The following is a 72,089-nucleotide window of genomic DNA, read 5'->3' as shown; positions in this document are numbered from 1 at the left end:
TCACCACTTTTATGGCTCATATATACATCTTTTGCCAAATGATGATTTGTTTTGATTTTTGTGTGCTGTTCTTCCAAGAAGAAAGTTGAGTTCAAAGCAGGTCACAACAATAATAAAGCACAAGAGAGGTAAATGACAGGTTAGTCAATATATCCATATGAACATATCAAATGAACAAGAACATAGTGAAACAGCGACAGGCAATTTAAATACAAAAAAGGATGATCTCCAACATTAGTCATATTCAGAGTAAACCCAAGTTATTCAAGCTCATTGATTTCACTGGGTTTTACTCAGTGATTAATATCATCATCATCATCAATAATAATAATAGTAGTAATAATGAAAAAAGGATGCATCATGAAATCAATATTATAATTTCTAATCAAAGAAGCTTAAAAAATAAATAATTAACAGAACTGTAGAAATAATATAAAGTGGGGAAGCTAATCTGGTACCATTCAGATGCTGCTGGAGTCTAATAAGTACAAATATCACCTACTAGCATGGCTATTGGGACACGGGTGGCACTGTGGGTTAAACCAATCAGAAGGTCAGCGGTTTGAATCCCCATGATGGGATGAGCTCCCGTTGCTCGGTCCCTGCTCCTGCCAACCTTGCAGTTCGAAAGCACGTCATAGTGCAAGTAGATAAATAGGTACCGCTCTGGCGGGAAGGTAAATGGCGTTTCCGTGAGCTGCTCTGGTTCGCCAGAAGCGGCTTAGTCATGCTGGCCACATGACCCAGAAGCTGTATGCCAGCTCCCTCGGCCAATAAAGCGAGATGAGTGCCACAACCCCAGAGTCGGCCACGACTGGACCTAATGGTCAGGGGTCCCTTTACCTTTACCTAGCATGGCTATTCTTTTGCACAAGCACCATTGAATGGAAATAGCGCAAGAACATAGTAGACACGTTATCAATAGAGGGCTGTCATGGGCCAGCTCTCAGATCAAGGGTGGAAACCTATTCATTTCTACACTGAAGGAAGTCCCTCCGTGGGGCTCACTTCCAAGTAAATGTGCATAGGACTTCGGGTTAAGAACTTAATTCATCTGGAGGTCTGTTCTTAACCTGAAACTGTTCTTAACCTGAGGTACCACTTTAGCTAATGGGGCCTCCTGCTACCGCCACGCGATTTCTGTTCTCATCCTGAAGCAAAGTTCTTAACCCAAGGTACTATTTCTGGGTTAGCAGAGTCTGTAACCTGAAGCGTCTGTAACCCGAGGTACCACTGTACCACCTTTACTGAGACTGTTGCACAGACTTCATTTTGTACATCTTCCTAGAGTAAGGTTGCCATTATTCCCATTTTACATTTTGGAGAAAGAAGGGAAAGCTATAATACAGGAATTTGCCAAAGGCCACCCAGTAAGCAGAGAAAGAAGCCTCAAACTGAGAAAGCGCCTTCTGACACGCTGCTCTTTCTCCCTCATGCCATATATTTCCCCAAATAAACAGATACACATGTTGACCTTGTAGTGAGGACAGCTCTATATCCATCAAAATGACACAGCCCAAATATTGAGACTTGCCTGTAAATTATGACTGAGCCACGCAACTTTTCTTACAGCAGCCGGTGAAGGGATAAGGGATGAGAGAGGCTTTCGATGCCAGGCACTCCTTAAGGATAATTTCTTGCTGTGTGATACAGGCAGTTTAATGAGGCCTTCTTTCCTGATGAACAGCCCAAAGAGTATAAGTGTTAGCTACGGCTCCTTTGCATTATTCTGTCAGTGAGGGGGACCCAGAGGAATGAGATAATGCAACTCATGTGCCAATTCCTGAATAATTAAATAAAAAATGTCTGTAATATATATGGGCATATACACATGAGACAAATAAATGATAGATAAGGGTGTAGCATTCAGTTCATACAACATTAAGCCCAGCAGTTGGGTGCCGCATATGTTCTACTGATGCCAAACAATCGGAAACAGGTTGTAGGTTATGCTGCAAGGAATGAAAGCCTGGCTCAGAATTCTCAATGGAATCAGAACTCACAGAAAAGGCTTCTGCCATCATCTCCGTGAGTTCTTAACACCTCTTGATTCTCATGTTTATAAGTCTATAACATCTAGTTGTTTGGTCTTACTTCCCCTCCCCAGACGCTCTTTTTTAAAAAAGCTCTTTTATGTTACAGCTTTCTTATATCTTACCAGATCACTCTCCTATGTTATACAGAATCAAGGACACTCTAGATAAGAATAGACTCAAAATGATAATTAGGGATGCCTGAAGATTATAGATAATTTAGTAAAGCAATCTGGCCACTAGATGAAGTGAGAAACGCAGGGCAGGAGCATAGAAACAATAAGCATGTTCCTGCAAAAGTACGTTCCATTTGTATCAATAGATCTTACCTCCAAACATAATGTGTTTTAATAGCAAACTTGAGTGACTGAGTGCCTATTGGTATGGAAATGTAACAGGGCAAATAAGTAATGAGGTTGTGGTTTCTGAATACCAGGGGAACATTTTAGGTATGGAGAAGTGCATATATTTTCACATTAAAAGACAACAAAGCATTTAGAACCCCCCTGAAACAACCCAATGATCTGTGAGCTTCCAGCCTTTAGGAAATATCAGTGGCAATTGAGCTTATAGAGATAAAGAAATACCCCTTCCCTCCTAGATGTTTTGCCAGCACAAGAGGATTGAATCGTAGTACTAAGTACCTGTTCTAACTGCAACACTTTTCCAATGATGGGAATATACTGTAAGTTTCCACTTGTATAAACACTGAAGCAGCCTTATATAAAACCACGTTTCACATCTGGACAAACTAGTCCACATGCAGAGAACTGCATTTCTTTTTAGTACAGAAGCAGAAGGTCCTTTCTACCACGACACCGGCTAAAGTGAGGACCATCCTCTGAGAGTTGTCATAATTTGCTTCAGCAATAAACCTATGAGTAAAAACAGGGAGAGATAGAGCAAGCAAGTGGATGGACTGATGGACAGCAGACAAAGAAAAAAGAAGGTTGAAATATACAGTGGTAGCTTGGGTTACAGATGCTTCAGATTACAGATGCTTCAGGTTACAGACTCTGCTAACCCAGAAATAGTACCTCGGGTTAAGAACTTTGCTTCAGGATGAGAACAGAAATTGTGTGGCGGCGGCACGGTGGCAGTGGGAGGCCCCATTAGCTAAAGTGGTACCTCAGGTTAAGAACAGTTTCAGGTTAAGAACGGACCTCCAGAATGAATTAAGTTCTTAACTCGAGGTAGCACTGTACTCAGAGTTGAGTGTGAATTTCACGCTCTTTATTCAGTTCATAGTAGCAATGAATGAAACTTTCCCCAAAATGTCTAGCTATATATACATTATTTACACAATGGGTCCTGCATGATTGGCTAATTCTGGCCTGCTCCTGTAGGCCAATCAGGTTGCGGATTCACCTCCTCCAGAAGCCTGATTGGCTGCTCCTGCAGGCCAATCACTTTGCTGGTTCACTTCATCCAGGAGCCTGATTGGCTGCTCCTGCAGGCCAATCAGGTGGCTGATTCACTTCCACCTGGAGCTGGATTGAGTGGCTCCTGCGGACCAATCAGACTGCTGCATTCTGGATCCTATTGATCTAGGATTCAGCTCAGTAGATAACAAAGGTAGAAGAAGAGAGAGATGAAAGCACAGAGATAGATGGGATGACTAGAACCTTGGGGTCTCCCGTGATAGAGGTCTGAGGTTCTCCAGAGACACTTGACCTACAAGTTGAGACTTGTTACTTAGTGCTACATTAGAGTACTCTATAATGTAACACTATTTAAGTAACAAGATGACAAAGGTATATTTGCATCTAAGTCATACGCAGAGTAGACTCACTGTAAACAATGGATTTAAGGTAGTCATGACTCTACTCTGAGTGTCTTAGTAAGATGCAATCAATTACCTCCTCCACTGCCCTAATCAGTTGTTCCCTTCCTTACCTTAGATTCTTCCTTTGTGAAATAGTTGTGAATAAAGAACTCAGTGATACACTGTGTACCTAGTGAGTTGTAGTGTCTGGCAGCTCACCAACTAAAGAGATTCTTGCCTGGATGAGTCAAATCTGGATTCACAAGGACCAAACTCCAGAATGAGATTAACTGGAAATTATTTATTGGCCATCATTAAAAAAACAACAACTACAGAATATGGAGCAGTATTTAATGAGATTCCTTCCAAAGCAAAGTGGAATGAGAACTTAACAAATATAGTTGAAAGGTATAGTGTGTACGTAGTCATAGTCGTATGTTGAGGATCACTAGGATTATAGCCGTTTCCAGACTGTTAATATTTTTGGGGTGGGATTCAATCTCATACTAGCAAATTCAGGTAACGCAATTAAACCTGATTTGTAGCTTTTGTACAACAATTCCTCTTCCCTCCAGAATCAGACTTTTTTGAGATAAGGAAAATGATGGGGAAACCACTGTGAAGTGTGGGATGACACGTGCTTTGACACAACGTTGTCTAACCTCCTGGCAAGTGAAACAAAGTGAATGCTCCTTAAAACAGCAACATTGTCTAACTTCCCTGCAAACATATTGAGATGAATGCTCAATAAACAGGTCATCTGGAAGCACCCTAAAATAAATTTCTCTGCAGCAAACTAGACTTTCTGAGATTCTTTAAGCCATGATAGATTGGTGCAGAGTTATTAATGAAAAGGGCAGCCTGCTCTAAAGTCCAGTTAAACTAAAGCACTTGAATTTGTCCCATCTGGACACTTAATTGTTACAAATTTGTCATTTTAGCTGGGAAAAGTAAGTGAAACATTCAAGTTCCTCAGCTGATTGGCTCAAATAGTTTCCAGGGCAAGTAATATCTGAACATTGATTGTGACATACATTGATTAAACCAGTAAACTGGATTAAATACAGTGTGTGCACCTCAATTCAATGCACACTTATCCCCACTGACTTCAACGGCGCTTACTACCAAGTAAGTGTGCTGCTATCAGGTGGTAACCCAAAATGGCTCGAAATACGTCAAGGTGCCTAGTGAAGAAAGTTTCATCACTGCTACTTTCACATATTAACAATTTAACATCCCTGCTGCAAGAAGCGAAGTTACAGGGAACCAGGCAGGGGGCCTTCTTGGTCGTGGCACCCACCCTGTGGAACGCCCTCCCATCAGATGTCAAGGAAATAAACAACTACAGTGGTACCTCGGGATGCAAACAGGATGCGTTCTGGAGGCCCGTTTCCATCCCAAACAGAACGTAAGACACGACAGCGTGTCTGCGCGTGCACGGGTTGCGTTTTGCAGCTTCCGCGCATGCGCGTGACATCGTTTTGACCGTCTGTGCATGCGCGAGTGGCGAAACCCAGAAGTAACGCACCCCGTTACTTCTGGGTCACCGCAGAGCGCAACCCAAAAGCACTCAACCTGAAGCATATTTATCCCGAGGTATGACTGCATCTGACTTTTAGAAGACATCTGAAGGCAGCCCTGTTTAGGGAAGTTTTTAATGTCTGATGTTTTATTGTGTTTTTAATATTTCTGTTGGCAGCCGCCCAGAATGACTGGGGAAACCCAGCCAGGTGGGCAGGGTATAAACAAACAAATAAACAAATTATTATTATTATTATTATTATTATTATTATTATTAGGGCCAATTCTTAGGGAATGAGGGGTCTTTGACCCAACCCATAAAATATTTGAGCCCCCCCCCAAAAGTTGATAGGCATTGCCATTCAAATAGTGTGTGTGTACTGTATTATGTGATAAATTATGCAGAGTGGGGCTAATCTGCCCTCCCAAATATTTATTCAAGTTGACACCCCTGTTTGTAAGTGAAACCCATCACATTTATTTCTCTGCAAGAACACTTAGCAACAAAGATGCCTGAAGCATCTTTGAGCAGCGAACACACAGTGAAATAATAGGCAGCTGCTTCACATCATCCCTGTAAAAACACATGGTGACCCTATGGTGGCTTTACTCCTCCTGTAAAAGGGTGAGCTAGGTTTTATTGTGCAACTGCTTTTGAGATTGCAACGACTGAAGATGTGCCAGATAAAAAAAAGGGGGCTTAAAGCCATGTTTGTTTTCATACACATTCAGATGATCCAGAATAATGACTATTTCTTGCACACATTCAGATATCCTTGGAGGAGGAGGAGGATAGACAAGGAATAAGCAGATTGCCAAACTGTTAAATCGTTTGTTGTTCCTTTGCATTGTTCCCATGTGGCAGTCAGCCTTAAAAGACACATTTGACAGGCCAATGGTGGATAACTCAGTGGGTGGAGAAGTTCCATAGTGACAGCAAAGGGAATAAACACCCATAAGGCCAGCCAAATGGCCACACATCACAAACAAACACAAACAATTTAATCTTGTTCAGAGTGGCTTTTTCTAAAAATACGCATTGCAAACAACTTTGTATATTATTGTGATGTAGCTTCAGATACATGCTGAACAGAAGGATGAAATTTTGGAGAACCGAAATAACCTAAGGGAGATTATGTGAAATCAGCCCCCAGCAGTCCCGTAATGCTAAATCGACACACGCCATAGTCAGAATATGGATTGTTGCAACAATGTCTAAATTAACATATTATAGAATAACAATTTATGATCAGCTAAATGGATTTTTAGAGCAATTGACTTTATTTGCGATGTATTGGAGCAATACATTTCAGGATAACACAGCACTTTTGCATTACTTTAATTATATATGTGTAGGATGCTTTTTAATTATATTTATGTATAAATGATTTTTTAATGAAAATCTTTTCTTCTTCTAATCACAATCAAAATTCTTCTTCTTTAAAGGTACAACATGACTCCAGATTGCTTCCGTCTCCCAAACTCAAGCTATTATTAGTGAAAGTCAGTATAGCATAAAAGTTAGAGTGTCAGGCTGGGAAGATGGGAGGGGGGGTTAAAGCCCCACTCAGCTATGAAGCACACTGGGTGACCCTGGGCTAATTGCCTTATCTCAGCCTAGCCTACCACACAGAACATAAGAAGACATGCTGGGCTCACCCTATCCTTTGGGCTATAATTTATTTTCACTGGTTTTAATATTGTATTTTTAAATAACCACGACACACCCTGGGACCTCATGGCAAAGGGTGGGCAAGAAATCTAACAAGAACAAGAACACCTGGATGGCTCGGTTGGTTAGAGCGTGGTGCTGATAACACCAAGGTTGCAGGTTCGATCCCCAGGTGGGACAGCTGCATATTCCTGCATTGCAGGCGGTTGGACTATCAGCGGTTCTCAACCTGTGGGTCCCCAGATGTTGCTGGACTACAACTCCCATCATCCCTGAGCTCTGGCCTTGCTAGCTAGGGGTGATGGGAGTTGTAGTTCAACAACATCTGGGGACCCACAGGTTCAGAAAGGCTGGATTAGAAGATCCTCAGGGTTTCCTTCCAACTCTGTGATCCTATGAACATAATATGCCAGAGAAGGATAATGACAAGAAGATTTAAAGAAGGGACTAGTGGACACTCAAAGCAGTAGAAATATGAGATGATTGGACCCCACTGAACTTGAAGCATGGGAACCCCCAACAAAAAATTTATAATTTGGCAAAATATTTGGACTTTATGATATGTATTTGTATAATTTGAAATATTTAATGTGATTTGATTGGATTGTTAAAATGGAAAACTTAATAAAAATATTATTATTTTAAAAAAGAACATAATATGCCAGAGAAGGAGGAGATTCAGGTAGTAGAGGATTGGCAGGATAAATATATAATAAATGAAGTATTGCCAGTGACGTAGGAAATCTACCGACCACCAGCATTTTATTTACAGTATTTGGTTTATACTTCCTCCAAGGAGCTCAAAGTGGCATACATAGTTCTTCCTTTCCCCATTTTGTCCTCACAACAACCCTGTGAGGTAGTTACAGATACCCCTTGCCTTTTCCTGTAAGACCTATTACAGTCGTTAAGAGTCGTCAGCAGGCTCATCTCAGCTATCTGCCAATCTCCCATTCCCACCACCCTTCTGAGTAATACCCCTCCCCACCTTCTCACTATATAGAAGGATCTGGCAACTTCTGTTTCAGTGTATCTGAAGAAGTGTGCTTGCACACGAAAGCTCATACCAAGAACTAACTTAGTTGGTCTTAAAGGTGCTACTGGAAGGATTTTTTTTATTTTGCCTGTGAGGTAGGTTAGACTAAGAGACAGTGACTGGCCCAAGGCCCCCCCCCCCCCATTGAGCTTTATGACTGAGTGGGGGTACGAACCCTGGTCTCCCAGGTCTCGAACCACTGCATCACAGTGGAACTTCAGTTTAGTTACCCACTCCCATCTCTATTTGACTGGCTTATCAGAACTTTTTCATATAATGTAATCTTGGCACAGCCCAACCTATACAGTGGTACCTCGGGTTACATACGCTTCAGGTTACATACGCTTCAGGTTACAGACTCCGCTAACCCAGAAATAGTGCTTCAGGTTAAGAACTTTGCTTCAGGATGAGAACAGAAATCGTGCTCCGGCGGCGCGGCAGCAGCAGGAGGCCCCATTAGCTAAAGTGGTGCTTCAGGTTAAGAACAGTTTCAGGTTAAGTACGGACCTCTGGAATGAATTAAGTACTTAACCTGAGGTACCACTGTACAGTTAAATGGCAGTGCGGGAATTGTTAGGAACCATTGTAGATTACTATGGATTTAACAGGTTAACTGTAATTATTGGCACAGCAGTGAATCCTGGAGCTCTGTAGTACTGGATTCAATGCATGTCATGATCAGATTCTGACTGCTGAATGTGCACTGCTTCACATGAAGTGGCATATTTCATTATTGCCAGAAATGCCTGAAAAAGAACTGAAATGAGGTAACGTGTCAGATTAATTTGATATTTCCAGTATAAACTATATCTACCATCTATGAGAAGTTATTGCAACTCCCCAGGGGCTCCCCTCACCATTGATCACAATCCAAGATTTAAATTAGAAGAGATGAGCAGTTGGCTGAAAAGGCAGATGCAGATGATGAAGATCTTGACACAAGATTCCTGTCACATGGACAATGCTGGGCCTTTTATTATGTCTTTTTTTTTGTCAGTTGCAGTAGGAAACTGGACACAAGATATTATCAGCTGGGGGAAAAGTCCTTTTTATTCATGCCTGATCTGAAAGGGCGAACATTTAATTTATGTGATTGAATTCTGAGTGCCAATCTGGGATAGAGCTTGGTGACAGGCACCCAGGCCTCGGGGCAAGCAGTAAACAGAGAGGCAGAAATCACACAGCCTGAAGTAAGTGCTGTCAATTGTTAGAAGTCAACAATTCTGTTATGGGTGGAAGGGTAAAGCCTAAAGAGGGTCTGGGAATACAGATAAAAACCAGTGCTTTTTGGTAAGTTGAGGAAAGGACAGAGCTCAGTGCAAAATATGTGGTGTGGTGTAGTGGCGAGAGGACCTCAGAGACCAGGGTTCAAATCCCCAAACAGTCATGAAGTTCACTTGGTGACCTTGAGCCAGTCCCTGTATTTCAGTCTACAAGAAGCATGCATGTCATCTTGAGCTCCTTGGAAGAAAGGTGAGATATTAATGTTATAATAATATTCATCTATGTTGTGTACAGACTTAAAAAGAGGGCGGGGAGGGGGGAATCAGCCTTGCACCTTGCTTTTCTAGCCCTGAATACCTGAAGGAGCGTCTCCACCCCCATCATTCAGCCCAGACATCAAGGTCCAGCTCCGAGGGCCTTCTGGCAGTTACCTCATGGCGAGGTTATGGGGAACCAGGCAGAGGGCCTTCTTGGTAGTGGCACCAGCCCTGTGGAACGTCCTCCCACCAGATGTCAAAGAGAAAAACAACTATCTGACTTTCAGAAGATATCTGAAGGCAGCCCTGTATAGGGAAGTTTTTAATGTTTGATGTTTTACTGTGGTTTTTTTAAATTGTTGGAAGTCATGTTTAAATTGTTAGAAGGTAACCTAGTCAGATGGGCGGCAACTTCCTCCTCCTCCTCCTCCTCCTCCTCCTCCTCCTCCTCTTCTTCTTCTCCTCCTTCTCCTTCTCCTAAACTGTAGTTTGATGGTGTACAGGCAAGACTTGTTGGTTCCTCTTTTCCAACAGATTGCCCAAGAGATGACAGCAGAACTGGAAACTTTGTCAGCCAACAGCACCATGTTGGTTCTCTGCTATTGCCTGACTTAGTCCTGGCAGACCATGGACCCTGTTGAGGGTGGCCCAGATATTATTATTAATTATTATTATTATTACAGTGGTACCTCTGGTTAAGAACTTAATTCATTCTGGAGGTCCGTTCTTAAACTGAAATTATTCTTAACCTGAGGTACCACTTTAGTTAATGGGGCCTCCCGCTGCCACCCAATTTCTGTTCTCATCCTGAAGTAAAGTTCTTAACCCAAGGTACTACTTCCGGGTTAGCGGAGTCTGTAACCTGAAGCGTTTGTAACCCGAAGCGTTTGTAACCCAAGGTACCACTGTAATTGATTTATACCCCACCCATCTGGCTAGGTTTTCCCAGCCACTCCCAACAGAATATTAAAAACACAAAAAACACCAGTCATTAAAAACTTCCCTAAACAGAGCTGCCTTCAGATGTCTTCTAAAAGTCAGATAGTTGTTTATTTCCTTGACATCTGATGGGAGAGCATTTCACAGGTCAGGCGCTACTCCCGAGAAGGCCCTCTGCCTGGTTCCCTGTAGCTTCACTTCTCACAGTGAGGGAACTGCCAGAAGGCCCTCGGAGCTGGACCTCAGTGTCTGGGCTGAACGATGGGGGTGGAGACACTCCTTCAGGTATACTGAGCCAAGGCCGTTTAGGGCTTTAAAGGTCAGCACCAACACTTTGAATTGTGCTTGGAAACGTACTGGGAACCAACGTAGGTCTTTCAGGACTGGTGTTATATGGTCACAGATAGCATTGCCTTCTGTGAGAAGCAGGCCTGTGGTGCAGGGAGAAGCAAGATAATGCCTGCTCCACAGAACTCCATAATTACACATTCAATACTAAGCAATGTTGCGGCCGCTGCTGCTGCTACAATTACTACCCACGTTTTATGTAATGCAATTAAGCAACAATAAATACTGTGTGCACAGAGCTTCCCTGAACATAGATGTGCACGGACCAGCCCCTGCTTTCACAGAAATGCAGAAGTGCCTTAGAGTTCCACTGTGCACCATGACATAAAAGCTTCAACAGAAGTGGCATAATTTATACAGCCCACAGATTGCACTTTATTCCACCAAGGGACACCTTTGTCTTCAAAAAACTCAGATATACTGAGTGGAGAACAAACCTTTATTTAATATATAAATAGCTACTCTCCATAAGGTCACATACCACTCTTCATGGTAGATACAACCTGAGGTGAAATCCCCATAAAAATCTCTCATTAAATTGCTTCCTCCCTCTCTCCTTCATTGAGAGCTGCAAGATTAGGCCAGAGATAATGACTAGCTCACTGTGAAAATATAGTGAGAAAGAGCCATGTTGAAATTAGATCTAGACAATGTAGTAATGAAAAGCACTGGCCAATATTGTAACGGATGGGGATATTTATCATAATTCTGTTCATTATGATGGATTGTTGGTTTGAGGATTAGCCACATAACTATCCAACAAATGGAGGCAAAGCATATGTTTGAAGGTGATGACATTTACAACATAAGTCATGACGGATGTAAAACCCGTTAGTAACATAAACAGTGTTGGCTTCTCGAATATTGCTGACAGTTTAATTTTGCTTCTGCTATTAAAATGAAATATGAAGTAAGAGGGATAGAAAGCCTGTGGACATTGGAATTATTGGGGTATACAGCGTCAGCCATGCTGTTAGTCAATGCTGGTCAAAGTCAGATGCATGAGAGGTACTCAGGAATCAAGGTGACTTGATGTATACAGCTAAATCATGCGGAATTGTAGGGCTCCAGTATTGTGGTTGTTCCGTAATGTGGAAGGAACCCATAAAATAATTATGCAAGAGCAGATTTTCATAAAGATACAGAACAACAAGCTGTATATTCTTAAAATTCAGTCATGCATCAGTGGTCTCATCAGTGCAGGACTTTGGGTCAAAAGTCGCAGGGCCCCATCAGTTTTGTAAGGAACTGAAAATAATATTACCATCTAAAGAGCCTCACCTCATAAGACCACTAGGTTTCTCAAGGCAAATCTAAAAAAAAGTAGTATAAACACCGACAACTGGGAAACACTGGCCTATGAGCGCTCCAGCTGGAGAACAGCCTTTACCAAAGGTGCCATGGACTTTGAAGACGCTTGAACTCAGAACGAAAGGGAGAAACATACTAAGAGGAAGGCATGTTTGGCAAATCCTCAACGTGATCAACTCCCGCCTGGAAACCTATGTGGAAGGATGTGTGGATCCAGAATTGGCCTCCACAGTGACTCACTGTTAAGACCGTATTCATGGAAGATACGAGCGATCACCAAAGAAGAAAGAAGCCTAAAATTACTAAATTGTGTCATGATATGAATATAATTTGAGTAAAAGCCTTTCCAGATAATCACTTAACAGCACAAATTCAAGAAAGAATAGGTGTGTATGGCCTCTCACAGTTGAAGTCAATGACTTTGGATATCTCACAGTGCAAATGGGAACAGAAAAGTGGCTCACATTTATATCTGGCCCTCATTGGCAGTGATCAAGTTCTCAATGCAGCAATGATTCAGACATTATAAAGATACGTGGGGGAGCAGAAAATGTGAGCCACTTTTCTGTTCCTGTTTGCACTGACTTCAGCCACTGACTTTAGCTGTGAGAGGGCACACAGACCTATTCTTTTTTCTTCTATGAAAGTTTTGATCTACGTCAGTGAGTGTGTAGGACATGAGCAGGACGATTCTACTCAGTGGTAGCCCCATAGGGTTATTATTTTATTTATTTTACAAATTTACGAACTGTTTTACAGCCCAAGGCGACCAAGATAAAATTGAAAAAGAAACTTCAAAGAACAATTTAAATCATTTCTACAGACTCTAAAAAGAAGAAAACCATTGCTACAGATGTACAACTGATATTTCATAAATGACATGATCACACCTCAGGAAAAGCCTTCTTAGGCAAAAGCATCTTCAGTAGGTGTCTAAACATCATGACACTGGGTGTCTAATTTTTGTTCATTCCAGAGGGCTGGAGTGACAACACTAAAAACCCTGTTTCTACTACAAACTAAATGCACCTATGGGGCATGGGATACTCTCAGCCGTGAGTGACCCTTCTGGGGAGTGGAGTTGCTGAGCTGGGATATATATTGGAACTCATTACCTAAAACAGGGGTGGGCAATTTTTTTCATCCTGAGGGCTGCATTCCCTAGAGAACAGCTTTTCCAGTACAACATGTCCGTGGTGGGTGGGTCCAGACCCAAAAGCAGTGGGGCAATGCGATTCTTACCTTTGTACAGTAGGCTACATTCTAGCCGCAAAAAACCCAGAGGTTTCTAACTCCCCCCCCCCCATTTCTCCATCTAGGCAAGCAAGTGGCATTATTACAGTTCCAAGGACAAAATCATGCCAGGCAAAAAGCACTTGAGGAGGGGATGTAGCAGTGCCAGTGAGGACTGCAACCTGTGGAAGGAGGCATGGACTGGGAAGACTCCCGAGAGGTCTTGAGGTCTGCAGTTGGCCTGTGGACTGTAGGTTCCCCACTCCTGACCTCAAGCATCAGCTTTCATATTTTAAAGAAGTAATGTAAGGCCATCAAAGTTGTGATTCAATGTGGTGTTATTTCTTCAGTATCCCCTTTATTCTTGCTTTGCTTAATGGCAGTTACATGCTTCAGATCAATGCTATTTTGTTATGAAGTTTTTATTTCTGGGTTACAGTACATTCTTATGGAGTGCTCTGCGTGCTGCTTTGAGCAGCATATCCAGGACTAAAACTCAACTCCAGGCTTGCCTTTCCATGCTTAATTTCCAAAAAAGTTTGTGTGTGAGAGAGAGAGAAAGAGAGAAAGAGAGAGAGAGAGAGAGAGAGATAGGAGAAACCAGGATGCAAAACTTTGCTTTTCAGTCTGGAAGTTTGCTAATAATCACCGTCCTTCCCAGAGAGGTAGCTGAATTAGTCTATCACAGCAAAAACCAGCATCTCGTGGCATCTTAGCAACCTAAAAAAAAAAAAGACGTAAGATTTCATGGTCTTCATAGAATCATAAAATTGTAGAGTTGGAACGGGCTCCAAGGGTCATCCAACCCCCTGCAATGCAGGAATAAATTCAGATGTATGAATTGTTCTCAGCTGAGCAAATACTTGAATTCAAATTCATGAGCAAACACTTGGAACAGCTGAACAAATACTTGAGCGTACAGGGAAAACAGTGGGGATGTATTATTATTACTCCTAGGTTTCACTCTCAGCCTTGGGGTTCCAGAAATAATAGCTAATCATCATCATCATCCCGTGTTTCAGGCAGGTTTTGCGGGCAGAGCGGGCTCCGGCGCGGTGGCACAGAGGGAGCATTGCGCTTTACTGCTGAAGCGCCTGAAGTCAGCCGTGCGCACGCTTGTCTCTCTCTCTCCCTCTCTCTTTCTCCAGGGCACCGACGCCGCCAGCCGGGCGAAGGGGTGGAGCAGGCCCCGGATGCACTTCCCTCGCAGGGTTGTCGGCGCAGCCGCAGTGCTCCGGTGGGTGCCCTTAACCTTGCGCGGTTTGCGGCGCGGCCCGAGGATCCGGCGCACGGTGTGCGCGCGCGAGAGAGAAAAAGAGGAGCAGCAGAAGGCGACGCTCGCGGGGAAGCTGCGCCCGCCCGCCTCCCGCGTGGAAGCATGTCTCTGGTGGCGGAAGCTTTCGTTACGCAGATAGCAGGTGAGGAGGGGAAGAAGCGGCCGTAGCGGGGGCCGGAGTGGGGCGGCAGGGGCCGTGGAGCAGCGCCCGGGCAAAATTGATTTTGAGCGAGGATAGAGGTGCGTTGCGCGCGTCCTTCCAAAAAGGCGCCTTGACCTGGTGGGAGCGGCTGGGCTGTGAAAGGCAAAGTGGATCCCCTGTTTTTCTCGGGGTCTTGCTTCCTCCGACCTGGTCGGGCTACTTTGAGGGATATTGCTTGAAAGCCTGCCTGCCTCTCTAAAAAACCCAAACTGCAGGGACTCCATAGCAAATCTTATAGGCCTTAAGAACTGTTTTGAGTTCTCATCGTTTGGTTGCCATAGTATCAGCAGGAGCCTCTGCTTTGGCTACTTTGTGGATGTTCCCTGGAGTGAAGTCATATCTGGAGTCCCAATTTGTGGCTAGGGTCTCCTGTGACAGTGCTGGATTTACATACAGTATAAGCAAAACAAGCTATAGCTTAGGGCCCCACTCTCTTGGGGGCCCAAATTTTTTTTAAGGAAAAACAACAACAACTGGATGTACATTTCCAAAATATAATTAAAAACTAAATAAAACCTACATATAGCAACAGTGTTTGGTGTTGTGTAGGCTCCTGTGATGTAAGTAATGGGCCCCATCCGCTAGCCTGCTTCCTAAAATATCACTGGTTTGCTCATTTCTATATACAGGGTGCCTACATTCTGCATGGACTGGTTGCATTGGCAACATGTGCAAATGACTTTAGATACCTGTTAGGTCCATAAATTACCATATAGCATATATTCAACACAAAAAACAGTGACAATTTGTTGTTGACGAAGGACAGCTGGACATATAAAGGGCCCCATTACCTTCAGTAGCTTAGGGCCTCATCGAACCTAAATCCGGCCCTGCCTGTGGCTTCTGGGACTAGGAGTGCTAAGGCCCCGTTTAGGCTGATTTGCCAGGTGTGGGATAGCCTGGCCACAGTGACCTCACGTCTGGACTACATAGTGTGCTGTATGTGGGACTGCCCTTGAGGACAATCTGGAGGCTGCGGCTAGTGTGGAATGTGACTGCTAGGCTGGTGAGCTCTGGCAGCCCGGTAGGGCCATGTGTTACCAGTCCTGAAAGCCCTGCACTTTTTGCCAGTGAGCTAATGGGCCCAATTCAGTACTGGAATACAAAGCCCTAAATGACTTAGGGCCCAAGTACAGTGGTGCCTCGCAAGACGAAATTAATTCGTTCCGCGAGTTTTGTCGTCTTGCGATTTTTTTCGTCTTGCGAAGCACGGTGTCAGGAAAGTTTTGGAAAAGCTTCAAAAATCACCAAAGTCTTTAAAAACCGAAAAAAAGGCTACCACACCGCGTTCTATGAGTTGCTCCTTGAAGTCAAGTCGCAACTGTATTAACGGTGTTAAGAAAAAGGAAACAAACTTGCAAGACGTTTCCGTCTTGCGAAGCAAGCCCATAGGGAAAATCGTCTTGCGAAGCAGCTCAAAAAACAAAAAACCCTTTCGTCTTGCGAGGTACCACTGTACCTAAAATAATGCCTTTCCCATCTTGAACTATGATCGGCAGGTGAGATCTTGCTAGTGCTGTTGCCACTTTTATCAGCCTGTGACAGGGCCTTTTCAGGGGTAGCTTCCTGTTTGTGGAATGCCCTCCCTGGTAAGGTACATCTGCCTCCTTTGTTTCCGGCTTTCAGAAGGAATCTAAAAAACATTTCTTGTTTACCCACGTGTTTGATGGCTGAAAGGCACTGTTCTTGGCAACCTTGAAATCACTGGTTGATAAAGTGTTTTTAAAATGCTTTTAATAATGTTTTTGGTCTTGGTGTGTTTTCTGCCCTGGGCTTCTTTGGGAGGAAGAGTGGAATATATTGTAAGATGAATGAATGAATGAATGAATGAATCCAAAAAGCTGGAACAAATGGCCTGCCTAAAACTTTTTTATTGCACTAGGCCTACACAGGCAATTAAGAAAGCATATTACCACAATGGTTAACTGATGTCTGTTTTTAACTTTTTTATATGCTCTTCATTCTATGTTTTAATTATTTTTTCCTGTAAATCTAACAAAGGGAAATTTTACCAGTCCAAATCTGTCCTCCAAGCTAACTAGCAAATACTGCTCCAGCAGCTGAGGAGTTAGGGTTTATGTCCTGATCTTCTGTAATATGTACCCAGAGCAACTATAAAAAAAGAATATTCAAGAATAAAAAAAATTATATGTGAATTTATGTACATAGCTAGATATTATTGTTTTGATAATGTTACGCTTAAATCCAGTTTCTTTATTTTTTATTTTTTTGTAAAAGAACCTAGCCAGAAATTACACCAAGGATATGTTATCCAAATCTCAGTTAATCATCAAGTATGTCGTGTTCTTGAATCTGGATATAATTCACCCTTTTTTTTTCATTTGAACTGTCTAAATCTTTCACCAAGTGTTTGTCAGTAGAGACATCATAGTTGACTACAGCATGTTGCTTGTTCACACTATGTGACTGCTGCATCAGCTCACAGACACCTTTGCCATCAGAAATAATTTCTTGCGGCAGCCTATGACAGGTGTCTCTACCTCTCACCCAAAACCAGGATGTTAATCTCATTTTCTGCTTAGTTGATAAATCCTCGCAAGGCTCCGTCATTCATATTCTGCACAGTGAGGATGTGAAGAGGAGCAAGTCCCGTTGAGTTCAGTGGGACTTTACTCCCAGGTGTAAGATTGCAGTTTGCTGTTTGGAAAATAAGGCTTCTTTACTCCTCTGAATTTGTGAAGAACATTATTTTGGGGTGTGTTGATATACTTCCATAGGATTACAGTTTTTAATGAGGTATCCACACACAACTAGTTCACACATAACATGTGTACATGATTTGTTACCATGTGAATATCTGGCAAAATATATGAGACATCTCCTTTGAAAAGTGCTGAAGGAGCATCTCCACCCCTATCGTTCAGCCTGGATACTGAGATGCAGCTGCAAGACATGAAGCTACAAGGAACCAGGCCGAGGGCCTTCTCGGTAGTGGCACCTGCCCTGTGGAACGCCCTCCCATTAGATGTCAAGGAAATAAACACCTGACTTTTAGAAGACATCTGAAGGCAGCCCTGTTTAGGGAAGTTTTTTATGTTTTATGTTTTATCATGTTTTTAATATTCTGTTGGGGAAACCTAGCCAAATGGGTGGGGTATAAATAATAATAATAATAATAATAATAATAATAATAATAATGGATTCTCACAACTTTCTTTTTAACCTAGGATTGCTAATTCACAGTTTGTAAGTGTGAGCCAGTTTACTAGTTGTTAACAGGGCTGGCCAACTCATGAGGCAAGGAGAGGGGACTGCCTCAGGCAGCAGGAACTACAAGAGCAGCAGATCCCAATGTATATTTTTATTCCGCCCTTGTTCCTGATCTAGATTGTCACTCACCCCTTCTTTCCTGGTGGGGCTGGTTGTGCCATTTTGTGGTTTGCCTCAGGTGCAAAAATGTCTTGGGCTGGCTCTGGTTGTTAATACATTCATAATCAGCCAATAGTTCCCTGGATTAATAAGACTCATTAAATACTAGCAACCATGTACCTGGATTTGCTCAATAATTTTAAGAATCCAAAAGTTCAGGGCAGTTTTGAAGGTTCAGTCCACCATCTTAATTCAAAATGGCATCCAACTGTATCCAAACATAGAAGTTCTCCTGTTCCTTGAGGTTGGGTCTCCAACTGCATACCATATAGCTGATTCCCTGTGAAATACGTGGATAAATAGTTTGGTTAGTTTTGTAATTTGCAATGTAGTGCAGTGATGTGAAGGGAACTTAATTGGGCCACTCAGGCCTCAGAGGTTGGCCAACCTGGCTGCTTTGGGTGGTGTTAGATATGACATCAGTCCACTGGAAAACTGTTGCCACAATGCTCAGAAATTTCCTTACCTTAGAATATATGAATGTTTCTGCTGAACTGTTTGTAAATTCTTTTCTAGTAAGGTACTCAGCACAATGCAAGGCAGTTGCTTTGCTTAGAAGCTGATAAATGTTTTGGATACTTTGGAAATATCAGCAAAATAATAATCCTTTTGCTGTTGATACCTACTGTTAGAAGATTAAAATGGATCCCACCAAATCTTCCGGAAGATCATCTCCTGGATTGTTGCATAAATCTGCAAAATCCTGTTGCACTGCAAGGACACGTTCACCATATGGCCCATCATAATCTAGTGTTTCAGAAGTGAGTGGAATGAAAAATATAAGAGCCAATCTGTAATATTGGTTATAGATACAGTGGTTCAAACTTTTGCTGAGCCATAAGGCTCTCTGGATGGCCCTAGATAAGTCCCTTTTTCTTTGCTTGACCTTCCTCCAAAGGTGTGTCAGGATCATAGAATTGTACAGTTGGAAGTGACCACGAGGGTTGTTTAGTCTAGCTCCCTGCAATGCAGGAACATTTCCCCCAACGTGGGGCTCAAACCCACAACCCTTAAACTGAGAGTCTCATGCTCTACTGACTGAGCTGTCCTGGCGTAAGGTCTATTGTTGTGAGAATATAATGGGGATGGATGAGAAGAACCTTGTATACACCACACTGTGCTCCTTTGAAGGAAAGGCAGGATACAAATGTAATAAAAGAATTGGATATCCAGTACTCCTTCATATATACTGCATTGAACATCTGAAGGCAGCCCTGTTTAGGGAAGTTTTTAGTATTTGATGAATTATTGTATTTTAATCTTTTGTTGGAAGCCACCCAGAGTGGTTGGGGAAACCCAGCCACATGGGTGGGGTATAAATTATTATTATTATTGTTATTATTATTAATAATAATTTTATTATTTATTATTACAATAGTTGAAGTTCATGTATTCATCACTCTAACCCAATGGGGCTTTAGTGTTCACACAGATGTCATTCAGGAATAGAAATAAATGAGAATCTGAATAAGTACCTCTTAAAAGGATAATGGATTTATTTTCTGTTTCTCTGTTTTCTGTAATACCAGGACCCTTATTTTGTATGCATGGTGGTACAGTCATAATTGAGAAAGTTTTTATATTGGTAATAAAAATGAAATTTGATTGGCTAGTAATAGAAGGTCCTGTTCGTGAAAACAATCACTTTGTCATGCAGTTCCAATTAACTGAAACTGCTGTGGTGATATAGCAGCTATAAAACATTGATCTTCACTGCATGTGCATTAAAACTGCTCTAGGGTGATTATATTATATTTTAATTTTTTGAAATGTATTTAGGAGATTTTTCTTGGCCCAACATTGGGTCATGACTTTTGTCTGGATGTTGACTCCCCACCCCCCTTCTTTAATGGCCTTTATCGTCTCTGGAGAAAGTGTATACAGTCTCTCCCGGTCTTAATAGCTTTGCTTTTCATGCTTGTTCATCTGGACTCCTTTAAAAGCACAGAGAATGTTAGTTTTCTAAAACATTGCCCCCTCCACTTGGGAAGTTGCGTTTGTTTGAACATGCTGAGCAGAGTCTGTTGCTCTAATGCACTAATGATTAAATATAAAATGATGACCAAATCATTTATGAAGCGATAAGAGGCTTTTTGCGATTATGTTGACTGGGTAATGAAGAAATCATTTGCTTGCGTTTCTTTCTGCAAAATCTTACGGGTTTTAGCTGCGGATCAGCACAACACTGCTTTCTCACACCAGGGAAGCAACGTATTTTCCTCTGTAATGTTATAAATGGTAATCATATGCCTTTATTTCAAACTGGTTGTCACACAAGGCAGTGCCGTGTTCTGTTTTGTGGAGACGTCTAGTGTAACCTGTTCTCCCATAGACACGTGACGATTTATAGAGATTAATCGTGTATGTATCACTCTCAGGATAAGAAAATGAATTTCCCATGCCACTTGGAAAGTGAACATCTTGGTTTTCAGATGGTATCAGACCTTAATCTTTCTTAAAGCGGCAACTTTGCTGAAATATCAGTTCGATAGTGTTAGGCCAGAAAAAAAAACTGTTGCAGATGTGATAGATTAGTGGATGCAAAGAAGAGAGAATTTTCCTAAGCTCTCATTCACTCTTTGTAAATGAAAAAGAAAATGAGGGGATTTTCTTTTCTGTGGTTGCTGCAGTGGGTGGGGAAGAGGGACATATTTATTTACCAAAGTTGAGAGATTTCCTTTCTAATCTTATACTGTGAGAAATGACTTAAAATGAAAACAAAAGCCAGACATTCACTGCATGCTGGCTGATCCCTTATATTTGCCAGACGTTCACCTTCCGAGCATCACAGAGTTGTTTAAAAATAAATCTCTTCCATGTAATTTTGATGTATGAGGTTGAACCCTGATTGCACTCATAATAAATATGTAGAATGCCACACAAAGTGCTTTTGTAGACAAAAAGCTACCTCTCTCCAATAAGGCTTCAAGTAACAAAGCAGACAGGATAACAAATGTGCCTATGTTAAACTAAAAAAACACAGTATTAAATTGACATGTTGTACAATGTCTGCGACCAAAGTGTTGAGAAAATTTGGATATAAAAGGCAATCCCTCAAATACACAGATATGTTGGAAACCTTTTCATTTAACCAGTTATGTAAGCTGCATTTCCAACGTTTCTAATTTATATAACTTCTCCAAGGCTGAAATGGGTTTTCATTGATAAACCAATTCTTCAGATTCAGTAAAGGCAGCCGACCTTGAACAAATCTTTGGCAAGTGTCTGTCACAAACCATACTCAAAATTTGAGAGTACCTCTGTGATATACGCTGCAGTACATACCCATCATTTGGTGGAGGTTTGCTATTAACTGTCTATTAACAGTCTATTAACTGTACAATCCTATACATGCCTAAAAGGTAAAGATAAAGGGACCCCTGACCATTAGGTCCAGTCGTGACCGACTGTGGGGTTGCGGCGCTCATCTCGCTTTATTGGCCGAGGGAGCCAGCACACAGCGTCCGGGTCATGTGGCCAGCATGACAAAGCCGCTTCTGGCGAACCAGAGCAGCGCGCGGAAACGCCGTTTACCTTTCCGCTGGAGTGGTACCTATTTATCTACTTGCACTTTGAGGTTCTTTTGAACTGCTAGGTTGGCAGGAGCAGGGACTGAGCAACGGGAGCTCACCCCGTCGCGGGGACTCGAACCGCCGACCTTCTGATCAGCAAGTCCTAGGCTCTGTGGTTTAACCCACAGTGCTACCCGCGTCCCTATACATGCCTACACAGAACTAAATCCTATGGAATTTAGTGGGGCTTCCTCTCTTGAACTTTTGTAGGATTGTAACCCAAATAGGGCTGAGTAATATCTGGTTTTCCACATCATGATATATCACCAGCTAAACATTGTGATATACCAATATATCACACTGCCTGAAATAAGTATGGAACTATGTAGAGCTGAACAGTAGGGCTGGGCGATATATGTTTTTCAACATTGCGATATATCACCAGCTAAGCTTTGTGATATACAGTGGTGCCTCGCAAGACGAAATTAATCCGTTCTGCGAGTTTCTTCGTCTTGCGGATTTTTTCGTCTTGCGAAGCATGGATGCACCCTGGTACTGTATTATAATGGGAAAGCACAAAGCGGGTTGCTCCCCAGCAGGAGGAGTTTCCCCAGCCTGGAGGATCTGTTGCCGGGAAGAGGCAAAGACACCCCCTCCCACCTCCCCACGAAAACAGCCCCCTTCCTCTGTCGCCAAGCCTTGCCGCGTCTTCGCTCGGCCAAACCGCGTCCCACATCAAAGCCCCAGCCCGCTCCTCTCCCTCTCTCTCCACGAGGTGCCAAAGGAAGTTCGAGCCCAGGAACCGAGGGCGGACGCACGAAGCGCCCGGCGCGGACTCTCCCTTGCTCCCCCCGTTACCTTGCGCCATGCCGCCGGGCTCCCCACAGTCTCGGCAGCTGCTCCCGGCTTCTTCCCACCCCCGCAAAGGCGCCTTCGCGGCTGCCCAAGCACAGTGAATGCCTCCTCCTCCTCCTTGGTCCCCCTCCTCCTGCCTTCACGCAGTTAGGGCAAAATGGAGCAGCCACGTGGGGAGGGGGGGAGAGAGAGAGAGAGGCAGAGGCGGTAGCGGCGCAGAGACCCAGCCAGATCCGCTGGATCCCAGCCCACCTGCCTCCTCTGTGCCCTCTCCTGAAGAGGATCCCTCTGGAAAAGGTAGGTCGCTCCCTCGCTCGCTCCCTGCCAGCCCAGTTCCCGCTTCAAAAGGAAACAAACTCGCAAGACGTTTCGTTTTGCGAAGCAAGCCCATAGGGAAATTCGTCTTACGAAGCACCTCAAAAAACGAAAAACTCTTTCGTCTTGCGAGTTTTTCGTCTTCCGAGGCATTCGTCTTGCGAGGTACCACTGTACTGATATACCATGATGTCTGAAATAAGGATGGAGCTGTGTAGAGGCACTGGCTGGCTTCACAGTTTTTCCTGCATTGTGATTTTTGCATAGCGCGCGCACACACACAAACACATATATGTTGCCAGGTCAAAAATGAGAAACTGATATCACAATATAGACTTCAAACTGGTTTTGAGTGATATATAGGCCAACCCTAACATGTGTCATGATTCATGATGTGTTACCAGGTTAAAAATTATGAAACCAATATCACAATATGGGGTTCAAACTGGTTTTGTGTGGTATATTATATATCGCCCAACCCAAAGCCCGAGTTGCAGAATGATCAACAGCACAGCATAGGAAGGCAAGTAGAATTGCAAGCCGGATTATAGCCTATAGAGCCAGGTACCCTCCCTATATCTGTCCAAGAGGGCAACTGGCAGTATGAAGAGCACATCTTGAGCTGCATACTGGGCCATAGTATCAGATACCTGACAGCAGCATATAAGCAAGTACAGTCGTACCTTGGATCCTGAACGCCTTGGTACTTGAACGTTTTGGCTCCTGAACGCCGCAAACCTGGAAGTGAGTGTTCTGGTTTGCGAACGTTCTTTGGAACCCAAACGTCCGACGGGGCTTCCGCGGCTTCCGATCGGCTGCAGGAGCTTCCTGCAGCCAATCAGAAGCCGTGCTTTGGTTTCCGACCAAATTTGGAAGTGGAATGGACTTCCGAGGTACGACTGTACTCTGGTTTTGGAATTATGTTAGCAGACGTATATTAACAAACTGGCACTTAGGTTTATGAGGAGAGAGAAAGAGCAAAGAAAACAAACTCATGTGAGCCAGTGGAATACTCTTAAGAATAATTGAACACTTATCTTGTCGAGTAGGCGACCAGGTTGTTACCCGTTGTTGTTTTTAAAAGGCCATGTGTTGGATCCAGAATTCACTCCTGTCAGTGAGAGCACCCCCAAGGGCAGTTGCATTCAGAGGATGCCCCTGCTAGTGGGATGGGAGGTTACTTTTTGCTAGTTTTTCCCTACCCCCGGAAGCCCCCAGTGCCATAGAGGGTTGAGTGACTTTCAGGCCTTTGGTGGCACTGGGGGTTGCAGGTGGAGGGGGAACCTGCAAAAGTTGAATTGCCTCTGTCTGCCAGCTTGATTCCTCACCTGTTTCAAAAGCCTTCCCATTCTATCTGCAGAAGGTGAACTCTGGATCCTGTGCCATGTTTTTTCTTGTACAGTGGTACCTTGGGTTACAGATGCTTCAGGTTACAGACTCCGCTAACCCAGAAATAGTACCTCGGGTTAAGAACTTTGCTTCAGGATGAGAACAGAAATCGTGTGGCGGCGGCAGCAGGAGGCCCCATTAGCGAAAGTGGTACCTCAGGTTAAGAACAGTTTCAGGTTAAGAACGGACCTCCAGAACGAATTAAATTCTTAACCCGAGGTACCACTGTACCATGATCCCAGTTGAGTTTTGGGCATGGGGTTGCATCCAGAGAACTGAGCAGGAGGGAAGTTTCTGCTGCTTCCTTTTGCAAATTCTTGCACGAGAGGAACACTCTAATAGATAGGTTCTGTATTATGCTCTGCAAGCAGAATAGCATTTTGGGATTTTGTTGAGTGAAAAATGTAAAAAAATTGTTTGTGAAAGATGTACTTCCATGAGCTTAAGTTCTCCTTTCTTATGTGGGAAGCTACCTTTGGATCCAAACTATGGATTTTAACTAGAATTTGTCATTGGGCTAGCAACTGATTTACTGTGCTATTCTCGGTAATTACTCAGAAGTAAAGTTCAGTGGCACTTACTCTCTTTAAGTGTGTATAGGATTGCAGCCTCAGTTAGGGCGAGGAAAGATGATAGATGTGTTCACCTACTTCTGAACCCAGGAATATTTTTCATTTTCAAAATAAAGTGTATGTGTGGGGGAGGGGTTTGCTACATTTTTAAGAGCCTTTGAATCTCCATCTCAATGAACTTGTTTTCGTGACCCTTTCTGGCGAAAGGTCTGAGTACATCTTGAAATTGATCGTGCCTTCATATAGGTATTTACGTTGGATGACGATGATGAGGCAGCTAATTCATAAAGGGATGTATTTGTGCATTCTTTATTGATCACTCCTAATGGATGAGAGTTCTTTTTCACTGTTGTTCCAAACTGACTGCAGGCTTATTGAAGTAATAAAGGCTAGTTTAAAATTATCAGCATTTTCATGTGCCTGTGAGGCAGTAGAAGTATGGTTTAAAATTAACTTTTCTATTTTTAAAGGATAGCAAACAGGTGGTAGATTTGCCTATACATCTTTCTAGGAAACAGGTCATTTTTTAAAAAAATCTCCTGCGGAATCCATAGCCTTCCAGATGTTGTTGGACTCCAACCTCCAGCATTGTTAATTATTGTTATTATTATTATTAATTATAATCATCATTTATTTCTTTATTTCATAAAATTTACACACTGTTTGATTGAAAAACCCTCACAGTTGTTGCAGATATGGCCATCTCTAATGGCCACAGGTGACGACAGTTGTGGTCTAGGAACATCTGGAGATGTTCCCCAGGTTCCACATCCCTGCCAATGTAAGTCCTGCTGGTACAAGTTCCGCCTGCTGATCCAGCATGACCCCTGCTCAGTTGGGTTGTGAAAGTTATGCTGGCTGATCCCTGGCTGAGCCAGGATGAAGATGTATTGTTGGTGTGGTCCAGGCTGACTGAGGACAGCCCAATATCCATCCATTCCAAACTTGCTCATCCTGACTGATTTTGGGTATGGATTGTGCTGTAAGTCTTCCTAGCTGATGCTGAGCTACACAAGCGTATTGGCAAGGCAGCTACAGCAATGGCTTGCCTCGTTGAAAGGGTATGGGCGAACGTGATGCCAACGATCAATACCAAGACGAAGGTTTACCAGGCTTGTACGTTGAGCATGTTGCCCTAAGTGAGTTGTGGGCAACTTACAACCGCCAGGAGCGACGCCTCAATGCCTTCCACATGCACTGTGTCTGGATGATTTGGGGCATCATATGGCAGGACAAAGATGTGCTCTCCCAAGCTCACATTCCCACGATGTCCACGCTGGCTCGGTCATGTCCGCAGAATGGAAGATGGCAGGTTCCCCAAGGATGTGCTCTATGGGGAGTTGCCTTCAGGCACCAGGCCTGTTGGCAGACCAGCCCGGCACTATGTCTACATAGTGACATGAAGGCTGGCAACATCAGCCCTGCCATGTGGGAATTCCTTGCAGACAACTGCAATGCCTCGAGACAGACAATCTAAGTTGCATTCCCATAGCAGTAACCAGAGGAGGAATGACTGGTGGGAGGAGTGTGGCGTTCGTACGGCGCCCCCGGTCATGTCACTGACTATTGACCCGTACACCACTAAACCACTGCCACCAACCAGATTCCCCCTAGTAAAAACACTTCAGTCTCAGTCAGCTTCTCAATTAATAAAGAAGAGTGTATTTTATTTCAGACACAAACAAAACTTTTAAGGCATTCCAAATGTTGTTGTTCTTTACTTTCTTAGTCTTATATTCCTCTCTCTATCTCTTCTACCTCCCCACACTCAAGAACCCACTGGCCTAACTATCTCTTTATTACCAACTGCATTTCCCAACCAGCCAACCCACTAAATCCAATCAACTACCCATCCACAACTCCCAACCAACTCCTCCTCAAACTTCTCCCAGAACTGGTTTTATAGTCCCACTGACTCCACCCCCATGGGTCCTGACTGGGCAACCTGGTTAACTATTTCCCCTCTCATATCTGTTAACGTCACAAGGAGTGCAGAGAGAAGAAATGGCATGGTGCATCTGCAGCGGCACCACCAGATGCCTTCATCTGCCCCAGCTGCAACAAAACATGTCTCCCCTATATTGGTCTCTAAAGCCACAGCAGGTGCTGTAACTCTCCAAAGGTTTGATTTCACCCGACAAACGTGCACTCCTCCATTGTCTCCTGAGACTGATGGATGCCAACCCAGACTTCCTAGCTGTGGAGAAAGATCACACAGATCAGTCCATAAAGTTCTCCTCTCTCCTGTGAATAAGGCATTGATATATTTTGCTAGCAAAGGACTTCTTTTCTCTCAAGTCTTAATTTCTACTAGCTAGGGTGGCTGGAGGTCAAACTTTCATGTGTTGTCCACCTTCATGCTGCAAAGCAGGCAATCTGTACGGGCAAAATAACAAGAATATTGTGCTTGCCTCAGGTATGCATGTTTGGGAAAAATAGACATGTTTTTGTGTTGGAAACAGGAAAAGGAAGGACCTTGGTGAAATGCTACAAAGCTTACAGAGGTGCTGAGGTGTCTCTGTGGAAATCTACGTCCAATCTTTACATTTGCGAATAAAACCAAATACTACAAAATGCTCCAAGTCTCCAGTCTTCCAAAGGAATCCATATCCAAGCCAGCACTACTCCTGAAGCTTCTTATTGCTTAGAGCAATGAGCATCATTGCAAGTCATTCTTGACGCTTCCCCCTTCAGACTAAAACCAGTTTTCATTTCTTGAGTCACCAGCCATGTGCTTGGCTTTCACCCTTCCCCTCCCTTCCCCTGGCATTAGTGTGATTTAGGTGAGATGGGCAAATAACAGCTAAAGACCGAAAGAATCTAGTTGCTGAAGGATAAACTTGGTTTGACTTCATTATTAGACAAATGATAAGTTTGTGTGGACTTATTATAACATTAATCAACCTGATGGATTGGAAATATGACAGAACTGAAGCAGCGTGTAATATTAGTGCCTATTATTCTACAAATTATGCCTTCACCTATTGTTCGCAAGGCAAGAGTCATGCTGTATATTAAAAAATGTTGTGTGCACATTTTCCCCTCTCTTGTTAAGATACCTCCCACCTCTTCACAGTTCTCATTGTTTTTCTTGCTCTCGCTAATTTGGAGGCTGTTGCCTTAAATCCAAAGATCAGAAAAAGCATGAGTAATACTGGTGAGCTGTCCTTCGTTTAAAATGAATTGATTGCTTTTATTTGGGTTTATAGCCAACCCCCCATTCCAGAAGCTCAGAATGGGCAACAAAAGCAACCCCCTCCCAGAAGAAAAATAATAATGGAATTCGCTGAAGTTTCTCTATGCTTCTTCTGTTTAATCCTGACCCTCAGAGGCTATTCTAAAAACCGGCCATGAAAATCTTCTGAATGCATTAATACTTCCATCAGCTTTATGGACTGGCAACTCAGTTATGCTGTCTATTTGTATGGGTGGAATCTAGAGTGGTCCTTCAGTTCATGGTGAAAACAGGGATCCTGTAGAGGCTTCCCAAGGAAGGGGGAAGGAAAAGATTTCAGTTGATTTTCCCTTCCATGACTCCCATGCTGTTCAGAAGGATCCCCCAACCTCTCTTCTTTCAAGGGGCACAGGAATTGTTTATATTATTATTAACTGTACTTATTAAAAACAAGCTTCTAAAACTAATTTTTCCTGCTCAGTACTCCGTAGAAATCTTTATACAGTACATTTGTGTTGCCTCTCTCATCTCCAGAATTTATTTCTCCAGGGTGCAAGCTTTGGTGTTAAAGTAATAAATGTTGTAACGAAAGAAAGTTTCGCTATAACACTTGGATATGATTAGTTTTTTTCCAGGCGCATAGAGTTACAGATGTGTGTGAATGTATTTAATATTAAAGGTCAGGTTGCATTTGTGATACTAGATGCTTTACGGTCCCGTCCAACTTTTCTGAAAAGACAGGTTAGTATATTGCAAAAAGTGGAAGGGGCAAATAATTATACACTAGAGTGGTTTTGTTAGTATTCTGGTTTCTGGATCATGTAGAGAGTAATGTTTCTGACTGCAGCAAAAGCATTAGTTGTGGTAATTAAGTTGAGCCAATCATTTAAAGTTTATTTTATATATGAAAATGATTTGTATCCTGTGTATCCAGCCAAGTGGTATCTAAAGCAGCTAAATTGAACAGTATCTTAATTTTTACTCATAGACAACGCATTTGAATGCGGATTAGTTCAGTGTGCAATTCGGGCTTTCAGGCCACCATGCCTTTTAACCACACACTGCAAAGTGTACGGCGGCTGGCAGTGCTAGCCTATCAGTACTGCTGATCAGTTGTTCAGTGATATACATTCGTATGGTGCATGATGAATTGGTGAGACGCAAATTCTCAAGAGTAAAGACAATTTATACTCCCTTGTTTCCCCTTTTAATATAGCATAGCGAAGAAATGTTGTACGTAACTGCTTTTCACAGTGGGTTCTAAAAAGGCATGTTTCCCCGCTCCCACAGTTTTCATTGGTTAAGTCATTTCATTATAATTTTATCTTTAAGTCGCCTTTCTGCACACACACACACACAAACAATAAACAAACAAACGTGCCAAAAGTGGCTTACCAGAAAGAGAACAGCAACACATCTCAAAATCAACAATCGGAGGAGCAATTTCATCATAACAGGAATAATGAGACAGCAGCTTAATAGCAAATATATCAACAGTGTGCATTACACATCCCGGCAGAAACAACAAGGGAGCTTGATAGTTTTAGTTTGGTCCTGTAAACGCACCTCCCGTGATGTTCCTCCCGCATATATTTCATGTGAATCTTATCTTTATGAATGGCTCCATATGTGTTTAGCTTTCCGGACAACTTTTTAAAGTAAAGCTGGTTTAAAACAAAACAACAAAGCAAAGCAAAGCACACACACTAAACTTTTCTTCCACTCCCAAATTCTCAGTTGTTCTTCAAACATTATTCTCCTGCTGCTTTGCCTGTTAAGAATATTTTGGCACCTTCTTCAGAAGGTGTACTCCCTTGCGCATGAATGCATCCTCCTTCAGCATATTCTTCAGTTTCTTTAACACTTGATGGTGTTTCATTCAAAACTTAAGTGTGTATTTTGACGCTTCCTCCCCCTCCCTTCATCCTTTTCTCAACCATGTCAATATCAATCTGATTAACTCTTCTAAAACATGTCATCTTCGGCAGTAACCTGTTTGCCATTTTATCTAGGTTTCATCCTTATATTATCTGGGTTTTAATTTCGCAGCGCTAGTTTGCCAGGCCTTTTCCACTTCATTGAGGTGGAAACTGAATTTGGCTTAAATGCATCTCACTTTTGCAGGGTTGTTGTTGTTTTTAAATGCAAATGGCATCAGCTGGGTGGGGAGCTGGTAACTGACAGGGTCAGAGAAGGGTGGAATCTAATCCATTTTGTCCTGCTGGCATATTGGACTCAATCCCTCTTCTGAAGCTGTTTTCAGAAAGGAGAATAAAGGGGTTAGGGCAATTGGATGTAGATGGGCTTACCTCTAGTGGGAGGGTAGAGCAGCTCATGACCACATGTTGTCGTGATTGGTAGGTATTTTGTGGTTCGAGGACCCGATCCCCGCTTTGTGGAATGAAGACACACAGACACAGAGTATAAGGTTAATGGGCAAGAAAAGGCCACAACTTTATTGATTACAGCAAGTGAGAAGGTATTGGCTTAGGCATTGGACCACCACAGATTGAGTCCACCCACTCAGAGAGGGGTGAGCCCAAAGGGGGTTTATTCACCAGAAGGTGGAGCCTGTTGATGCTAATACAACTATAAGCTCTCCCCTGATGTCACCGAGGGTCGTGCCATGGCCCCCTGCCACACAGGCATTGGACAGGATCCACGACCGCCAGATTCCTTTAACGGAATACCCAAATTTGAAAGGGTAGGCGATGGCCACACCTACCCCTTCCACACACCATCAACACATTCCAATGCCTAACCTAACCGCCAATACCAATAAAGTTGTGACGATTGCTACGAGGTAGGCGAAAAAACCAAAAGGCCTAATGCCAATTGGAAAAATTCCTACCAGGCCCCCTGGGCAACCTGGGCGACCAACCTAAGGTCCATAGCAAGGTCAAGAGAAAAACTAAGCCCTAAGCTCTAAGGGAGTGGAGGGTGGGTGACTCGCAACGAGAAGGCGGAAAATGAGGCGGAATGGCTGGCACAGCAGTAAGTTAAACTGCAAACCACGCCCCCTCCAAGTCGCCCGGTTGGGCGCTTACCTGTGGGCGTGGTGCGCCAGCCAGGTGAGTGGGGCAGTGGGCGTAACACCCCCTGTGTGATGCAAAAATCGCGTCCCGCCCACAACACCTCCCCTCTTGGATGAGGAGAGGCTTTGTAGTTTTGCTATTTTATATTGTTTTGATTGATTTATTGTGTTTAACATACTTGTAATAGTCAGTATCTAGCTAAACAGATCCACTACTAGTGCAAGGATTTCTGCTTGTGAAATGCAACTTTCCCTCTACTCTTCCCTGCCCCACACCTTTCCAAATCTGCTCTGGATGATTGGGGGAATCCCCAAAAGTGATTGAGGATAGGGAGGAGAAGTTCCGTGGTGCAGATGGAAACCCTTGTACTAACAGATCTGTTTAGCTGGATACCACCCATTGTATCCTTCTTCTTTTGTTCACCGCTTTGGGGTCCTTGGGCCCCAAAGTGGTATATGAATATATTATAACAGTAACGTACTCTAATGGTTTGGCAGATGTGCGATTTGATGTGTGTCGTATAATAGGCATGTTATGGTGGTTATACTGGAAAATGTTTGTTAAGGTGCAGATCTTGACTCCTCACCTGTCTAGGACAGGGTTTCCCAGACTTGGGTCTCCTGCTGTTTTTGGACTACAACTCCCATCATCCCTAGCTAGCAGGACAAGTGGTCAGGGATGATGGGAATTGTAGTCTCAAAAACGTCTGGAGGGCCGAGGTTGAGGAAGCCTGATCTAAACAGAGAGGGTTCTGGTGTTTTTTGTTTTTGTTTTTAATAATAAAAACCCCTAATGACTAATGCTCATTTTGGCTTCTTTAAATTCTGAATGAATCCAATTGTTTTCTTTCTCCTTCTGCAGCTGCAGAACCTTGGCCTCAGAACGCAGCATTGTATCAGCCGCTGAAAGGTGAGTACTTTATTTTTTTTTTGCACTTAACGGGGGGGGCGCTTCATTAAATATGCAGCGATGTAATTAACTGGAGCCTGGCGGGTGCGAAGGGGGCGGTGGGTAAGTGGGGAGAAAGAACCTTGTTAAAACGAGCATCCTTTGTGGTGGTCGTCCGGCCATAGGTTTTTGCTAAACTTGTACCTGCCAATATAAGCCAGCTATTCATGGCCTTATAAGGTCCTTGGTTTATTATTGACTCATTATATTGGCTGCTGTAGGCAGTGTAAAATGATGTGGTTTGCAGGCCCAGTTGGCAGATTTACTGCGCCAATAGCTGAGGCAGCAGATTTTTGAAGTCTTGTGGTAAAGTGGGCTCCCGGTAAAAAGGAACTGTTAAAATGTATAGGCTAGGATGGTTCAGGCTCCCTTTAGCAGCTCTTCATATATCATCAGATCACATTATGGCCCCCATTTGGGGCTCAGCAGCCTGCTACAGTTGTCAGAAGACTGCAAAGTAATGAAGACTAATAGGTAGCAGCCCTAGTCTTCTAAGCATGGGATTTTTATTGCTGTGTACTTGTCATCTTTCTTTTGTGTGACAGACCTAGACACAGTGCGCAATATTAACTGCAAGCTGGTTTTATATATATATATATATATATATATATATATGTATGCTTTTACTTTTTAGCAAGAGGAATTATGAAGTTGTTTGTTTTTATTTCTATTAGGAAATGAATAATTGCCCGTTTATTTTATTTTTTAAAAAGAAAAAGCCCAAGGCATGCGCACACACAAGAACTTACACACACACACACACACACACACACACACACACACACACATATCGGTTAGGGATTTTAACTGTTGGGACCATACGATAAATTGCAGGGCAGAGCTAAAGGAAATATTTCTGAGACCACAGGCTTCCTAAAGCTACATTAATGTAATGGGGCATGTGATTCGTGTTAAATCAGTTTGTCTCCTTATGTTTGTACACCATTTATTTTTGCACCCCCAAATGATCTGCAATTATCCATTGGGGAAGGAGTCATTATTTCCAATAATTGTCCTGCACTTTATTTATTTATTTTACAGACGAACAAGTTTTGCTTTCTGATAATGCTGCTTGTCTTGCTGTTCAGGTAAAAGCATCGTTCTACTTTCCTACTTGGCACGTGTTAATGTATCCGAGAACAACTGGCCCCATCCACTGAACATTTCATTAATGTATGCCCTTCTGAAATGAAAAGGACTTTTGCACCGTTGTGTTGTATTGTGTTGCCGTTGGATGTACACGGGCAATGCTCTTTTCTCTCTGGAGGCATAGCAAAAATGTGAAGCAAAATATTTTATCGCACTTCAGCTGCGTCTAGACAACGTGGTAAGCCACAAACCAGGGCTTACTGTGAAAGAGTAGCATGCCAATACATGCTTCTGAATTGCTCCCACCATGATTGTGTAGCATGAGTAGGAATAACAAACCACGAGCCTTGGCGTTCCGTGAGGTCCGAACCAGCCCTTGTGGTTTGTTTCTCTCTAAGCGTGCTATGACCCGGAAGCCAAGAACAAACCTTGGATTCAGATTGCGGTTTCTTTGAAAAGAAATGTCACTATCGCTGTGTATCGCATTAAGTCCTGGCTCATGGTTTGCTGCTTCCTCTTGCATTGGGGAGGAACGCGCTGATGGATGATTGGGTAGCATGAACTCGGATGCCATTCTGTCATGGCAAGCCATGGTTTAGGGCTTGTCATGGCATCCAAACGGGACTGCTGTCCCCACCTTAGGCGTTGTCAGTGACATTTGGGCCAATCATGCATGACAAGACGTACTTTTTGAGAGAGGAGCAGCAGGACACAAGGTAGCAAGCGGCAACATTGTCCCTAACACAGGATGAGCTCATGTATTTTATCCAGAACCGTACGAGTACAGCATTAGATGTCTTGCAATCTGCACTGACTCAAAGCAGGGCCTTAAGTGTAGCTGCCCCTCATAGACTCATAGAATTGTGGAGTTGGAAGGGACCCCAAGGATCATCTGGTCCAGGGGTCAGCAATCTTTTTCAGCTGTGGGCCAGTCCACCGTCCCTCAGACCATGTGGTGGGCCGGACTATATTTTTTTTTGGGAAATGAACAAATTCCTATGCCCCACAAATAACCCAGAGATGCATTTTAAATAAAAGCACACATTCTACTCAAGTAAAAACATGCTGATTCCCGGACCGTCCGCGGGCCGGATTGAGAAGGCGATTGGACTGCATCCGGCCCACGGGCCTTAGGTTGCGTACCCCTGATCTAGTCCAACCATCTGCAGCGCAGGAATCTTTTGCCCAGCCTTGTTCTGTGGAACATTTCTGCCAAAATACAACACTAACCCCAGCCTTCCTAGCTGGATGAATAGGTCTCTGCTATGAGTGCCTGTTTACTATTGGTGTGTGTTTTTTAAAAAATCTGCTGCTATTTTGCATATAGTTTTAAACTATTTTTAGCTGTTTTTATTGCCCTCTGTCCATTGCCTTGGGATGTGTGTGCAAGGAGATAAATAGACAATAATATATCCATATACAGTGGTACCTCAGGTTAAGTACTTAATTCGTTCCGGAGGTCCGTACTTAACCTGAAACTGTTCTTAACTTGAAGCACCACTTTAGCTAATGGGGCCTCCTGCTGCTGCCGGAGCACGATTTCTGTTCTCATCCTGAAGCAAAGTTCTTAACCCGAGGTATTATTTCTGGGTTAGCGGAGTCTGTAACCTGAAGCGTATGTAACCTGAAGTGTATGTAACCTGAAGTGTATGTAACCCGAGGTACCACTGTACACCCCCCCTTCCATATCTGTAGGCTTCCCACTGATGTCATTTGGATATTTATCCTCTGCTATATTTTATAGCTGACCCAGCCAAGTTCATGCTTTTGCAGTCAGAGGAGTATTTGTATACAAAATTAAACCCTTATACTCTGTAAAAGTTTATATGCAAGAACTAGCAGCCTCTGGTGCCTTATTCAGAATTAAAATTGGGTAGGATGCCCAGTTTTTCCATAAGCATTTGCTGAAGAAGTGGTTTGGATTAGCATTACATGCAAACTGAGCCAAAGTCGAAGTGAAAAAGGATATTTTATGTGCCATAGAGGGAAGATACAAACTTGGAATTGTACTACAGTCGTACCTTGGTTGACGAATGCCTTGCGACTTGAACGTTTTGGCTCCCGAACACTGCAGACGCAGAAGTCAGTGTTCTGGTTTGCGAACGTTCTTTGGAACTCGAATGTCCAATGCGGCTTTTGCAGCTTTCACGGCTTCTGATTGGCTGCAGGAGCTTCAATCAATTGGCTGCAGCCAATCGGAAGCCTTGCCTTGGCTTCCGAACATTTTGGAAGTTGAACGGACTTCCGGAACGGATTCCATTTGACTTCCGAGGTAGCACTGTACTTGGAATTTGAAACAAACAGATGTGAACCACCCTGAAACCTCTGTGTATAGGGTGGGGTATAAATTCAATAAACAATAATAATAGTAATGTCTTCAGAGCTGAACAGCACTGTTAAAAAGGTGTTTTGTTTTCTCTTTTCTCATTTATAAATGGGGGGGGGGGAGGGAACAGTGATGTAACTGTTTGCAGTGTTGAAAAAACAAAGTTCATAATCGTTGTGAAATGTTTCCATGCTCTGTATTAAAATGACACTCTAAAACGTAAGCAAAAAGACCTAAAACTGAGGGTGATAGCCAGTCTTAGTTATACTCAAGAGTAGACTTCATGAAGTCAATGGACTTGAAAGTCTATTGATTTTAATAGGTCCACTCACTGGACATTGATCTAGGACACGGGAGTAAGAACTAAGTGAGATTTACAGCACAATCCTATACATGACTACTCAGAAGTAAGTCCCACAGAGGCAGGAATCCTAGGCACATGTACTTGGGAATACGACCTACTGTGTCTGAACGGGAGTTACTTCTGAGTAAACATGTACAGGATTGTGCTTATCAGAAGGCATACAAAGATGTAAAGGTTTATTAAAAGTAATACATAACAATAAAGCCCAAAATGTAAAAAGTCACATTCAGAGAAATGTTTGAAAAAAGCAAGAAATTTACATGTTAGTAAAACTATGCTGCAATCTTTTTAAAAAGTGTTTTTCAATTTTTAATTCAAAAAGGGGTGTTAGATGGGGGAAGTGAATAAAGTACATAAATAATACTAATTTTGATGGGTGACACTGATCACAAGCACCCCCAATTATGGGGCACAATTGTAGTTAATAATTTTGATTTCCACTAATGTGGAAAGCGCTGTTATTTTGATAAGCAAATATTAGTGTAATATATAATCATTTTAGCTAATCCTTGGATAAAGAAGTAGATTACACCATTAAAAGTTTTAAACCCTGTATTATAGTTTTTGGAATACACATGTGTATATAGAGCAAGTGTTAATAATTACCTTCATCAGCATAATAATATTTTTAAAACAAGGTCCGCCCCCCCCGCCGAAGGAGTATATTGTTTGATTATTTCCATTTTGTTGTTCTACACATGTCACTTAGATGATAAATTAACCATAATATATTAAAAGAACGTCTTTATCTTCAATATTCTTTGGTCTGACAGCTGATAGTAGCCATGACTATAAATATGATTTCAACAGATATCTGATTTTAAACTTTATGGAACAATTTTCTTTGATGTAAGGGGATGGTATCTGTTTTAAGAATCTGTATTAAAAATATACTGCTGATTCCTTTTTTTTTTTAAAAAAAAACATACTTATTTTTCTAAATAATAATATTGCTCCAATCTGTTAAGGTTAGTTTACTAGCTATTTTTAAGCAATGACTAATGAAAATATCAGTCTGGTTATCTCTTTCTGATGTTCAGACTTGCATGTTGTGGTGGAGACAATGGTAATTATTATTTACTGAATTTATATACCAGCCTATACCCGGAGGTCTCAGGGCGGTTCACAGAACAAAACAATCCATTCTTCTTACATCTTGGTTAGATTGATGTGAAACTTTGTTGCGGTAAAAACGTAAAGGTAAAGGGACCCCTGACCATTAGGTCCAGTTGTGGCCGACTCTGGGGTTGCGGCGCTCATCTCACTCTATAGGCCGAGGGAGCAGACAGCTTCCGGGGGTCATGTGGCCAGCATGACTAAGCCGCTTCTGGCGAACCAGAGCAGCGCACAGAAACGCCATTTACCTTCCCACCGGAGCGGTACCTATTTATCTACTTGCACTTTGACGTGCTTTAGAACTGCTAGGTTGGCAGGAGCAGGGACTGAGCAACGGGAGCTCACCCCGTCGCAGGGATTTGAACTGCCGACCTTCTGATCGGCAAGTCCTAGGCTCTGTGGTTTAACCCACAGCGCCACCCGCGTACCACCCATAATGTGGAATGTGTTTCTTGTGGAGCTGCTTGATATATGGCCAGGCCATACAAAAATTGCCAGGTGCCAAGGCGCATTTCGCACCTGGCTATCAGCCACTTGTGATCAAGTTAAGATGCTTGGTCACTGGAATGGCTCCTGATGTCTCCTGGGTATCCATGGATCCCCAGCTAGGAGGGTCAGTTGTTTGGGATTCTGGGAGTGGTCCAATAACATCTGGAGGCAGCTGGTTGGGAAGGTCATCATTTCCAACAAGAGCCCCTTTCGGACATTTGGAAGGAGGGAGTTTCTGAAAGTATTTAGGAAGAGAGTGGCAGGCTTTGTCTCCCCACCTCTGGACACGTTTTGTCATACATCTGCAAGGCACCTATACAGTGGTACCTCAGGTTACATATGCTTCAGGTTACATACGCTTCAGGTTACAGACTCTGCTAACCCAGAAATAGTACCTCGGGTTAAGAACTTTGCTTCAGGATGAGAACAGAAATCGTGCTCCGGTGGCGCAGTGGCAGCGGGAGGCCCCATTAGCTAAAGTGGTGCTTCAGGTTAAGAACAGTTTCAGGTTAAGAACGGACCTCCGGAACGAATTATGTACTTAACCCAAGGTACCACTGTACTCCTGAGCATCTGAAAGGGTCTCAGGACGTTGATTAATCTGTGGTGTTTCAACCCTTGTCTCTTTCTCTGAGTGTGTGTGTCTGTTAATTTGTGAGTTTCACTACAAAGGTAAATAAGTTCTGTTGCACTTTAGAGTGAATGGCGGCAGGGGTGGGGCGGAAATGCTGTACGTTCAAATACTGGGATGCAGTTGGCGCTGTGGTCTAAACCACTGAGCTTCTTGGGCTTGCCGATCAGAAGGTCGGTGGTTCGAATCTCTGCGATGGGGTGAGCTCCCATTGCTCTGTCCCAGCTCCTTCCAATCTAGCAGTTCGAAAGCATGCCAGTGCAATTAGATAAATAGGTACCACTGTGGCAGGAAAGTAAATGGCATTTCCGTGCACTCTGGTTTCCGTCACGGTGTTCCCGTTGCAACAGAAGCGGTTTAGTCATGCTGGTCACATAACCCAGAAAGCTGTCTGTGGACAAACGCCAGCTTCCTTGGCCTGAAAGTGAGATGAGCGCCACAACACCATAGTCACCTTTGACAGGACATAACTGTCCAGGGGTCCTTTAACTTTTACCTTTACCTTACATTCAAATACTGGAGTTTAAATGATCCAGGATTGCAAAAGCTCATACTCTGCCTGTAACTCCATTGCAGGCATATTAGTCCTTGTGGTCCAAACTTTGACCTAGCTCAATAGCAAAAGCCACAGCCATTTCATACTGAGTCTAAAGTTACCCAAAGTTAACCATTCCATTCTGTTTTTTTATTCCTAACCCCAGAAGATTTAAGTTGAAAGCCAGCTTCATTAGAATTCACAATACTGGTTTGATATAGGCCCAGATACCATTCATTTACTACTGAAGTTCAGTTTTATCACTATTGAATATGAGGAATTGCAAAAGGGGAGGAGACACCAATTAAAAGGGTTGAATTTTGAATAGTTTCCATTTAGAAGCTGTTTCTTTGTATGTGAGGGCGAATATATTTAGTACCAATTCAATATGATCTACTTCTACCTTACTGTGTGAATTGCTAACAGTTAAGGAAGGCTGCACAAGTCTACTTTAGGTGGTTTTTTTCTCATTCTAATTTCTTGCTGTTTAAAAAATGGGATATGCTTGATAGTGTGAAAGTTTTAGGCTGCAATCCTAATCAGTAGGGCTGGCTTCTGAGTAGACATTGCACTATTAGTATTCATAGAATCATAGAGTTGGAAGAGACCACAAGGGCCATCGAGTCCAAGCCCCTGCCAAGCAGGAAACACCATCAGAGCACTCCTGACATATGGTTGTCAAGCCTCTGCTTAAAGACCTCCACCACACTCCTTGGCAGCAAATTCCACTGTCGAACAGCTCTTACTGTCAGGAAGTTCTTCCTAATGTTTAGGTGGAATCTTTTTTCTTGTAGTTTGGATCCATTGCTCCGTGTCCGCTTCTCTGGAGCAGCAGAAAACAACCTTTCTCCCTCCTCTATGTGACATCCTTTTATATATTTGAACATGGCTATCATATCACCCCTTAAGCTCCTCTTCTCCAGGCTAAACATGCCCAGCTCCCTTAGCCGTTCCTCATAAGGCATCGTTGTTTCAGCTGTTCTTTTTCCATATGTTCTTCCTGCTTGAAATCAAGGGCAGAAGAGTATCTTGAAAAATAATTTCCAGCCTCTCTTTTTCTTGCCAAAGTGCAGGGGTTTGTAAACACTGGAGAAGTCAGGCTCTTATCACTTAGCTTTCTGTGGGTTGTATCCAATGTTAGTCAGAGTAGAAGCACTGAAATTAATGGACGTGGCTAACTTACATGATTAAAATTATTGGCCCTGTTTCTGAGTAGAATTTAATTGGATACAACCTTTTGTCTTTTTTTGCACCATGAATTAGGAACACTCTGTAATAACATTGTTGGCATCTACAGTGGTACCTCAGGTTACATACGCTTCAGGTTACATATGCTTCAGGTTACAGACTCCGCTAACCCAGAAATATTACCTCGGGTTAAGAACTTTGCTTCAGGATGAGAACAGAAATCATGATGCGGCGGCGTAGCGGCAGCAGGAGGCCCCATTAGCTAAAGTTGTGATTCAGGTTAAGAATAGTTTCAGGTTAAGAACAGACTTCCAGAACGAATTAAGTTCTTAACCTGAGGTACCACTGTATCTGCCAAACCTCCATTGAGGGACATGGAGTGCGCCCCGGGGGTGAAGTCAAACTGCTGTGCTAGCAGCACCGAAGTGACTTCCCTGGGGTGCAAGCCTGGGCAGTGTGTATGGATTTGAAGGGAGCAATCTCTTATCAGGGGCTTCCTTATAGTGAGTCTCACCTAGCACTGGAGTCACATCCCACAGGCCTGGACAGAAGTCCCTTGTAGCCCCTTCTACCTGAGATAATTTGCAACTGGCAGTGCAGCAAATAGAGATGTTTCCGAGTACAGTGGTACCTCCGGTTATGAACTTAATTTGTACCGAAGGTCCGTTCTTAAGCCGAAACCGCTCGTAACATGAGGCACGCTTTTGCTAATGGTGCCTCCTGCTTCTGTGCTGCCAGCGCGCGACTTCCGCTTGCATCCCGGGGCAAAGTTCGCAACAAGGGGCATCTACTTCTGGGTCAGCGGAGCTCGTAACCCGTAGCGTTCGCAAGGAGGACAGTACGTAACACGAGGCTCCACTGTATGTCACCCTGCCACTAGCCAGCTGAGAGGCCCTTCTAAACCAGCTGTGTAAGTCACCTGCCATCCCAGTCCTCTCCAATATGGGCCATAACATTACTAAGTCATTGCAACAGGTTGGCATGGGCACCAGCCAATAGGAGACCATGATATTAGCACAACCGTATTCTATGCAGTGTTCCAAAATGCATTGTTTCCCAGAGTTGAGGGATTAGGAATGGATCCCTCTGTTCCCCTGAAACAGAAACATGATTGAGGAAAATGTTGCTGTGTAAGAGGGAGTCTCAGGACGCATCTGAAGGTCAGCAGCTTGCTTTTTGTTAACAATGAAAAAGAAGACTGTTTTATATATTACTATGTAGAAAAAAGAAAGGCAACTCTGCAGGCAACCTGGTCTTGATTTTACTGATTTGTGACTTGTAACATGAATTTATAATTTCAACTTTGTGACCTGAAACTGTGCTTGTTGCTCTTCACTAGGGAGAGAGAGAGAGAGAGAGAGAGGGAGAGAGAGAGAAGGAGAGAGGGTCTGAACAGTATAATGAAAGCCTGACAATCTATTCTTTAACCAGAATAATAGCTGGAATTCTTCATGATTAGAAATACAGTATCAACATAATCGATTTAACAACATTACATTGTAGCTGAAAATAGACTGAAATCCCTAGCCAGGCATCCACTGTGTCTGAGCGAAACATCTTTCATATGGTTCTAAGATGAAATTACCCCTGAATGAATAGCATCTTCATTTATCTTCAAAACCTCCTCTGTGTTACCAGTGAGTCTACCCTTCTCACATTCTGCAGCAGGAATTACATTATACCATTATAGCAGCATTCCAGTGCAGTGTAAAATAGATTGTTTTGGAAAATGAACCTGGCTTTGCAATAAATTACATTTACAGGTACAAAGGAATTTGTTACTTTGTTTAAAGTAGTCACAAATACAATTAAACTCTTAATTTATGTTAAACTACAAATGTGGCTATTACCATAACTGGATTAGGAATATAATCTGTCACTCCAAGTACGATACTGAACAGTTTTCATTTATAATTGCAGACAGACTTTTCACTTTACAGAGTCTGCTACTGCTTGATAGGAAAGCTGGAATATTTCGTACATTTGTCCAGGGTTTTTTTTTTTTTAAATTTTCAGACACGCTTTTCCACCCCAGATAAATTGGAGAATAATCCCTCAATTGTCATTACCCAGCTTCCCCTTTGTTGTGCTTTTCATGGAGGAGAACAAGAGGAAAAAGCAAATCCCCTTTTTTTCCTCCCCTGTCATGCTGGCATTTTCTGGAGCCACATTTAAAATATTACTCATTGTGATTTAACTTGAATCTGTTTCAATATATTTGTAAGATCAATAGTGTGCAGCTTAAAGAAACAAAAAAAAAGCATGGTACATGGGCATCCCATGTACCCTTGTTCCTTTAGGGTAAAGGTAAAGGTAAAGGGATCCCTGACCATTAGATCCAGTCATGAACGACTCTGGAGTTGCGGCGCTCATCTCGCTTTATTGACCGAGGGAGCCGGTGTACAGCTTCCGGGTCAGGTGGCCAGCATGACTAAGCCGCTTCTGGCGAACCAGAGCAGCGGACGGAAATGCCGTTTACCTTCCCGCCGGAGCGCTACCTATTAATCTACTTGCACTTTGACGTGCTTTCGAACTGCTAGGTTGGCAGGAGGAGGGACTGAGTAACGGGAGCTCACCCCATTGCGGGGATTCGAACCGCCGACCTTCTGATCGGCAAGTCCTAGGTTCTGTGGTTTAACCCACAGCGCCACCCGTGTCCCTTCTTTAGGGTAGTGATGGCCAAACTCGGCCCTCCAGCTGTTTTTGGACTACAATTCCCAACATCCCTGACCACTGGTTGTAGTCCAAAAACAGCTGGAGGGAGTGGGAGTTGTAGTCCAAAAACAGCTGGAGGGCCGAGTTTGGCCACCACTGCTTTAGGGGCACATTCTCTCCTATCATTGCCCAACGCATGTTTGAATATTTGTGGAGATCCTTATGCTTTGCTACTGTGCATGAATCTGTGGACCAGGGCACAAAGGGTGGTTTAGCCAAAGTGCTTCACTGCCACCTTTCTCTTCATTTGTGTCTCCCTAACGCAGGTGGCACTGTGGGTTAAACCACACAGCCTAGGACTTGCCGATCAGAAGGTCGGTGGTTTGAATCCCCGTGAAGGGGTGAGCTCCCATTGCTCAATCCCTGCTCCTGCCAACCTAGCAGTTCGAAAGCACGTCAGAGTGCAAGTAAATAAATAGGTACCGCTCCGGCGGGAAGGTAAACGGCGTTTCCATCCGCTGCTCTGGTTCGCCAGTAGCAGCTTAGTCATGCTGGCCACATGACCTGGAAGCTGTACGCCGGCTCCCTCGGCCAGTAAAGCGAGATGAGCGCCGCAACCCCAGAGTTGGGCACGACTGGACCTAATGGTCAGGGGTCCCTTTACCTTTACCTTTAATTTTCTATTGTGGCAAAAGAGCCCTCTCTGGGATTTGATCCACACGGCGTGACCTAGACAGGACTTTGCTTCAGATGTGGCTAGCAGAGGCCAGAGAGATGTCTCACAGTCCAGGGTTCCCCAATCCACAGTTTCAGATCTTCATGATTCTAATCCATTTGTAGAGCCAGGATTTAGCCTTTAGGCAGCTCAGCTGACTAATGTTAGGGTTCACAGGTGCATGTCACCTTCCTATTCTATAGGCTGAGCATTCTTTATGCTTGACCACTGGTGTTGGTGGTGGGGAAAGAGCACATTTCTCTGTGCTTCATAATTTTAAATGCATAGTGGGCTGCCCTTTAGTTTGTGGGTAGAGTTGGATGGGGGGGGGGAAATCACCATTGTTTGCAAATAGGTTTAAGCTTGGAATGATAGCTAAAAGCAGCAGTGTTTGCACTGGTTGTGTTCTCATTCATTCATTTTAAAGCTGCAGGAATCATTACTTCTGAACTAGGAAATAAAACAAAGTATGAAACAATAAGTGAAAGACAGTAAGCGAAAACACACTTCATGTAAAAATTTTCTCATTTTCAGTATGGTATAGAGAAAGGGAATATAATTGTTGCCAACAATTTATTTGCATGCTGCTCCTCTGGATTATGCTCAAAGCAGATGACCAAAACAGTATATAGAAGTGTTAAAAAGAATCTGAAGTATGTAAAATATATTTAATTATATCGAAATCCTTACATGCAAGCTAGCAGAAGCATAATAATTACAAAATTTCCTAAACATATGAAAAGCACTCCTGTCGAAAATGAGAATATCTGCATTTAGCTAACAAATTTATTCACAAATTCATCCAAATCACTAAGGTATCAGCAATAAAAAAATGCATTAATTTTGAAGCGTTACAATTTAAACCAGTTAAACTTACTCAAAGGCCATTAAAACAACAGGCTGTCTTGGTTATGCAAAAGTAATTGAATAAAGAATACAGACCATCTTCGATACTAATGTATTTGCTGTAACAGCAACTAGAGTAGTAAAAATGGGGGTTTTGATGTGCAAAATGTTGGAACCTCATACTGACAAATCCCATATTTACCTGCTTTGGCAACCAGCTTTTAGAAAAACCTATATTGTAGGTTAAAATTCCTGAGAATTTTAATTTTTTAAAATTTTGCCTTCAGATAACCAGTGTAATCTTTTCATTTGCTCTGCTTTTATTTCCAGGCCTTTTTGCAAATGTGCAACCTGCCAGTCCAGGTGGTTTGTAGGGCAAATGCTGAATATATGTCCCCATCTGGTAAGTTCAACACTCATTTACATTACACCTGTGGTTGGAAACTATGGCAACAGTATCTCATCACGCAGACCATGAATGCATGTGAGCTTGCATCTTGTTCTGCTAGAAAGGAATGAAAATAATGATGTGTTTCTACCTTTTTATTTGCTTGCATTATAACAGCAGGCTTAGGGCCAAGGCAGACAGTTCCATGTGTTTAAGTACTGAATGATTCAAATCATAGTGAATGGGGTTGCGAGAGTCTGATTTTTAACTTCAAAAGGAGCCCATGGAGAGCTAGATATTGGAAAAACTTAGAAGGGGCCTCTCTGACAAACCAGTACAAGAAGTTATGGCGGCTAGAATTTGATGAAAAACAGGCCAGCCTCTGAGGCTGGCTTGAGAATTGACATGCATGGACCCTTTTGTGGTGATTTGGTGCAGTTTTATTACATTCACAGCTCCAAATTACTGCAAAGGACTTCACTCTTCCTACCAGCTTTTCTGACTTGTCTGAATATCATTTGCTTCATCCTTCATAGACAACCGGAGCTTTGGCAACTGATTGGAAATTGACCCTGTTTCTGGACGCAGACTTCATCTCTTGTAGAGGGCGATATAATGATAAAAATTAATTTATAGATGGAGGACCCATGCGTGATATTGTTTATTATCAGAGAGGAGTTTCCCATATTGCTGGAGTTTTATTACAGAGCTAGCAGCATGGAAGTGCCCAGGCAAACATAGTTGCACACTTGTGTGCATCGATTGTAGAAACCAGCTATGCCAGCTGCAACGTCTGAGTTGGGTCTTTATCAGTTGAGTTGATTAGAAGTATTGTAAGAGTGGACTCGATGAAACAGTGTGCCCAACCCCCTAAATTTATCACCTGGGGGTTTTCTTTCCTTGGGACCTGAAATCAAGAGGGGAGTCTCTGTTGCTAAACAGACTTAACTCAGTAATGTTCATTCCTTTCAGTGGGTCTACACTGAGTAAAAAGTACTTGAATTATCACCTTTTGGCTGTGAAAGCCTCTTCCCTTTTATGGGATTCTGTTCCTGAGGGTTTCATGGTTGGCTCTGCTTTCGTTCTGTCCATCTGTTAAGAGCCTTCTGAGAGCACTGAAACGCTGACTCCTGCCGCAGAAACACCAAAAGACCATTCTTTATATAGTAGCTTTGTGGAAGTAAAGTCTGGATCGATAAAACCATTGAGAGGTCTGTAAGCTCAAAAAGACCCTGCATTCTTTTTGCAATGCATGCCATAGTGCAGATGCATCGATTCTTGTGACTGCTACTTTGAACCCGAGTAAAGCTCTATAGACAGCTAGACAGTATTAACTATTCAAGGGGCTGTGTTTGCATGTCATGCAAAACCATATTTTCAAGTTGGTTTGTTTCAAACAAGCCATAGTTTAATGTTAGCTACAGTGTCTGCTGAAAGACAAACTGTGGCTAAGCAAAACCAGAAACCAAAAGCTTACTAACTCTGCCTGGGAGGAGCAGGGGGAGCAGACAAGTCCAAGAATTGCCTGTGTTCATTCATGTTGCACCAAACGAGGAGTGGGGAATATGAATAGCACTGGACTCCAATTCCCATGAGCCCCAGCCAGCAAGGCCAGTGGTTAAGGATGATGGGAGTTGTGGTCTAGCATTGTTTGGAGGGAACTACTACCCTTGGTTTAGTGTAATGTGCAAATGTGACAATTATGCCTTTAAAACATTAAATCTTCTTTCTTGGCAGCAATAAAAAAATAGAACAAGGAACGAAGTCCTTCACCAAATACACTGATTACTGAAGGAGTGTCAGGATTACATACTATCTCAACCTTAGATATCTATGAAGTTCCTTTCTGTGCTCAGTTTTCTCCAGCTGAGCAGCACCAAAGGTTGTACATGAAACTAAAGCCAAGCCCTTGTTGGTACAGGAGGGCCATTTCTGTTTTACAGCTCTCACACTCAGACCAGGGTTCGAATGCTCCCTCAGCCATGAAGCTCAGTGGGTGACCTTGGGCCAGTTACCATCTCTTCGCCAGCCTACCTCACAGGGCTGTTGTGAGGCTGAAACATGGAGAAGGAGAAGCATGTACACCACCTTGAGATCCTTGGAAGATAAAGGTGGCCTATAAATGCAATAAACAAAATTAAAAAGTATATAATACACACACCTAATGGGTGTAGTTCACCTGATTAAGTGGTGATACCTCGACAAAACTGACACGCAACAATATTCAAGGCTAGAATATTCAATTTAACGTGCAAGTAGGAGTTAACATGAGCAGCAGATAATATTATAAATAATGGAAGATTAGAGACAAAAATCAGGATACGTAGCAGATCAAGGTTGGCATTGAATGCCATGGAGAGATGGATTTGGAAGTCTTAAGGAAAGAGATAAGTGATGGACAATGTATGAAGTATGTTTAAAAGTTGTAAAAAAATGCAATAATAATAATAATAATAATAATAATACAACAACAACTGACCCACATTGTGAAAGCTGACCAAGTGTAGAATCTACTTCAGTGGATGTTTCACTTCCACGCTTGCAACAGATATGACATAGGTGTCCTAGCAGTCTTTGATCAATTGTTACTCTACTGAGTCTAATCGGTTTTGAAATGCCTTGAAGAATACACTGACAACTAGTTGACGGAGTCGAAGGGTGACAGTCAGTTGTCACTGCAGGCTTACAGCACAAAAATGAGGCAGATATATTGGAAGATGGGCAGCTCTCGGGTTCAGTTGTGTTCTATATCTGAAGACTCTTTTAAGGTGCGCTGTAGCAAACACCCCCCCCCCCCCATTTCTCTGCTGTGATTTTGGCACTTAACCAGAAGTAAGTATGGGAAGCTTTTGCAGAGAGATGCCCATCTACTTCTTGTGTATGTGGCTAAGGGTGTTCAGTCCGGAGTTCCCTGATTCTGCTTATCAGGTATGCAGAGGGTCAGGGTGGGCTGTGCAGATCACAGAATGAGTGCGATGGAGAGCATCTCGTTGTAAAAGGACACAAAGGGATTCAGATATCCAACACTGATCCACATGTTTTAATTGCTTCCAAGTGTTTGTGTTTCATGGGGCTTTGTATTTAGGATGGGATCAACAATCACTGCCTGGAACAAATGCCAGAAGTATAATTTCCATACTAGCTATAAAGGTGCAGAAGCTTTGGCACATCCCGCCCCCCCCCTTAACATGGCATTTGTTGAACTCTTGCTGATTTCATCTAGCAACCTCTCAGTTTTAATTAGATAAATGAGTTAAAAGTGTGCTGTTTTTTCTTCTTTCCCTCGCAGGGAAAGTGCCCTTTATTCACGTAGGAAATCAAGTTGTTTCTGAACTTGGCCCCATTGTCCAGTTTGTAAAAGCCAAGGTAAGGTGCATATACGAAACCTATTTTTCCTCAGCAAATTCTTGTTTTAGCAGTTGGGCTAATTAAGTTTGTGTTGATAAAATTATCCTGAGAACCAGAGCTCTAGAAGACAGGATAGCATCATTTATTTTGCATAGTAAGGCTTCTTCTAATGGCTCATAACAAAAATAATTTATTAACCAGCTTTAGGAAAGGTTCCAGTTTAGCAGAGAGAGGAGGGGAAAGGAGGGAGAGCTTTCCAGGCTCACATCTGCAGAAGGATATTTTTGTAGCTGTTCATTTAAACTTTTTAACTCTTGAGGGCAAGATTTGACTCCTCTGTCATGTCCCTTATTCTTTTCTCGTCAGCTGAGTAAAACTGGTGCCCTTAAAATCCAGGACAGAATCTTTTCTTGGTGCGAAATATTGCCTGTGCGAGAGAGACATTGACAGGGAGAGATTGTGCGTGTGTGTGTGTGTATGAATAGAAAGTAGGTAACATGAAATGCTTTTGTTTTTGTCCTTTCTGTGGACTAGAGGGGCATGGATATACCATTCACGTGTGCACCTTTATTTTTCTGAGTGCTTCCTTCTCAGAAAGAGGTGCCCACAGGTGGTACAGCTTCAGGCATGCTTAGAGGAAGCTGATCACTTGGACTCATCCCAGTCTTTCTCCAGACCTGGTCATGGCACTGAAACCATCTTGGTTAACCCTGGTTAATAACATTAGTTAGGACAGGTATGTGGGGAGTGTCACCCTGTTCATTCTCCTTGAGCTTTTGGAGCCTGTTGATACTGTAGAGAGAAGAAAAAGGGGTTGGGGGTACCGTGTTTCAGTGACTCTCCTTCTACTTCCATTTCCAGAAAGTCATTATAGGGAACTGCTGTTTGGTACCATGGGAGTTGTCCTGTGGTGTCCTACAGAGTTCCACCTTGTCCTGAATGCTATTTAACATCTGTATCCTGGTTTCTTACCTATGGTCCATTGATCCCTAGAGGGTCCATGGATGGGCATCAGGGGTCCGTGAGCCAGATGCAAGAAACAATAAAATAAAATGTTTGATTTCCTTCCTGTTACTTTGAAGTGCTTTTATTTCAACTAATCACAGAGTCATTTAAGCGTCTAGTAGACGAGTATATGTCTTTGGCGTCTCCTGTCCTTTTTCTGGAGCCTTTTGGCTAATTCTGTTCCTGTGACCAAATTTCATCATGGTTTAGTCCAGTAGTTACTTGTCTGTCTTTTTAGTTGAGATACTATAGGTTGACAATTCTATATATAAAAAAACTTGAACGCTGCTGTTTTTATCAAAGGAATGTGTTGGAATATTGTCTGAATGGGAAAATTCCTTGAACAATGGCAGTCTTCCTGTATGTGTCCGCACATATACCAGGCCTTCCACAGTCTCCACCTAAAAATATTAATTGGTTTAGGTGGGGTTTTAGCTCTTCCACATATTTATGAATTATTCCTCCAACTATAGCTGCATTCTGAAGCCCCCCACCAAAAAAATATTTTTTGCAAGGTAATAATAATAATAATAATAATTTATTATTTATACCCTGCCCATTTGGCTGGGCTTCCCCATTCATCAGACAGCCTGGTTCCCTTCCAGTGCTGCAGTTATTTGAAGATGGGAGCCTTTGAAGTTCCAGTAGCCCTCCTGATCCTGCGCTCTTGTCTAGAAGATTGCTGCATGTGGGTTCCTGCCATTTTGGCAGGCCTGGAAGTTGCACTTACTCCTTGGCTTCCACACACTAGTTCTTACGGAACAGAGATTCACTTTGTTTGAATCTTAAAATTCCACGTAATCAATGTTCACGTTGATTCCTGCTTTCTTTCTTTAGCCCTGTGGATCAATGCCGGTGCGTTTTTATAAGGCATCTGCATCATCATAATTTACTTAGGTTTATTTACAAGGAGGCTGTGGTATTTAGAAAGGCTACTTGGCTTGAAAGCAGAAGCAAAACAGGTGGATAGTTGGAAATCCTGCATACTGGTGTACCTTGCACTTTTCAGCTTTAAAATACTGCATTTCAAACTATAGGATCCAACATTGCACCATCAGATGTGACAGGATTTCATTTTGCTTCCCTCTTGTCTTCAACCTCAACTCCCCAACTCCCTGGATCAGATTTTGGGGTGCATGGGGTTTTCAAGGTGGGTGGAGAGAGATGGGAAGACCTCTTTGAGCAAGCAGAAGTCCATTGCACAAGCAGGAGACAGTGATTGGGTATTGCCCAGTACTTTTTGTAAATATATAATACTTATTATAGAGCTGTATATATACAGTTGTACCTTGGATCCCGAATGCCTTGCAAGTCAAACGTTTTGGCTCCCAAACGCTGCAAACCCGGAAGTGAGTGTTCCGGTTTGCAAAAGTTCTTTGGAACCTGAACGTCCGATGTGGTTTGTGATTGGCTGCAGGAGCTTCCTGCAGCCAATTGGAAGCTGTGCCTTGGTTTCCAAACGTTTTGGAAGTCGAACGAACTTCCGGAACAGATTCCGTTCAACTTCCAAGGTACCACTGTATTAGGAACTTTGCAGTATTTGTTTCATTTTTCTGTGAAACGTCAATTGCCTTTATGATCTACAAAGCAGCATTTTAATGTGTAACGTTGCAATGCAGGGAGCTTTTGGAGTGAGCCAGAGCCCTCGACTTGAGTGGGCTTTGGAAAGGACCCAAACGGATTGTTTTCCCTGCCCTTCCTTTTCTCACCCCCCTCTTTTCTCTCTCTCTCTCCTTGCCTAAGGGCCATTCACTTAGTGATGGGTTGGATGAAGTCCAAAAAGCTGAGATGAAAGCCTACATGGAATTAGTCAATAATATGCTTTTGACAGCAGAGGTATGGCAAAACACTAGTAATTTGTCAGTCTTGTGAAATGAATGATATTGGGGATTGGAGGGTGGGGTGGGGTGGAAATAGAATGCTGTTTTCTTTGTGATGCTGCAAGCGAGTTCCTACCTACTTTATTTTTTAATAAAACACAAGGGTGGGCTTACGGTTCCAGCTAGGTTCAAAAAGCAGCACACCGCTAATTTACATATTGCAATCTCAATTCCGTTTTCTCTGTCAAATGGGATTTTGTGCCTGCTCCATGACAGAACTGGCAACCACCTTTCTGTGTTCTAAATATGATTATTAATGGCTTGCTTGGTAGGGAGGGAAGACAAAGCTGCAAGGAATAAGCTGTCTGTGTAACCTTACATGTTATGAAATTTTAGTATTCCTTGGTTTCCTAGCTGTATCTTCAGTGGTGTGATGATGCTACAGTCCAGGAGGTGAGTGATTCTGCAACATTTATCTTAATTAAATTTTAATGAGAAAACACTTTTGCTCACAATTGCAAGTCCCTACTCATAAATGAAACATAGAGGTTTATACCACTAATGATAGCATATTTTTTTCACTTTAATTTTGCTTGCATACACATTTTGGGGGGAGCTCTATGTCATTACTGGATACACTGGTTTCAAAGTGAAAATGTTTTTAATATAATTTTTAAAACTTTTTTTTTTAGCTGCAAGTTATAAATAATTGCATAAAATGGTGTATGAAAGCAGTGCCGTGGCAATAAAAGCCACAGCATCTTTTTTTCTTTGTAAAAGTGACATTTTTTTTCCACTTTAAAGATTACCCATCCAAGATATGGATCTCCTTATCCTTGGCCCTTGAATCGTATTCTGGCCTATCAGAAACAATGGGAGGTCCGACGTAAAATGAAAGCTATTGGCTGGGGCAGCAAGTCGCTTGATCAGGTCAGTCAGTTATGCGCCAAACCTGAATGGTTCCTATAGTAATGAAATATTAAAAAACAAGGCTTCAAGGATGTGTTGGTTTCTTAGTACATGTGCACACATGTGCACACACATACACATATGTAATCCATAATCCAGTTGCCACATGATTAAAGAAATTTTGTCAATAAATCGTATGAGTTTCAGGCTGCAACCCTAAACAGAATTCTTCCGAAATAATCCGCATTTGAGCACAGTGGGTCTTTACCTCTGAGAGACCTGCAGTGGCTCCCAGTACATTTCCTAGCACAATTCAAAGTGTTGGTGCTGACCTTTAAAGCCCATATGGCCTCGGCCCAGTATACCTGAAGGAGCATCTCCACCCCCATCATTCAGCCCAGACACTGAGGTCCATCTCTGAGGGCCTTCTGGCGGTTCCCTTGCTGCGAGAAGTGAGGTTACAGAGAACCAGGCAGAGGGTCTTCTCGGGAGTGGCGTCTGCCCTGTGGAATGCCCTCCCACCAGATGTCAAGGAAATAAACAACTATCTGACTTTTAGAAGACATCTGAAGGCAGCCCTGTTTAGGGAAGTTTTTAATGTTTGATATTTTATTATGTTTTTTATATTCTGTTGGGAGTTGCTCAGAGTGGCTGGGGAAACCCAGCCAGATGGACGGGGTATAAACAAACAAACAAACAAACAAACAAACAAACATGCGTAGGATTGCGCTGCTTAGTCAGCTGATTTACATCTGCATGTATATGAAATGGTTGGGTTGAATCCAGAGGCGCTTCCTCTTCCAGATCCGTCCTAATTATTCTCAAGAAGGAAGCTTCTTCTGTGCTAGCAAAAAGGAAAAAAAAAGAAAAGAAAGGCCACTCATTGGAAATAGAGGTCCCATCCACACCATATGTTGAAAGCACATTTGAAGCACATTTGTTGTTGTTTAGTCGTTTAGTCGTGTCCGATTCTTCGTGACCCCATGGACCAGAGCACGCCAGGCACTCCTGTCTTCCACTGCCTCCCGCAGTTTGGTCAGACTCATGTTTGTAGCTTCGAGAACACTGTCCAACCATCTCGTCCTCTGTCGTCCCCTTCTCCTTGTGCCCTCCATCTTTCCCAACATCAGGGTCTTTTCCAGGGAGTCTTCTCTTCTCATGAGGTGGCCAAAGTATTGGAGCCTCAGCTTCAGGATCTGTCCTTCCAGGGAGCACTCAGGGCTGATTTCCTTAAGAATGGATCAGTTTGATCTTCTTGCAGTCCATGGGACTCTCAAGAGTCTCCTCCAGCACCAGAATTCAAAAGCATCAATTCTTCGGCGATCAGCCTTCTTTATGTTCCAGCTCTCACTTCCATACATCACTACTGGGAAAACCATAGCTTTAACTATACGGACCTTTGTTAGCAAGGTAATGCTGTCTAGGTTTGCCATCGCCTTTCTCCCAAGGAGCAGGCGTCTTTTAATTTCGTGACTGCTGGGAAGAAGCACATGGCTTCTCCCAAAGAATCCTGCAAAGGAAATGGGATTGTCCATGGGGATTCCCATGGTGATGTCCTCAGTATCCTCCCCACGGCGTGTTTCAGCTGAATTAGGAATTTTGCTTGTTTCCCCTATTTTAATAATTAAAAGCCATCTAAAGAGCTAGCATAAAAATGTGGTTAGGGAGAGACCTGCTCATGAAGTTCTTCAGTGTGTTCAACTGGGATCTTTTCTTTCTGGTGGCAGAAGTTGATCAACTGCCGCTCCCCTCTGGAGTGAAGAGGTTTGGAGAGGGGAGGGCATCAGAGGGGGAACTGGAAAGTCCCAATATGCACAGAGATGTGACCCTACGTATTCTGGTTAAAGACTAGCTACAGCTATAGAAACGTGCCAATTGTATTAGTCGTTCCTGTTCGTTCTATTGTTTCTTTGGTTTGGTTTTTTATTTTATTTTACAAAAACAGTGTATTCTGAGAAATCCCCAAGAGCTGCTTCATGCAGTGTTTGTACCAGAATAAAGAGCGATTCCCTTCCCCGAACCACATTGGGCACAAAAACGAATCTCTGCATACCTGAAGCTGTTTTGCATTTCACTTCAGCTTCCACCTGCAACGCTCTTCTATTTGAAGTCCAGATTTCTCCGGTATCTACAATCTGTTCTAAACATGCAGCTAGTTTTGTATGGTCCTGTAGCCACCTGGCAAAAAAATAAAAAATGCATTCTGCTTTCTTTTTCTGTTTGCCATTTTAGGTGCTAGAAGACGTAGATCAGTGTTGCCAAGCCCTTTCTCAAAGGCTTGGAACGCAGCAGTATTTCTTCAATAAGAAGTAAGTTGCTTTCATATTTATATTAAGGAGTTTTTAGTCGTTGACGGTTGTGGAGTGCTTATTGAGCCAAGGAAGGCAATCCCTCTCCCCTCCAAAAAAAAACTGCACCTCCTTTCCCAAGTGAATGGGTGTGTGGAGTCTGTTCTGCCACGTCCTTCCCATCTTTTCCCCCACCCCACCCTCTCTTATCTGAGCCACATCCAAGGGCAAGCCAGGCGTTGTTTGCACTGCTGGAACTAGGACTGTGCCTAGGCTGGGGAAAATACTTTCTTACCCTATAGCTCTGTGGCAGCCAATATGGCGACCCTTCAGATGTACAGCTCTCATCATCTCTGTTTGCTCTTCTGACTGGGGCTGAGGGGAGCTGGTAGTCCAACAACATCTAAAGCAGGCTTCCTCGACCTCGGCCCTCCAGATGTTTTGAGACTACAATTCCCATCACCCCTGACCATTGGTCCTGCTGCTAGCTAGGGATCATGGGAGTTGTAGGCCAAAAACATCTGAAGGGCTGAGGTTCAGGAAGCCTGATCTAAAGGGTGCCATAGTTTATCAGCCCAACACTGGCAGTGTTTACTGCAGATAGCCCCTGCAAGCCACAAAAGGAAGCTCTGCTGTATAGCTCTGTGGTATGTACGGATAGTTTAATTTGAGCCCTGCTACTCCCTGGCTTTAGGGACGCGGGTGGTGCTGTGGGTTAAACCACATAACCTAGGACTTGCTGATCAGAGGGTCGGCGGTTCGAATCCCCGCGACGGGGTGAGCTCCCGTCGCTCGGTCCCTGCTCCTGCCAACCTAGCAGTTCGAAAGCACGTCAAAGTGGAAGTAGATAAATAGGTACCACTCAGGCGGGAAGGTAAACGGTGTTTCCATGCGCTGCTCTGGTTCGCCAGAAGCGGCTTAATCATGTTGGCCACATGACCCGGAAGCTGTACGCTGGCTTCCTCGGCCAATAAAGCGAGATGAGTGCCGCAACCCCAGAGTCAGCCATGACTGGACCTAATTGTCAGAGGTCCCTTTACCTTTACCTTTACTTCCTGGCTGGGCTTAGGATTGCTCGGCCCATACATTGGTAGGTTTGAAGTTCAAATATTGCTTTCGAGAATGGTACAGCCGCCTTTTAAAATGCAAAAATGATTCCAGTACTAGGAAGCCCAAGTTACATTGATGATAAAATGTGACGTGTGTGGAGTAATCCCGGAGTGGATGTGCTGTTGCCACTGCTTCCGTTATTTCCTACGCTGTGGAATTGCTTTGACAACCAAATTTGAAGCAAAGAGTAGAAATGGGTTCATATTTTTATTTTGTGGATGCCAGAGGAACCAGGAGAGGTAGTAGACAACATAGGAAGATGTCTTCTACCAAGTCAGATCACTGGTCCATAGAGCTCAGGACTGATGGCACTGATTGCTAGTGGTTCTCCATGGTTTGGGGCAGGAGAAATTTCCACCCCTACCTTGAAACACCAAGCGCTGGACGTGGGGATCTTTGAATGCAAAGTATATACACTACTACTGAGCAATCACCCTTCCCTGAGGGTTGTTGTTGTTGTTGTTGTTGTTGTTGTTGTTGTTATGAATCCCCTCCCTGATGGTGTCTGGTAGAATTTTGTCCTTTAAAATGACAGTTCAGCACACTCTGTGGTCTATATGTGGAGCTTCTACTGATGCTTAGTATGAAATGCAATGGTTTATTTGTCTCTTTTCAGAATATTGTTTTCCCCTTTACTCCTAGGCCAACTGAATTAGATGCTTTGGTGTTTGGGCACCTGTTTACAATCCTTACTACCCAGCTGATCAGTGACGAACTATCGGAGAAAGTGAAAGGCTATAGCAACCTCATTGCATTTTGCAGAAGAATAGAGCAGCACTACTTTGAGGGGCGTGACAAAGACAGCTTGGCAACTGTTCCATCTCCGACGTTGAGGCAGTCATTGATGACCTGAATGTTCTTTGGTGGCAGAAATTTGGCAAACGGATCTTTGATTTGTGCATTGTTTAAAAGAGACTAGTAACGACTTTGGAAAATTGGATGCACTGCACACTTTCTGTTTGAAAACTGCCAAAACTGTTGTAGCCCAAGAGTATGTCCTTGTGACTAATTCTACAAACACACATTACGATGAAATAATTAAGAGTGGGCTTTGTTGTAATATTAGCCTGCATGCTGTTTTAACATAACTCTAAAGTGTCCTTGAAAAACAACGTTGTATCAGAATTCAACAACAATAAAATTTATGACAACTCTGCAAAAACCTTTCTGTAATCTTTCCTTTTGCATTCTCTTGGGGTCTTCAGATTCTTACTGCAATTTTCATTTTATTCTGTAGAGTTAAAAGTTGAATACATGATTCAGATTCGCCCAGAATAAAATATTTGGGCTTCTATATCTAACCAGTCATCATTAAGAAGGATTAAGAAGAAATTTCTTACAGGCCAGATTTAATAAACACCCTAGCCTCATCTCCTCTCCTCCATGGCTTGAAGTACCATGAAAGTTTCTGCTCTGCCTTATTTTTTGTATATTTCTGTAAATAAGCACAGTATGCAAATAAGAGTTTGCTAACCTTTCCTCTAAATCTTGTTTATTACATGCTGGGTTTAGCTGATCATTTAGGCTTTGCCCTGCTTCAGGATTATTAGATTAAAAACAAACAAACTCTCAAAAACTTAATCAAAATAGAACCATCAAATCCCATTCAGAGCACTGTCTTCCTTGCCTCATTTTTGCCCTTCTCAGATTGATAAACCCAGCTAGCTCAGCTTTGTCACTCAAAATCAAAGGTGTTTTCCGTGGGTTTTTAAAAAAAATGCTCAGATTTGAGTTCTTCATAGAAAAATAATTATTCAAATATGGAACAACCACCATAGGTTCTTGCCTATGCTTCCCGTGTCCAGTTGCTTTTATTCTTTATGTAACGTGGTGGCTCTCTTTGTTGTTATTTTTCTTGTGTTGGTGTTGTTCAGATATGTTTCTTGTTTGAATCACCAGTAATCTCTTGGATGCCAATTTGCAGCAGAAAATGACTGCATGTCTTGTTCAGCAGCACCCCATCAACCTTTTAACTTCTTCTTAAAGTCTGACACTATGCATTAACTCAGTTTGGAAGTGTCTTTCAGATTAGAAATCCCAGCTATCTAGAAACGATTTAGCAAGAGAATACTGATCTATTATAAGCAAATAAAGCATGCACAAATCTATTTGAGCCACTCAGACTGCACTTAAGGATATGGAGATGAGTGAATTATGTTGCAAACTCAATAACTAAAGGAAGATGAGCTGCAAGGCTGTAAGACTATTGCAGATAAATATTTTTTTGTAAACTAAGCTGTCTTCTTCTCAGTCCCCCTTATCACCCCATTTTCCGTTGCTCTAATTGAGTTATCAGAACACTCCATTTGAATTAGGTTAAGAATCAGGAACGCTTGTTCAAAGGATATAGGACTAAGTACTTCCTACGCTCTTTTAATTCGGAGGAAGTGGCATTCCAATAACTAATGCAATCATGTTGCCTTGAGTGTATGCCTTGTTTAAAAAGCTTAGCGTTTCGAAGTTTGGAAAATTAATTTTGAAAGCTAATCAAACTGCCGTATAACGAAGTTCGGAAGCGCCATTGAATTGCAGTGTATTCTTACAGCAGCAAGGAATGGAAGCTGTGCACACTTCATACCACTGATAGTTAGAATTGTAATCTTTAATCAGTGTAATTAATCCATTAAAGGTTTAGGCCGAAATTTAGACCGACAATTGATTAATCAGGTTGTTACTTGCACTGCAGGAAAGGCTTCCCGTACTCTGCTGCCCAACACCCCCCCCCACCCGGCACTTGCCAATACCCCTTCCCCATCCCCAGCTTGTCCATGTTCCTGTGAACATTGGGGAAGAGGCCTGCATGGACTTCATTCCTTTCATTGAAGACTTGCCTGATTCCTAAAGCAGTGTCCCCACGTAGGAGACTGCTCCCCTCACTTGAGGACAATACTTGTGCTCCGTCCTGGTTCCCTTGGCAGCTTAAATTGTGCTGAGGAAGGGGTGGAAGTAGGCTACCAGACGGTGTCATGGTGGATGTAGATGAATGATGAGAGGAACTAGCTGGGGAACCAGTAAGGGAAGAAGGCTCACGGAGCCAAGGGAACGGTGGTGGGGTGACAAGTGGTCAGAGGGAGAAGATGGGGAAGAGGAGCTGTTGGAAGCTGAAGTTGGGACAGAGTGTGGAGGAGAGTCATCCAGAATCAGAAACTGAAGCAGGTGAGTAGGAGGAAGGAGGCCAGTAGGCAAAGATGAGTTAGGCTGGTGAAGAGTCACAGGCGTCTCCCCCTCCTGTTGCAACCAGCTTCCCTCCCCACATCTCCCAGAACCAGAAGAGGGCTGAATAGGGTGGAGCAATGGCAGGCTACACACAGGTACAGTCTCCGATTGCTTGGAAAAAAGCCCTGGAGTGGACTTAGAGGAGGAGGCGGGGCAATTGCAAACCAGTACGATGGTCAGTGATCTACCCTGCTGAAAGTCAATGTTCTGCACCAGTTGCATACTTCTTGAAAATACCTCCAGAAGTAACCCTATTCAGAACCAATTCACTTATCTGGTGTGAGCATATACAATGTCCATGAGTGATATTCAACTAAGATATACTTGGAGTAAAATTGAAGAAGTTAGTGTGCATGAGTAAGTTAGGTCCATTAATTTCATCAATATTATCTATTTATTATCTCATTGCATAAAATTTCTACAACACTTGATTGTTGTTGTTGTTTTTTTAAAAAACCACAGTTTACAGAAAGAGTAAAACAATATAATTATTGGTAAAAATAGTTACAAACAACAGTTTTAAACACCCCAAAAATTAAAATCAGCAATAAACTAAAAATAGATTGAAAGATACACCAACATTCTAGATATCTGGATAGACCTGTCTAAACAAAAATATTTTTAGCAGGCACCAAATAGAATAATAATAATTAATTTATACCCCGCCCATCTGGCTGGGTTTCCCCAGCCACTCTGGGCAGCTTCCAACAAAATATTAAAATACAGTGTACAGAGTACAGAGTACAGTGAAGGAGGCCATCTGATGTCAACAGACAGGGAGTTCTAAGAGGTAATATCAAAAACTCATGTCTACATTACAATATATGTTGAATTTATGTTTTGTGGTACAGCGGAACAGCTTAATTTAAAGGCTTTCTTAGGCTCCCTTTGGGTCTATTCCTCTGATTTAGCTGAAACATTCTTCTTTGAACTAGCATTTGGCAACCAGCCTGGAGATAATGGGGATCTCATTTCAGATACTCTGAAAAGGTTTCTGTACTGGTACAAGGTCCTGGAGTCATTCTTGCCTCTTCCCTCCTTCAGTTTGACCCTTTTGTGTCCTTCTGCATGGACATTGCTGGAGCATGTCAAGTGAAGCTCTTTGATCCATGCTGACTTCGTAGTTTGTAAACTGCTTAGAGGTTCATTTACAATCAAGCGGTGTGTGCGTTTGATTTTGATAAGTTTTTAGCATTTTAATTTTTGTATGTTTTAAAGCAGGCACAGGCAAACTCGGCCCTCCAGATGTTCTGGGACCACAACTTCCATCATCCCTAGCTAACAGGACCAGTGGTCAGGGGTGATGGGAATTGTAGTCTCAAAACATCTGGAGGGCCGAGTTTGCCTGCGCCTGTTTTAAAGTATGGTTGCGAATTTTTCTTACTGAAAAATTCAATAAGAAAGCTTTGAGGTTTTCTACAGCCCAACAACATGTAGATTTTTTGAAAAAAATAAACATGCATAGATAGAGTAAAATAAATGTTACAGTCATCACATGGCGGAAAAAATCCTGTTGTTTAGAGGTTGTTCTGAAGCAGGCTTCCTCAACCTCAGTCCTCCAGATGTTTTTGGCCTACTACTCCCATGATGCCTAGCTAGCAGGACCAGTGGTCAGGGATGATGGGAATTGTAGTCTCAAAACATCTGGAGGGCCGAGGTTGAGGAAGCCTGTTCTGAAGTTTGCATGAATAAGCCAGAGTGGCAAACTCAGCATGGTAGGGACAAGGAATGCTGGTGGGCAGAATGCAGGTTGTCTCAACTTCTGATAAAGAAGGAGGGATGGTGGTGCGAGAGAGTAAAGTTTAGCATGGGAAGATGGAATGGCAATCCTGAACTCTTCCCTTGCTTAAACTACATCTACCTAGATCAGGCATAGGCAAACTTGGCCCTCCAGATGTTTTGGGACTACAACTCCCATCATCCCTAGCTAGCAGGACCAGTGGTCAGGGATGATGGGAATTGTAGTCCCAAAACATCTGGAGGGCCAAGTTTGCCTATGCCTGACCTAGATCCTTTTTCTCCTAATGCAGCTTTGAGGTCTTAGGCAAAACCTTTAAGCTAGAAAAAAGCATTTTTGGCTGGGGGGTGGGGTGGGGGGAGAAAGAGAGAACAGGCATTGTTTTCCCCCTTTCTGTCCATCCTCTGCTTTATAGGAATTGGGCATGGTCCTCATTCTAGCCCATGGGATGTGTCTCCATCATGGCTACTTTGCTGCATAGACATCACCTAAAGGAAACACTTGCATGGGTACCAGTTCCCTTGGTAGCAAATTGCATCATGATTAATAGTTAATTAGGGGGCATCTGAGCAACTTGCCTTGAATAGATGGATGTTGTCTTGAAAGCAATGAATGGGCCTCTAAGCATGTTAATGATAATTAAGCATTTGCATATTACTTATTCCAAAGGGCTTCATAACCATTCTGCAGTTGTCAAGAAAGTAACTGTTTAGGGCCCAAGCCATAACCTATGTCGGCATCAGAGTCAACTTCTGCTGCAGTTTGGGCTTTATTCACCTTTATTGCTCTGGTGCTTTTCTATTTACATATGTATCTATCCATCTTTACAGGATGCATGCGCAAAGAAAAATCCTGATAGATGTGTGCCAGTATTCCTGTTCACAGGCAAATATACTTGGGAGCAGTGCACTGCTAAAGCAACACTCTTGCACCTTCCTGAGTGTTAGGTATTCCGTGGTCTGTGTTTGCTTGAGTCTGGACTAAGGATTCTGAGCCCCTGTGCTCTGATTTGATACATGATATCCAATCACAGAACATTTCAGGATTTGGGCCTCTGCCATTGGCCCTTAAACTTGTGAGTTATGATTTGCAGCTTGGAAGTTTAGACAGCCAATCACGTTGGGAGTGGGAGTGGCCCAGGCCTTCAGAAATGTATATAAGCAGTTGCTTTGTCCCTGTTGTCTGGTTCTGTTAGTTCAATAAAGGTTCTTGTTGTTATCACTGTGTCTTGCCTCATGGGAACCCACCTACACTTTACTGAGTACATCTCCGCTGCCACTATGGCTTAAATGGCAGACCCACCTACTTACGAGAGGAAGGGGAGAAACGTGTCACTTGCATTCCAGAGGCAAGTTTGGGTGGGAAATTCTCCGGTAAAGAATGAGGTTTTGTTTTTTTGAACAGATGCCTTGAGACACATGGCCTCTGTATATGTGTGGAGAAACAAAATGTCCTTACAGGTTTTAGGCTACTTAAGCTAAATAAAAGGTTGTGGGCCTGTGACAGAACAGATCATCTTATTCTGACACACAAAAGAGCAGTTTTGCTAAGAGCCGAAATATTTTAGAATTTCTAGGTGGTTATCAAAAATACCCTGCCTGTCTGTCCCAACAACGTGACCCCTCAAGTGGATGGTGCAAAACTTAAGATAAAATGCTATAAAATCAAAATACATAATATTAAAAGGAGTTTAGTAGAAGCTGCTACAAGTGGCAAGAGCGCATACAAAACTCAGGTTTCGAAGCCCAAATTCATGATGCAACTCTACTGCTTGTGGGCATCTGGTGTTAACCACTGTTAGAACAGAATGGTGGACAAGATGGGCTTTTGGCTTGATGGGAATTGGAGTCCAACAATCTCTGAAGGGCCATAGGTTTTCCACCAGTTGGTAGGAAAACTACTGCAGCACTACAGCTGGATTTGCTTGGTAGGTTACATCTGTGCAATACAGCTGGGTTTTTGAACCTGATTCCAAAGATTCAAAGAACATTATTTTATTCATTCCTCCTTACTTCCCAATGTGACGTGCTTCAAATTTCAATGTCCCAGTTCCTGAAATCAATTACCAATGGAAAATTCTCAGATTCTTAAATTTAATGTTTGGAAACTTAACGCAAAATTTTCATTTCACTATCACTGAAGAGTTGCTAAAAAAGTTGACCTGCCAACCCACACCAACACGCTACTGGAATGTCTTAAGATGGCAATGAATAGCGTTTATTAAACTAACCCACAGTTGCCAGACAGTCTTCACTTAGTGTTGAGTTTTGGCCAATGTTCAAGCTACAGTAAGGAAGCCTACGAAAAGGAAGTTTATGCAGGTTTGTGTCAAAACACAACATCTAATAAGACATTAAAAAAAACGTTTTTGTGTTTGGAAAGCCAGTAGGTAAATCACTTGATCGGAAGCAGATTGATCCCCCCCCCATCTACCCTTGGTTGTCCTTCCACTTTAAAAAGTTGTGCATCACACTGGATTAATCTTCCTTTTCTCCTTATAGCGTTAAGGGTGTTTTAAGAGGCGCCAGACAACCCCTGGTGCCCTTTGCTACCCTTCCCTTCAAATTCATTCATCCTGGGTTTCAAATTGCTGTTTTGCTGCACTAAATCTCATCTCGCTGCCAATCCACCCACATACACACGCGGGCCGCATGCACACACATGCGCAGCCGCACACTAATTCCAGCGGGTCAAAATCTGACCTTGATTGGAAGAAAATCTATCGAGTCAAATATTCACAGCAGAACGCTTCTGCCTGGCTACATGTCAGAAGCCATCTTGCTACAAATGCTTCACATACCTTGGAGTGCAGCTTGTGGAACTGATGAGGTGAAGAGTACTGCACAGCATTCCTGCGCTGGTAATCACAGGCCTGAAGAAACACATACATCATCTGCCGCATGGGCTGGCGTTTCAAGTTGGGGGGGGGGGAATTGTAAAAAAAACCTTCACATTGTGTAAAGCGTTGGACAAATGATGGCCATATGCATGTTTGTCTCTACACAGATGGCTCTGCAGCCTTGGCCTGGTGGGAGGGGAAGGAAGGAAGGCAAAAAAAAAAAGGCTGAGCTAGGCTTTCAAGGGAGAGGCAGCTTCGTAGTGGTGACACAGTGTATGTCCTTTGCAAAATAATAATAATAATAATGGAGGAGAAGGTGACATAAATTATTTTGCAAATCGGTTGACGTACGCAGGCCACTGTCCTTGCAATAATCCGCACCGCTCTGTCAACTTAAGGTATGAACTTTGCCACGACCATTTTGTATCAAGCTTTCACCTGGGCTGGTTTTAAGTATTTGTTCTTTTGAGAACCAGTGAAACACCTATCCGAGTGTATTATGTTTAGTCAAAATACCACTTGCTGTGCATTGCTGAAACTTGGAGGTGATTCGTGTGTGTGTGTGTGTGTGTGCGCGCGCACACACACACACACACACACACACACCCCATAACTACACCTTAAGCACACACTACCTCAGAGGAATCTGCTGCATTTAAAGGCGTGTCTATACAGCCAATCTCAAGCTGGTTTGAAAACTGCTTAATTGTCATGGCTTACAACAATGGGAAATTAGCTCAGCCCAAGGCATGATGGAGAACAGCAACAACCAGGAAAAGATAGACGTAGCATTTTACAAGGACAGGAAGAAACATCACAGACAGAATATTTGCCACACACAGGAAGAATAAGAATATGTGCCTCATCTGTGGTTTTATAAATAATTTAATGTGTCAATACGAATGGAAGTTACTAATATTGCAGTTGTTGCATAAGGGATTGTAATCTTGACCGGAGTGTAACTGAAGTTAATAACATTTTGGAATGCAGAAATAAAGAAAATAATCAAACCATCAATTCTAGCATGCAGGGGGCCACCTAAATTATATAATTTGGTATCTGAATGGTATCTAATTGTATTAGAATTTGGCATTGTTATAATGAGGCTATTATTGGACTGTAATTGAAAACTAATAAAATTATTAATTGTCACGGCTCTCTTTCAGAAAGGATTTTGGAGGTTGTAATTGCATGAAAGCACCAGGGCTTCCTAACCAGGTTCCCAAGCACCTTCACATAGCCTTCTGAAAAGAAACCAGTTTCAACGTGTTTTTATAGCATAGGTGCTAGCAGAAGAACAGAATTCAAGTGTTCTGGATCAGACTAATGTTTCATCTAGTACAGCATCCTGTTCTCACAGTGATTGACCAGAGATGCGTGGGAGAAGCCTGCAAGCTGGACAGGAGTGCAACACCACTCTGCCCACCTATTATTCCCAGTAACAGTTATTTAGAGGCATAATGTGTTATGTATAGTTGTTTAATTGCACATTGAAATGGAAAATGGCTCTGTGTGTGTATTGCTAAAGGGAACATGGAGAATTCAACTGAAGCTAAGTAAGAGCTCTCTGAGTACCTAATGGGTTGATAATTGTTGATAATTCTCTGCTGCTCTCTCATATGGTGTTTAACTTTAGATCACATGAGAGGGGTATTCAGTTGCAAATCTCCATTTTGAGAGAGTAGTCTTTGTTCTCAAGCAGCTGGAGATCTGCTAATGAGTCTCTTCAGGAGAAAGCAGCCTTAGGCTAATGGAGGCTGGAATGGGGGAGAGACCGAGTTTTGATTTTAGTTCTGGATGTTATTTTATATTTTTAAGATGCTGAGCATGTGCTTGGACATGACATTATGCAACTATTTGGATGTAACATTATTTGTTTTTGTGACTGAATAAAGTTCTGTTATTAAAGTGTTCGAACCATATTTATGGACTGGACAATTTTTATTCCAAGAGGAGCCAGTTTTTATTCATCCTATTCCTTCAAGCTGCACAGTATTAATATCTGCAATCCAATGCCTCTGACAGTGAAGGTAAAACATGTGCCCACAGCATGCTTTCTTTTTTTGAGACTGATGCATATTATTCAATATGCCTACATATTTCTCAAGGCCAGAGAAAAGTGAAGATGTTTTTAGTGTTCTTTAGCTATCCTCAATGATGATGTTTAAGCATTAGAAGGTGCTGTGTTATGGTACGGTGTCTGGAGGCAGTTTTGGGATGGATGAGGGTAAACATCCCAAGTTAGACCCCAAGTCATATGGAAAACCACAAGGGTTGGGAAAGCTGGATGAAGGTGGACAATTTGTTCTGGATGTGGCTGCACTCTCTCAGAAGAATCAGGTCCACAGCCTTTGGGTTCCCCTGAACACAGCAGTATTAATGGAGGCTCACGCGTTGTTGGTGGCAGTGAAGTGATGCAGAACTTTTTCCACAGTGAAAAATTGTCTGCTTCATAAGTTCATAAATAATGATAACTCCAAATGCAATATTAGGGAAGCCTGACAGTTTGAAAGTTGTAATTATCCCCCCACCCCCAGGTGATTATGGCTAGCAAGTAAAAGAGAAAATGCATTTATGTAATGGAGTTGGATTTGTAAGTTGGGGATCTAGAGGAATAAAAAAATGACATCTCAGCAATTTTCAGTACGTTTAAACAAATTTAAACACTAGTAGGAGAAGTACAGATATTGCCTTGAAAGGCTTCCAATAAAAAATTCTGCATAATGTCACACGACATTAAGGGCACGTTAATCCCTGCCCGCAAAATATTTCTGGTCACATAATTTCTGGCGTACTAGGACAGAATGCTAACACTGCATACTTTTTTTTAAGCTTTCAAAATACAAGTAAAATAAACATTCTACGTTTGTCACTCTCTAGGGGGCATCAGAAAAATTCTGATGCAAGATGAACATTTACTGATGCAAATCAGCACATGCAGATTAACCTAATTTGCATAAAATACTCTACCGCACTGTTCCCGGTACCCATCAATTGGATCTTTGCTGACGAGGGCCTCTGATGCAGATCTTAAACTAATATGATTGGTACAATCCCCTACATGTCTAAGTTGGAAGAAAGCTCCTTGAGTTCAGTGAGAATTACTCCCATGTAATGAAGCCCCAACCAATGTCATTATGTCAGACAGCTGCTTTTTACTTTCCTAAAAATAACCCTCCTTATTTTTTGTCATGTCATTCAACAGAAGCTAGGTGGTTTCTCATGCAATGATGGTGCTCCTGATTTCTGGCACAAAACCCTCATTTGTATACAAAATACCAGTGTAAATATATATATATATATATATATATATATATATATATATATAAAACCTTGCCCCCCATCTCACCCTACCCCGGTAAATGGCAGAGGCTATTGTCATTACTCCACCCCTCTGGTCAGGCCACACCTGGGTTTAAAGAGGCTGTAGTCTTCATTTTTAATCTTCTGGCTGGTTGTGACATAGTAATATGGAAAGTTCTTACTGCTATCCTTATGCCTGTGATTATGCAGTTTATATTTTATATTTTAGATGTTGTAAGCTGCTGTGGCAAAATGCACACACACACACACACACACACACACGAAGAGGCATCTTCAAGACAGTAGCTATCATGAAATGATGATCTAGGAAAGAACAGTCCTTACACTGTAGTCAAGGAACAGGCAAACACGCATTCCATTTTGTTTGTGTGGAAATTACCTGCAGTTTCTGGTCAGCAGAGAAGAATCTCATCTTTTCTGGCAGACCTTAAACTGGAAGGGTTTTTATAGTGTTTGTTTCTTTGAAAGAACATCGTCTTTTGTTTCGGGCAGTCATTATTACTATTGCCACTTTATATCCTCCTGATAAGTGCAGGCACTAAACCAGATAAATGCCTTGCATGCAAATTAAGTGCGCAAGCCACTGATCCTTGCACACGACCAGAAATGCTTCAATAATATTCGTACTAATAATGAAGCTCCGTCCAGGGGAGGGGAGACTTTAGTAGTAATAGCTATTTTAAACCTCAGAGATTTCTAAAAATGCAAAGGGGGGGGGAATTAATGAGTACTAAGCGAAGAACCAGCTGCTTAGCTTTGTCCCTGCAGATCATGAATTACTAGAAAATTACATGGTGTAGAACACAGTTTATAGACAAAAGATACCTCTTTTTGTTCAAACGGTAAACCTAACCAAAGAAGGGAAATTAAAAATGCAATCATTGTAGAGCTGGAGTGAGGAAAGTCCAGCACACAGGCCTGGCATGAGTTCCAGTTTGGCCCTCAAAGTTATTCCCCACAAACCATGCACACTTGCCCCACATTTGACATCATATGTGAAATCAGGTGTGGGGCACATAAGGACATAGAATCGTAGGATTGTTGAGCTGGAAGGGATTCCAAGATTTTGGGTTCCAAGAGTCCATCCATATGAGGAAACAATCAGGAGCTTAAAGAGGGTTCCTAATTGTATTTTGTCAAATCATTATCCAAGATGTCCTGTATTGAAAATATTTCCCCAATATTCCTTCAGCATTTTATACCTGCCTATGGCATACAGAAAAGCCAATGGAGTTATGGCTAGTTCTTTTGAAGCAAGCAGTACCAGAACTTGACAATACTGTCAAATGCACTGGTTGTGTCCATGGTTGTTTTCACATTTTCTCACCTAGAAGGAAAACTGGGCACATATGCAGGGCCAGATTTAGGTTTGATGAGGCCCTAAGCTATTGAATGTAATGGGACCCTTTATATGTCCTGCTGTCCTTTGTCAATAACAAATTGTCGTCGTTTTTTGCATTGAATACATGATATATCAGGCATCCCCACACTCGGGCCTCCAGATGTTTTGGGACTACAATTCCCATCATCCCTGACCCCTGGTCCTGTTAGCTAGGGATGATGGGAGTTGTAGTCCCAAAACATCTGGAGGGGCGAGTTGGGGGATGCCTGTGCTATATGGTAATTTATGGACCTCATAGGTATCTAAAGCCATTTGCACATAACAAAATATGTATTTTATTAAAGTAATTGTTGAACTGAAATAGAATTAAGAAGAAGTATATTAATAGTGAATTTTTTTTGGAGGGGGGCCAAGAGAGTGGGGCTATAGCTTGTTTAGCTTATACAGTGGTACCTACATACGCTTCAGGTTACAGATTCCGCTAACCCAAAAATAGTGCTTCAGGTTAAGAACTTTGCTTCAGGATGAGAACAGAAATCGTGCTCCAGCGGCACGGCAGCAGAGGGAGGCCCCATTAGCTAAAGTGGTGCTTCAGGTTAAGAACAGTTTCAGGTTAAGAACGGACCTCTGGAACAAATTAAGTACTTAACCAGCGGTACCACTGTACGTAAATCCGGCACTGCACATATGCTAGAGAGCTCTAAATCGCAACCGCTGAATCCCATTCAAGTTGCAGTTGATTCTGGGGCTTGTCCTACACTTAGGCCTCATGGGGCAGTTCCATTTCACACCAGCACTCTTTGTGTGAAATGAAAGTGTGGAACACACCCAAAGTTCCTGTTATACATTGCAGAGGAGCAATGGGACTGGTAGCAAGCAGTCTCATTGAGGAATCCTGATAAACTTCCAATATGCGGTTCACAAGAAGATAGCCTTTAATGTGTGGCAATTTTTAATGGTGCTAGTTAATATTTGATATTTCTCATGAAATGCGGTTTCATTTCCTGGTGAATCTGAATGAAAGAACATGTTAGGTGTATGTAACGGGCTCCAACCTGTATCTAAATTCTGCTTTCTTTGTGAGTTGTTCTGTGCTAGCTCCACTTTGATCTGCAATTTGGATTCTGAGTCGCTCCGTAGAAAACAAAGCTCTGCATCCTCCTTACATTATAATGGGCAACCTAAAAATGGCTAGAACATTTCCCTCTTGGCAAAAGTGAATGAAATTTACAGGCATAGGAACCCCTCCAGTGAGAATCATGCCTGCCAAATTGCAAACAAACGAGTCCAGGAGATTTTTGTGGGGAAAGTTAAAAGGGATTAACTATTTTTCATAAAACTTTATGATGGCATGGGTGGTCTCATGCTCTTTCTTACCTTAAAATAATTAGAGGTGGCCAAGTGGAGCATCATACTGCTTCTACATCTTTTAAAACTTTGCTGCTTCACAGCACCCTCCCCTTTCTAGTGCTTCCTTGTGTCCTCCGCTGGGCCTTCCAGGTCTCCAATAGGTCTTACAATGCAAGGCTGTCTAAAATGCTGCCTGCAGAATTCTGAAGAGTTTTGGGCTTTTATTTTGTTTAAAGGAAAGCAACATATAATTCAGAAGCTTAAATAAAGCTTTGAACTTTTAAAAAGTAACTTTGACTCAGTATGGGTGGGGGATGATGATACTACTTTGCCTCATTATTTCATTCCCACACAGACCCCGTACACACCTCTAGAACATGTGCAATTTCAATTCAGTGGCAGACTTTAGTATTTCAAATTTCCGTGGCTTCCTGTGAGACACCAAAATCCTGTGTTCCCCCCAGCCTCTTCCACTGGATGTCATAGTTGCCATGCCAGTTCTGCGCCTGGTGCGACTGCCCCGAGACCCCCCATTGTTCAATTAGTGTTTGACGGGTGACACATTTGCCAAAATCAAAGCAGTCTGTCAAAATCAGACCAATCACAAGACACTAAGAAGTGTCAAGAATATGGAACTTTGCATCTAGAAACTCCTTAATTCAAAAAGTAAACATGAAAGAAAGCTGGCAAATTGATCTAATCTGAAATATTTGTGAACACGCCCAAGGTTTTATCAAGCTGTGCTTGTGGGATTCTTACCCGCCAAGTTATTCTTCTGTAACGTCAGTTTCATCTCCAGTTAAGATTCCTGCCATGAGCGTTACTATAACTTTTGGGCTAAATGCTTCAGTAAAGATCCTGTATATAGCCCCGTTTTCTTTTCTCCACAAGGATATATATCCTTATATGAAATGTTCGGCAACCTGGCTGGAAGAATTTCTCCCTGGACTGGGTGATTTATAAAGAATACACACTGATCTGACAACGCTGGATGGATTATTAAATGTAATTCACTGTAGCTTTAGTGTCCTTTTTGCAGTGCTTCATCCCTAGATGCTGAAAAATACCTTCGCTCGAGTTGGATGGCCACTTCTTTTTAATATCCTTGAGCAGATGGGACATAGACCAAAGTCCCCTCCTTGAATAAGAATGCACGCGCCAGTTTCAGCAGCCAGGATTCTTATTAATAGCTTTGAATTCAAGGGCTGTCGCCTGGAACAATGGTAGGATTGCAAGGGACTTCTCTCTGGTCATCAAACCCAAACCTTGGCACTGCGGTGGGACTTGGTAGACTTACACAGCCTTTGACAAATGCTTATCCAAGTTCTGCCTAAGAACACCCTTGGAGTAGTTCCCACAAGCGTTCTAGGCAATTTATCCAAATGCAGTCAAGAAGGTTTCCTTACAGGTTAACTGACAGAGACCAGCCTTTCTCTTTCAGATCACCACTCCCTCTAATTATTGGTTTACAGTGCAGTTTTACACCTCTGCTAAGAAGTAAGCCCCACTGGGTTTATTGGGGCTCACACCATGGTAAATAGATATAGTTTAATTCTGCCCTTCCTCACAAAGGGAAACAAACAACAAAAAATAAGGAGGCCCATATTATTTGCCATATGATGTCTGATTTTAAATGTTTACACACACACACACACACACACACACAACCACTCTTGCTATTATTTTTTTGCAACATGGCAGTATATAAATATTTGAACAAATAAATAACTGAATAACATTTGCCATCAAAGACTGTGAAGTACAGGGCAGTTTTAGTCTGGCATGTAAATGGCAACGGCGTTGGTGCCAGGCAAATGTATCTTGGGCATGGGCTCTGCAGTGTCGCCATTGTAGGATTCTTGAAACTACCAGTGATGTTTCCTTGAACTCCCCTTTCCCACCCCAAAAGCTCATTTGGCCTGTGAGAGGGGACATTGCTGTTGGTGAGAAGCTCCCAAAGAGGAAGGGAACCCATTACAAGAGCTTTCTTTTCTTTGGATTTCATCGGATGTCTATAGAGGAGTTGCACTGGCTGGCTAGAGCAGCCCCAGGGCATCGAGGCCTGGAGACCATGCTGTCAATATCATTCTGAATGCATTGGCAGGCCCTGGATGACTTTCAGTTTGCAGAGTTTGCTCAAGGCATAGTGGAAACAGTCCAAAATGGCAACTGACAGCATGGTTTTAATGCTACTTTATATCCCAAAGCTGCCTGCGTTGTTGTTGTTTTTAAAACTGGCGACTTCTGTTAGGTGTTTCATCCCCCCGCGAATGCATATCTCATTCATCTTCAGCCTATTCATTCTTTTCTGACTGTGCCACTGTGTCAAATTACAACATTCATTTCTTTACACTTTTAAATGTCCTGGTTCAGTGTCAAAACCACAAGAACGTCAAGAACTACCACAGTTGCTAGACGTCTCTAGCTACGCGGGCGTCAATTGCGTGAAACTGGATCACATATTCTGTGGACTGATGTTCAGTGACGGGCCTGTTTACTGACAGCACAATCTCATGCACATCTACTTGTAGGTAAGACCTACTGAGTTCAATGGGACAAAGTCTTATATCAGCATGTATAGAATTAAAGCCTTAGTTAAAGTCCTACTATGGTTTCTACCTACTAATATTGGTCTGTATTTACATTTAAACGATTGTGTGTCATTGCCAACATTTATTGACTTTAGTAGAATTGGTAGAATCTGTTTACTCTCCGAAGAAGACACTGTATGATTCACTTTTGCCCTTTGTCTTTGAAAGTTTCACAACTCATATTCATCAGTCTGTCATAAAATCCCTTCATAAAAGGCCAGAGTTACACAAAGAGACCAGAGGCCATCACAACTGGAGCTGAAATGAATTCATAGCTGGAAAACATGGCTCTGCTTTGTCTGAACACAGAATCCTTTCCAATATTGACATTTGGATTTCAGTTACGTTTGGATTGCATTGGAAACATTTCAAATTCTGTAATACCAGAAAATATGAACCAACCAGACAAAATGTCACAAAGCAGCGAGCAAGTTTCTGAGTTCTGCGGAACACTTAATTGGGTTTCAGATGGAGCAAAATGGGAGAGAAAACTGGTTTGATGTTGGCGCCACAAACACTGACAGTTGTTTCTTCCCTGTTCTCATTTTTGAAAAGATCCAGCCCCATTAAAGAGTTGTGAAGGGCCTCGACGTTTACAAAATGTGACATTTTGTTTGGAATCAGTAAAGATATTGGCCAATTTGTGGAGTTTGTCTTTCTATTTTATTGCAAATAGGGGGCTCTAAAGCTATAAAATCTGATGGCTGAGCCTTAACAATCAAGCCACCCCCTTGGTTTTTGACACAGGGTCAGAACTAAATTAGGAAGCAGGAATAGCACGGGCGTTTGGCTCGGCTGCAGTGGGCAGCGGCCACTGCACAGCAATTTCCATTTATGCACAATATGCCCTCCTGTGTCC

The 72,089-nt window shown here is 42.6% G+C and overlaps 1 protein-coding gene across 1 annotated transcript; it reads left to right on the top strand.

The window, feature by feature from the left end:
- The first annotated feature begins 14,548 nt into the window (after positions 1–14,548).
- On the top strand, positions 14,549–55,992 carry MTX2 (metaxin 2). Its single transcript, XM_080972989.1, has 10 exons — positions 14,549–14,757; positions 31,922–31,969; positions 33,050–33,096; positions 44,293–44,365; positions 47,640–47,716; positions 50,447–50,539; positions 50,938–50,976; positions 51,328–51,453; positions 53,665–53,741; positions 55,473–55,992. Exons 1-10 carry the CDS (start codon positions 14,718–14,720, stop codon positions 55,681–55,683), a joined length of 831 nt encoding a protein of 276 aa, XP_080829115.1. The 5' UTR covers positions 14,549–14,717; the 3' UTR covers positions 55,684–55,992.
- The last annotated feature ends 16,097 nt before the right edge of the window (positions 55,993–72,089 follow it).

This window comes from Podarcis pityusensis (assembly GCF_964106645.2).
Source record: "Podarcis pityusensis genome assembly, chromosome: 1".
In the NCBI taxonomy this organism is placed as follows: domain Eukaryota; kingdom Metazoa; phylum Chordata; class Lepidosauria; order Squamata; family Lacertidae; genus Podarcis; species Podarcis pityusensis.
Note: the sequence above shows the minus strand (reverse complement) of the source record. Positions and strands in the feature narration are given on the sequence as shown.

Bases quoted from the DNA above. Each gene is read 5' to 3' on its own strand.
- MTX2 (XM_080972989.1), top strand. From the start codon at position 14,718: ATGTCTCTGGTGGCGGAAGCTTTCGTTACGCAGATAGCAG. The intron at 47,717-50,446 runs GTAAGGTGCATA...TCCTTGCCTAAG, and splicing joins TCCAGTTTGTAAAAGCCAAG to GGCCATTCACTTAGTGATGG. The intron at 50,540-50,937 runs GTATGGCAAAAC...TTGGTTTCCTAG, and splicing joins ATATGCTTTTGACAGCAGAG to CTGTATCTTCAGTGGTGTGA.